At 42.2% G+C, this 71393-nt stretch overlaps 5 protein-coding genes and 1 long non-coding RNA gene across 16 annotated transcripts; 3 read left to right on the top strand and 3 right to left on the bottom strand.

The window, feature by feature from the left end:
- The first annotated feature begins 17593 nt into the window (after nt 1–17593).
- LOC117581459 (putative protein kinase C delta type homolog) lies at nt 17594–35745 on the top strand. Of its 6 annotated transcripts, XM_034268676.1 has the most exons (14): nt 17594–17765; nt 17885–18222; nt 18292–18407; nt 18470–18555; nt 18636–18765; nt 32280–32381; nt 32865–32948; nt 33169–33305; nt 33384–33557; nt 34175–34329; nt 34396–34543; nt 34613–34792; nt 34854–34994; nt 35076–35732. In XM_034268676.1, exons 1-14 carry the CDS (start codon nt 17658–17660, stop codon nt 35223–35225), a joined length of 2049 nt encoding a protein of 682 aa, XP_034124567.1. In that variant the 5' UTR covers nt 17594–17657; the 3' UTR covers nt 35226–35732. The 6 variants fall into 6 exon arrangements, with proteins under 6 accessions (XP_034124567.1, XP_034124568.1, XP_034124566.1 ...); XM_034268677.1 differs by lacking the exons at nt 32280–32381; nt 32865–32948 and having other exon boundaries at nt 17599–17765; nt 35076–35730; XM_034268672.1 differs by lacking the exons at nt 17594–17765; nt 17885–18222; nt 18292–18407; nt 18470–18555; nt 18636–18765 and adding an exon at nt 25267–29888 and having other exon boundaries at nt 35076–35745.
- A 1402-nt stretch (nt 35746–37147) lies between these two features.
- On the top strand, nt 37148–38604 carry LOC117581466. Its single transcript, XM_034268688.1, has one exon. The coding sequence runs from the start codon at nt 37313–37315 to the stop codon at nt 37955–37957; it is 645 nt and encodes a 214-aa protein (XP_034124579.1). The 5' UTR covers nt 37148–37312; the 3' UTR covers nt 37958–38604.
- On the bottom strand, nt 38468–40239 carry LOC117581463 (glycine-rich protein DOT1). Its single transcript, XM_034268681.1, has 2 exons — nt 39789–40239; nt 38468–39668 (listed from the first exon to the last, which is right to left on the bottom strand). The coding sequence occupies exons 1-2, from the start codon at nt 39792–39794 to the stop codon at nt 38643–38645; spliced, it is 1032 nt and encodes a 343-aa protein (XP_034124572.1). The 5' UTR covers nt 39795–40239; the 3' UTR covers nt 38468–38642.
- Nucleotides 40240–42413: 2174 nt separating this feature from the next.
- LOC117581465 (ras-related protein Rab-40C) lies at nt 42414–46747 on the bottom strand. 5 transcript variants are annotated; one of them, XR_004573657.1, is made up of 6 exons: nt 46473–46623; nt 45271–45407; nt 44984–45207; nt 44691–44913; nt 43049–43475; nt 42547–43010 (listed from the first exon to the last, which is right to left on the bottom strand). XR_004573657.1 is itself a non-coding variant. In XM_034268687.1 (5 exons), the coding sequence occupies exons 2-5, from the start codon at nt 45401–45403 to the stop codon at nt 43340–43342; spliced, it is 702 nt and encodes a 233-aa protein (XP_034124578.1). In that variant the 5' UTR covers nt 45404–45407; nt 46473–46623; the 3' UTR covers nt 42414–43339. The 5 variants fall into 5 exon arrangements, 4 of the variants coding, with proteins under 4 accessions (XP_034124578.1, XP_034124577.1, XP_034124574.1 ...); XM_034268687.1 differs by having other exon boundaries at nt 42414–43461; XM_034268686.1 differs by lacking the exon at nt 46473–46623 and adding an exon at nt 46630–46747 and having other exon boundaries at nt 42547–43475.
- A 124-nt stretch (nt 46748–46871) lies between these two features.
- Nucleotides 46872–65842, top strand: LOC117581461 (hyphally regulated cell wall protein 3). 2 transcript variants are annotated; one of them, XM_034268679.1, is made up of 6 exons: nt 46872–48396; nt 48476–48730; nt 64144–64359; nt 64450–64532; nt 64602–64717; nt 64783–65842. In XM_034268679.1, the coding sequence occupies exons 1-6, from the start codon at nt 47600–47602 to the stop codon at nt 65032–65034; spliced, it is 1719 nt and encodes a 572-aa protein (XP_034124570.1). In that variant the 5' UTR covers nt 46872–47599; the 3' UTR covers nt 65035–65842. The 2 variants fall into 2 exon arrangements, with proteins under 2 accessions (XP_034124570.1, XP_034124571.1); XM_034268680.1 differs by lacking the exons at nt 46872–48396; nt 48476–48730 and adding an exon at nt 54797–54935.
- Nucleotides 49348–49937, bottom strand: LOC117581467. Its single transcript, XR_004573658.1, has 2 exons — nt 49696–49937; nt 49348–49638 (listed from the first exon to the last, which is right to left on the bottom strand). It is a non-coding gene; the product is annotated as an uncharacterized LOC117581467 (long non-coding RNA).
- Nucleotides 65843–71393: the final 5551 nt, after the last annotated feature.

Genomic DNA, 71393 nt, shown 5'->3' with positions numbered 1-71393 from the left:
GCTTGAAGTCGGTCCACGATGCACGATTAATGGCAACGAGGAATGTAATGTAGCGAATATGCGAGTTGCCGTCCTGATTTCAAATAGGATCCACAGCTCTACTCGAGACCTTTTTCTTTCCCATCCCTCGGTCTTCCAAAAAAAACAATAACAACAATAAATAATTTCCCGAAATTACTTGTACTGAAGAAAGCAGAACGGAACGGATCGGAACAGTTCAATGGCCGACCGGTGGCACTCGCCTGATTTAACCATACATTGGGTCAACTAGAGTCGGATTCGGAGACGGCCTCTTCGATACACACTGAGTCTGAGCATGAGACTGCGGTCTGGTTGGGCTCCAGGCTTGGGTTTCGGATGTGTGGCTACATCCTGGGAGTGGGCGGATGGTAGACGGCCCTCGACATCATCGAGAAATGAAAGCAACTCAAGCGAAAATACAATCATATTTTTATTGCCGGCTGGTTGGCTGCATGTCGATTTCGAGCTGGGTTCAAGTAAGCGTACAGGACACGTCACCCAATGGCGAATGTGGTATGGTACACTTCAGGAGGTACAGCGAGCATCCTCCACAACCAATTCCCGTTTGCTCGCTCGTTTAGTCGAGGCGTTATGTTGGGAGGCGTTTTTCTTAATAGCAACAAAAAAAAGGGGAAAAAATAACAAAAACAATAAAAGAGCAATAACAGTCAGCACTCAAAGGGCGCTTCAATGGATTGGTAGTGGGACAAGGGACTAGGGTCACCAAGTGAAATGAATTAAAACTGAATCAAAATATCTGGACGGACAACCATAAGACAACAGACAAACTGAGAACAGAGAGAGAGAGAGAGAGGAAAAGAGAAGAGTATTATTTATTCGCAATCGAAATGCGAAAATGTGGGTGGATGAAAGAATGGATGAATGAGTGAGTGAGTGAGAAAGCTAGCTATCCGGGGGGTGACTGAATGTGAATTAGTGACTATGTAAGTGAGTTCATACGAAGGATTGTTCATTCATACATACAAACATAATTACAAATATAGGTATGTACATATAGGTATTTACAGGTAAGTCCCGCCAGAGAGAGAAGCAATCTAATCGAGTGAGTGGTCCTTGAGTGTATTCTATAATAGAGGATTTCCATAACTGATTGAATGATTCCACGAAGAAAGAAGGCACTTATGCACTTGTCTCTGTGATGTAACCTTCAGTGCACCTGGCCGCACTTTATCGACTACAGTTCTATTCCTATTCCTATACAATCCAGCCAACCATACCATACCCATACTCACTTGTCTCTTTGGAAGCAGAAAATATGCAAGCAAACCAATTTGCATTTGCACGCCGCAAACGGTGAAGCAAAACTTAAGAGCACAGAGAGCTGAAAGGATAGCAGCGGGACAGGGGATAGGACAACAACTGCTTCAAGGAATATGCTAAATTACTAAAAGACAAAAAACAAAACACGTCAGAGCCACAGACACAGCCAAAAAAACCCATAGAATAAACTTTGTTAGACTTCCCCGAAACCCCTTCCAAAATAAGTATTTTCAAGAAGTTGGCCAAAGTCGTGAGAGAGCCGGAAAAGACAAAAACCATCTGCAGGTGCAGGTGCAGGGAAAGCCAGCACCGTAACAAGAGTCGTAGACTTGTAGCCAAAAGCGAAACCCGATTGAGGGTAGTTACATACTCGTACTGTTGCCGGCACAGGGCCCTATTCTTATCCCTCCATAATTCGCCCAAGACCCATTCTTCGTCTCGGACAGCTCGTCTTCGGGTCGTGTCTTGTAGAAGGCAAATAATCAGAAACCTCAGCTCCGAGGAGCATCCTTGTTGTTGTGCTGTTATTGAAAATAGTTCTACAATTTATAGAGTGGCATTCCCGTCGCCCCTAGCCACCCTGTGGCACCTGGCCTGTGTCAGCTCAATGGGCGTGGCAATGCGGCTAGGCCACCACCACTGCGCTTTACATCACAAAGACCGCTCGCTGCTTGCGGTTACCAGGTCCTTCAGATTGTCAGTTCGACTGTCCGTTCGACAGTGTACTCGCAAAAAGAAATTTACGAGGAAGAGCTCACTGGACAAAAATGGGACTAGTAAGTGGCCGTTGGTGGGCTTCTCATTGCAGTCCTGCCCATCTAAGCTGATTTGTCGGCTCACACGGAAATCACACAAGTGAAAGGTTGTGTCATGTTCAGAGTATCACATCAAAGATGGTGGTTTCCTCTTCTGAAAGCCTTTTCTGATCAAAAATATACATTTAAAAGTAGGTACATACATGTATATTCGTTAGGAATGTGGGAGCTTTTATTTTACTTAACTGAGCCTGTAGCTGCACATACTGCTACTGTTATACGTATCCAACTATGTGAACATACACATATGACGGTAGATTTTCGCATCTGTTGAATTCATCAAAAACTGAATCAGTAATTAACATAATTTATCACTTGAATCAGTCGAAACCTCGTCACAGCTTGACAACCCCTCGTAGCGCACCATAGCCCATCTCCTGTGGAGGGTTTTGCCGTTTAAAAAAGCGACCCACGTAGAAAGATTACATGGTTTCGAAAAAAAAAACTACCGCTGTCAGCTTGAATCAGGGAACTTTCCATCATTTCCATCGAACGCGGAACCGGGAACCTCGCCAAACAGAAAGGAAAGGAGAATGTTGGGTCCTGGGAGCAGATTTGATTTGGGTGTTGGCGTCTGGTAAATCCATTGGGGATATAGCATACCCTGACACACAAATGCACAAAAAGAGACCCGGCCCCCAACCAGATCTTTAGGACTGTTTTTCTATTTTGAGATTGAGCTGTCCAAATGCGCCTTTTAATGTAATCTCTAACGGATTTGTTTTGACAGGAGTGCCTTGCCGTTCTTGCTTCCATACTCCACCGAAAGATGAGATGTGTGGGTTTTCCGTTTTTATCCAATGCATATGAATCTGGTGTGGATAAGTCCCGGCTAGGTCTGACTGCGAACCGAGTGTGGGAGCTCCACAACGGTGTGGCTGCAAAGTTAAGAGGGAGGGCTACTCCTGCTCCTGCCAGTCGGTGAAGTTGAGTGGTGGGGGAGTACCCAGACTCTAGTATGCTTTGGTATACTTTTATCATAAATATTAAATTACTCAAGCGTATGTAATTTATTATATTAGATTTGAAATGGTCTCCTTCTCCGCACTTAAAGTACTCGATGGGGACGAACCCAAAATCTGATTCAATTGCTGAGTATTCGCGCCTTTAAGATATTCTGTACAAATTTACGTATTTACAATGTACATATGACAGTGTGACTTTCCTGAGAGAATTCAAATTATTCCGAATTATTATTATTATTAAATTATTATACTGCTTACAAGTCGGGAAACAATCAGTCCCCTTTGATCATCTTCCTTTCAAATGGATAGGACCCACTATAACGGTTCAGGGAAATCCCACCTTCTCTTTTAACAAACTTCTTTAGATTAGCATTCTATCCTGTATAAAATATAACCTCTTGAGTTTGTCTGATCTCATGAACAATGCTTTAAACGCTTCAAAAGCGTTATGTGGTAGGTAAAGATCCTCGAACATCGTCATGTACATTGCCATGTATTGTTATTGGTACAAATCACTGTACTATGCGTGAACGTGAGCGGCAGAGCCTTTTCCTATGCACAATACATAGGGCCGTGCCAAACCAAAGTTAATATAAGAATAACATATGTAACGATCATGCATTGGAATTTCAATACTGAAGCAAGATCTGGAACATCGAACGACGAAAAGACATGTGAGCGGTCGCTCACATCTTAGAGAGTACAAATCTAAAAATATAAGGCGCGCGCATATGGGAAAACGCAAAAGCCAAGCAGACAATTTTCGAGATAGGGCAGATAGATAGGACCGTGCCGAGCCCTGCTGTAGAGTAACCTTGTAAGCGTCTCACGTTCCTACTCGATATTCTATGTATTCGTATTAAGCTTATTCATAGAACGTATTACCTTAAATATTAAATTATCACTTACTCTCGCATAAGTATATTATTCCGCCTGCTCTATATGCAGTAAATAAACTTCAGGCAGATCAGAAATATGCTAACCCATTTACTAGCAAATTAAGTCATGTATGCAAATTTATGTATACATATTTACATATGTAAGTTTGTATGTTGTAAATTGAATATATTCAATAATAATACAAAATACCATTAATATAAAGTATATACGAAATATGTGGTTAACCTATGTGGTGTAGGGGGGCAAGGGGGCAAACGTCTTCTGAAAGTACATAGACTTATAACGTGAAGGATATTTTTCGACAGCACTGTAAAACCATTTATGTACATATGTACATGCCAGCAGATCTAGAATACGTATGCACACATAAATTTGTCTAGGGCCTGGACCTAGCGCTAGAGCCAGGCATTTTAGAATTCATCAAGGTAATGCCATGGTGATGTTCTCCAGAACCTATCTTGTAGGCAACCTTAAGCGACGCTGCAAAAATTAATTGGTTTAGTGTTTGCAACATTTTAATCGAATCAATGCATTGCAATGGGGCTTAGACTGATGGGGTTGAAAAATCTACAGAGTGCTTAGTGAGGACCAACCTACTCTCCTTCAGCGAGGGTAAGGAATGATATGTACATAAATGCATGGGATAGCGCGAAGTGGCGGCGCTGATACAGATGCTGGAGATAGAGCGAGTGAGAGAAAGAGATCTCTTATTCCACTGTCTGCTCTGTGCAATGCGATTAACATATTAGTAAAGGGAAGGTCTGCCTTGAATAAACTTATCTCTATCCAGAATGGAATTCTCTATCTCTGCGTTCAGCCTTCTCGTCCTTCTCCGTATATCGGGTGTGTGTGCAGTTTTTAAATTTGCAAACATGAGCATGTAAATTTGCAATGAATAAATTAACCAGAGTCAACTCCACTTCAGCACCTTTCCAGTACTATGATGCGTTCCTCTGACGTTGCTCAACATTTTCGCTATTTATGAAAGTATAATTTGACTATGTTCTACCGACTTGCAAGCTCATCCCTTATCCAGCCTCCAAGTGAGTGAGGTAAGACAGTGATTCAGGTTTGAGCCGAGTTCGAGTATTATCAATAAATTTGCTGCAGAACTTATTCTAGGCGCCACCTTCTTGGTTTCCTTTTTAATCACTTTTTATTATGCGCTGTTTTATGTGTGGGGTGTGGTGTTTACAAAGTGTTTGCCAGAGGCTTAGCAAAAGAAAACAATCACGTGGCCAGGAGAGAGACAGGCCGGCCCTGGCATCCTGACAACAGAAACTCTTTTTGCTCCGTCAACAATAACAAGACCAGCGTAAGAGCAAGGGAAAACCAGGAGAAAGGACCATATTTTTGGTGTCGAAACAGCAGGCACCCTTGTAATGTACGCATCATCGTTTATTTGGAAGTGATCAGATGTAGGAAATTGTGTATAAAATTGTATATACTTATCACGATAAAGGTGTGGTAATCAACTATATCTGTATTTAAAACTAAGAACAATTATGCTTTGGAATACTGAGAATTTGATTGCACTGATTACATCCACCCAGTTTATATTATTTAAAAATATGGGCTGTACTTGTGTAAGTGAAGTGGAAATCAACGTTATCTCTAGTGCCTGTTGTTACTATGACTATAATATCACGGTTCAGCAATTATATCATTAATAGTATTATCCTTAAACATTTAAAAACAACTCTTTGTAAAGGGTATATAAAAGTACTATTATTTGTGCAGAGGCGGCTGATAGACGACAACAGACATTAGACAGACGGATGGAAGACATGGCCAGAGTAGGAGTCAGAGTAAGAGTAAGAGCCCGTTTGCGAGTTTGGGATTGGGGTCGGGACGTCAACAGCAGGAGTAGCGGCAGTGGCAGTAGCCACGGCGACAGCGATACGACAACTTCAGGACGAATGCTGGAGAAAAACTTCTGACACCCATCACACACCCACACCCGAAACAGCAGCAAATGCAGGAACAACAGCAGCGGCAGCAACAGCAAAAAAGAACACAACGAGCCGAGAAAACTCAATTAAACTTTTGTAATTACAGCTAAAACGGAAGAAGATATTTATCCAGTATAATTGCATTGAAGGCAAATGAAAGAAAAGGAAAGGAAAGGGAAGGCGGAAACGCACACACACACACACCCACCCACCCACACACACACACACACACACACACACACACACACAGAACTTGGAGACCATAAGCAATAGACGTAGAATGGGAGGATGAGAAAAAATAAAACCAAAAACCCAAGCGAAAGCAAAAGAAACCAGAGAAAATAAATAAATAAAGGATGCCAAAAGACAGGACAAAACAGATGAATGACAGTAATGGGAAGACAAGACATAAGAAACACTTGGATCACTCCATACCTCATCTCGCTTTCACAGAGGACGGACTTTGTGGCCAGAGGACGTATTTTGTGAAGTGCCCCCCCCTTAACAAATGAGGGAAATCCTCAATCAATTGTTATGACAATTGGAGTTCAACTAGACGAAAGTTTGAGACGAAAGACAAGGACTCTGTCACTGAATTAGACAATAATGGTTACAGTCCATCAACAATCGGATGCGGTGTCTCAAGGTTGCCAGGAGTATCATTCCTCTATATATTGGCTGCCTTTACTACTAATTTCTGCTTATTTTTTAAGAGTTTACACAAGAAGAGGATTCATCCATTTTTATTGGTTCAGACATTCAATTCCTGCACTTATTATTCATTCGTGTTCTTAACAAAAATAAATGGGCTGTCATCGCCATCATTCATTTATTTTTTCATTTATCTTATCCACTGTTTTATCGACTTCAGTGTTACAAATTCCACCTAAATCAATTAATTAATTGCAGATGTTGATTAGATCTTGAATTATCATTGAATGGAAATGTAAATAAAATTAGTCAGACAATTCAATTGCGATATTAAATCCATCATTGTGCTCATACAAGTACTCTAGCCATCAAAGTCTGGGCTTTGCTTTGAACTTTATTCCGTTCCTATTTTCTTTCGGTTTTGGCCACTGGAATATGCTCTGAGTCGCCCCATGTCAGCACTAGGGTTGTCTGCTGATGAAGACATTAATTTGATGCAAATCGCGTCAACTGAACACAATCGAAGTGCTAATTGCGCTTCTTTCAATTCACAATCTGACATCGAGAGACCCACGACCCTGGACCCTGGACCCGGGACTCCGAGTCCACTCCTCAATGTATGCTAACAAACAGAAGGCAGCAGCCAATCACCTCCCTTCTCCTTTTCCTTCTCTTGCTTCAATTCCTGGTTCTACTCCTTCTACTAATGATGATTTAGACGACGATGATGATGATGAGGTGGCCAGGTCAGGTAAATGCAGTGTTCGCCCAGTCCAGTCCAGGTCCGCGCTCGGTTGGGGTTCAGGTTCGCTTCATTATGTATGCGCGACACAGACAATGGGCCACTGATGGACGTGCTGCAGTTGCATCAAGAAAAGTAGCTGGGTGCAGGTCTGTGATGAAGAGCAAGAGCAGGAGATATGGAAGTAGCAGTAGCCACCCCAGGACCACCGCAAACACAGACGTTCCCTTTCTATGCAATCCTATTTGCTTTTATGGTTATACCCTTTTGAAGGATGAATCATGGTCGATACATGTATTTCGGGTCAACAACAGTCGCTGAAAGGATATTTTCCTTATCTGTAGTTGAGACCCTTACTTAGATTTTGATATTACCATCACTTACCAATCGAACCCCTAGGAACAGAACACTATGTCATACAGAACCCTGACAAGTTTAGGTATACAATGATTCTTAATAACATTAATCTATATCTGCAAGGATATCTAAGGATTTTCCTCTCGGTACTGTAGCCTTTGCTGTGACATTGACTGAATAAAATGTTTTGCAAATCTTAAACGTTATCCATGATTCTGAAATGGGTTCGCAAATCGGTTTGTTCTGCGTCCAGCTACTTCCGCAGAACTCTGTGCCGCACCATTCCGTCTAGTTCCTTTGCGGCAACACCATGCGTGTAGAGCGGAGTCAAATATCCGAGCATGCGGTGCAAATTTATCTATTTAACTGCCTGACCAGCTTGTTAAGTTTCCTCTTCAACAGATGGCTGCAACTCTCCTGCCTATGAGTACACGTATTTTTCACTGTTCTCTAATGCGTGCCACAAGTCACAGGAAACGTTCCTAAGAGTTCTGTTCTGGTCCAGTTCGTTTTGTTCCTGTACAGAGCAAGCCGCAAAATGAGCGGCCTGCCCCTTGCTAACCAATACCCCCACTCGCAACCTATGGCTGCGGTCCATCCCATCCTCACACCCGCAGCATTCCGGCAGTGGAAATAAATGCGCCTGCAGTTTTCAGCTTTAAAAAGACGACACGTTATGCTCAGCACCTCTCTCTCCCCCACTCTCGACCACGGCTCAGGTTCCAGACGGCAAATGGAAAACGGCATCATAAAAGTGCATTGGCGAAGTTATCTGGCCGCTTGTACTTTAATGTGGACTGTTCGTATACTGTTCGTATAAAACCTCGAACTTTATGGTTCTCTATATCGCCCATTTCGCGGCGCACTCTATGAGCTATAGCCATGCCGATATTGCATGCCCCATTCCCTTTTGCATCTCTTTGTTTCTACACAGATTCAATTTGTAAACGCAATTTTCGCTTCCACAACATTATTTTAATGTCACGTTTCTATATGTACATATGTATGTACATATGTATATAGGAAAGTGTATGTGTGGTGCGCTGGACCTAAATATCAGACGCCTTTGAATATAAGTCCCGTAAACATTGCATGGAAATGTATGAAATTTTAATATAATATTGAAAATTAATTAAATTTTGAAAAAGTAAGCAATTAGGCATGGGCTGGGAGCTGGACTACTCGCAGGTTATTGGTCTTTGTATATGTACTCGTATGCTTAATCATATCTAATAAACTCAGCCATAATCAGCGCCAGTGCCAGAGCGAAGCGTCAGTGGTAACTGTCAGAGCAAACTGGACAGAGCCACCCTAGACAGAGGTCATGATTTTTGTGCTACTTTTTTATACGTTCTTATTTAGTACATATATTTAAGTGCACACATTAAGCTCGACACTGCTACGTAGCCATGTCGTGGACCGTACAGCGCAGTCGTTACGGTTATTATGAATACGATGCTCTATTCAATTTTATAAGCACTTTGCATATAATACAAAATAATGCCACAGAGGACGGAGTCCAGATCATTTCGGCCTAAGTGCAACAGCGTCAGTGACTGCGGCAGTGACTTTCATCCATTCGCACGTTAATGGGTACTGGCGAGTGGTTTCATACCAGCTATGCCGAGCTTCTGGGACGACGCCACAGTCTATGAGGCATTCATGACAGTTGCCTGCTCATTAAATCTCGGTTCATATCACTCGCCCCACACTTACCCCCACACATGCATCTGGCTATCAAAGTCGATTACCTAGAAAATGCTCTGCCACAATGCCAATCGATTAAGTTGCTCTAGCCGTCGAAGAATCACGGAGAGAATGGAGTTCAGAGTGCAAAGTCCAGAGTCCAGAGGCCAGAACCCGTTTCGGTACCCCAGTGGCACTCGGTTGATTGTCAAATTACATTATCATCCTGAAGGAGCGTCTGTGTTTTGACAGCTGTTTTTGGTTATTGACATTCGCTTCTTGACAAAACGCCCACACAAACACTCACAAAACACCCATATGTCGAGTACATAGTCCCGACCCAGCCCTAGACATCCATCCATCCACTGCCAGCCTCTACACTGGGAAAGTAACTTTTCCAAACCAGGGAGAGCTTTCCTCCCGCCCAAAGCCCATCCCTAATCGTTTCGAGAGAGTATTGCTTATTTCCCAGTACTTACCGATGGATAAGGTACATATAGCCTCTAACACCATGCAAATTATCTTACTTTAAGTAACCCTCTATAATATGTTACATACATATGTAAATACATATATGATGATTGTTTTACTCTCACGATGAGTTGAGGAATCTGGATTCCAGGTTTCAGTTTTCGCTCAGTGCACTTTGCAACTCTGTCTGAGGCAGTGTTTTGGAGTGCCTTCCTTCTCCTACGCCTTTTTCCTTGTCTAACGAGATGTTTGGGGCCAGCCAAATGGGCTGCGTGTTGAAGGCACCAGTGTCAGGCATCAAAGTTAATTTCGAGCTCGGCCATAAACAGGGCCATGTTCAGGGCTTCAAGGTTGGCAGAAAACTCTTGCTACCAAATATTAGTGAAGCTTACACACTTCGTGGGCTCCGAGCAACCCTAAAAGGAGCAAAGTTCTTTTAGAGGCTTCTTCACCGCCAGGAAAAGTTTTCCATTTGCCTGGACAAAAAAATCAACTTCAAAGGAGTACAAGTATGTATACGACTATGTGACGGCAAGGGTCACTGCCACTGTCCCTGCCATTGCTACTGCCTACGTGAAGCTCAATAATAAAAAGCTCTTTTATTGCTCAATATATTCTAATTACGATAATTTCCAAGTAAATTCCAAAAAACTTGACTAATTTCAGGTGATTCTGAAGCCACAAAAGGCCACACGGAGTCACTCTTCTGCCGTTGATAATTCATGAAGTGCTCGCCACTGCTTGGCGCTGCGTGTTCTGATAAAGTGTAATTATTCCATGAATATCAAAAAAGTGCTCGTCTTGCTGTCCAAGAAGTAGACAAAGGCTACGTCTATCGTGGAAGGGGAGAGCGAGCTTTGGTTGTTGTATGTGATTTTATGGTAATTTGAATGTAATGAAAACTAATAGCAATTGATTGTACGACGTGTACGCATGCCACACAGCAAATAGCAAGCTGATGACGCTTTTGTCAGCAGCAGCTATCAGTCGCCAGTGGAGTCCGCCCAAACACTGGTCACTGTCCCTCCCCATCTGGAGGCAATTGTAATTTTCAGCTGACTGAGTGGGGGGTCTGTCACCTGATAATGGATGTACATATGTACATATCTTGCATACACTATATTTCCAAGAAATTTCGGAAATCTGTTTTCTGAACTTAAGAACCCTTCGAAACCGAGCTCCCGCAAAATGTTCCGAAAACTCTGTCGTCTGTTTTGATGATATCTGCAAAAGTTGGATGGATTGGAGAATGAAGATTCTTTAACCTTCATCAGATCAATCTCAAGTATGCACTTATTGTGGTTGATATTTATTGATCTTATGTGGAGAGAACAACAAGCATCCCGGCTCTACAGCTCAGAAACAAATATAAGCCTGTGTTTCAATTTATCAGAGGCTTTTTGGTGCTCCACCCTGGAGTTGGTAATTTTCTGATTTAAATATTGTAAGAACCAATCGTTCAAGTTTGCAGCTCCTCTCGTAAATGTAAGCAACAAGCAGACGAGACAGTTAGAAGAGTGTCCCAGTTGAGAGAAGTCGTTGCCGTGCCCACAACCAACTGCCAAGGAAAGTATTTGAACTACATTTTATTTACGCGTAGGACTTATAAATTCTACAGTAATTCATGACATTGGAGCTACAAAACAAATGGCAGAATTGACACCAATTTTCCGAAGAATCGCGAGGGCCGAAGGAAAGTACAATTTCTGCTCCCCGTTGCCTTCAAGTGAACTATTCAAGTGAATAATTGGGAACTAGCAGAAGACAAGAAATTGTATTCACATTTTGTATTATAAATTTGTATACCCAGTACTCGAAGAGTAAATAGGGTATTTTGTATTTTTGAGGAATAACGGATGTTTGTAACGCACAGAAGGAAACGTTTCCGACCCCATAAAGTATTCATATTCTTGATCAGCATCAAATGCCGAGTCGATAGAGCCATGTCTGTCTGTCCGTCCGTCTTGTAGCGCTAGTAGCCAAGGAGCAATCAACGTACACATAGGAGCAAAATGTAATCTTTGAAAAGTTCAAAGCAAAATGTTTCCTGAAATTCGTGAGAAATTATATACTACAAATTATGAGCTTGCAATTCTTATCAGACTTTCTATTGGTAGTCCATCAATTGTCTCATTCAACTTTGGGCATTATTCTTTAAAGAAAAACTAAAATATAATCTTCAAAGTGGATGAAAGACATTTTCTCACCTACCCCAACAGGATAGTTGAGCTTTAAGAAAACTACCCACCAACCTTATTTGTATTCACCTCAGCTTTAACTTCCCTTTTGGCAAACTCATAGACACAAAACGGTAATAATTTGGAAGATGCCAGGTTCAGAGCTTCAATGATTTTGAGACCTTTTGTGAGTTTGAAATCTATGCAGCATGCAATGGTCCAGGCAGCACCTTGATACATTCCCACATCTCGCGTGGCAGGCAACTGGCATTTATTGTCCCACACCGACCTCATATGCAAGCAACTCAAAGATAGCACGATAATACCTCAGAGAATTCTTCAAAATATTGCACTTATAAGCGCATAGCATGCGACTATGCATTATGCTGAACCATTACGTACACGAACCATTACCGACACGAACCCAATCTTAAAGAGCTGCCGTGCAAGAGAGGGAAGAGGTAAAGAAAGCTCTTAAAGCAGCAATGGACAAAGTGGAGCATGGCATTGTGATTGGAATTGGGATTGGGGATGGAATAAAAGTTATAAGCATTTTTGCTTGATTAACTTTTGAGATGAATATCAATATACAATATTGTGTATCCGAACAACATAACAATACTCCTCCGTACGCACTGAGTGGGGAGCTGGAAATAAACAGCAGGGACAGAGGACAGAGGGACAGAGCAAGGATGCACACATAAGTGTGGCAATATGGCCGAAGCATTTTCATTATTGGCCAACTGATTTATGCCATTCAATTCGCTTTCAGCAGACAAACCGCCGGAAAATGAAACCCATGAATCAGTGGTGCGGTCTATTCGGAATACAAATGCCATGGAGCACCAGCTGTTGACCCTCTCACTTTGCTTCGGGGCCAGCTTCAGTTACAGCTACTACCAAATCTTTACCTCATCCCCAGCTCACCCGGCAGCAAAGTTAAACGATAAACTTTTGCCAGTTTGGCCTTGACTCGAAACTCAATCACAGCCACAGTCACTGGCAGTCAACCGAGACGACCTGAAATATGTTCGAAGGGGTGTTTAGGATCAGGGAGCGCTAAACAGACTACAGGTTTCAGATAATAAAGTCTTTTATCTGAAAGAGTCGAATTGGGCATACGAATTTCCGAAGGAGTTGAAGAAATATTATATTTTCCGGCGGAACTGTTAGCGTCTAGCAATATGCAGCCGATTCGATAAATCACTGTTTGCTCTGAGCGACCTTTCCGAACAAACATTTGTTCAACCACCCCATTAAAAGATGACGCACAGATGACGCCTCAAACGGAAAGAGGTGGCAAAAGTCTACAACCCTTTTTTATACCCGGTATTCGAAGAATAAATAGGGTATATTTTATTTGTGGGGAATAACGGTTGTGTGTAACGCACAGAAGGAAACGTTTCCGACCCCATAAAGTATATCAATTCTTGATCAGCATCAATAGCCGAGTCGATAGAGTCCGTCTGTCCGTCTTGTTTGTCGGCTAGTTCTCAGAGACTATAAGAGCTAGAGTAACCAAATTTTGGCTCCGGACTGCTGTATGCTCACACTGTAACCAGTGTATTTAAAAAATTAGCCTCGCCCCTTCCGCCCCCCGAAAAAGGGCGAAAACCTCCTCAAATCTAAATTTTTGAAGATAAAAGAAAACTAAAAACGCCATTCCGTAGGAAATGGCCATATCTATCAGATCGGAATCCGATCGGATCATTATTATAGCCACAATGGAGCAATCAATTTCCAGTGGCTAAACCCACCCTGTCCTGCAGCTTTTGTTGCTCTTTTTACATTCTCTCATTCACACTCTGCTTCTGCTTCACTCGGCCCCTGCCTCTGCCCTCCCCCTGCCGATGCCTCTTCCGACTTTTAACCCACCCCGTCCCGCAGCTTATATTTGTTTTTTTTTTTGTGTGCGATCGCTGCCTCTGCCTCTGCCGCGAGTCTGCAGTATGTTTGTCTTGGGAAAGGCGGCGAGCGTGTTGGTGTGAGAAGTGTTGTAGATGTAGATGACAGATGAAGAAAAAATTTAAAATTTGACAAAACACCGCTGAGGTTCAGATGCACTATTGTCACAATGACCAGTTTTGGTGGCTGTTTAGGCCAAATTAGCGCAAAGGGCTTATGGCCGGGAGCAATTAGTATTTTGTATAAGTAAAATGAATTTGTAGCATTAAGATATTGAATTGTTGCATTTACGACATACTCACAGAAGTTTGTTGCCATAGAACATACATGTAATATATATATTGCACAGAATGTGCAGGGAAAAAGTACCAATTTTATTGGTGTTTTAAATATCTCATAGATTGGAAAAATTTTATTTAGTAGGCTTTTTACTACGTGTTCTGTAATGTGTATCTAGTGGTTGACGATGTCTTCTCCATCTAGATGTAGTCCTGAGTGCCGTTATAAAAGTTGTGACGCGTAAGAATCGTCTCACACGTCCCTTCTCGTTCTAAATTTCTTTTTGTAAAATGTTGTGTTTTTTCTATACATATAATAAAAACTAAATTTTATTTATTGAAAAAAAAAATGTAAGTTAAGCATTTTATGCAAAGCAAACTGGCAAAAAACTACTCGATAAATCGATAATGTTACAATCCAGAGAGCCCCTTTATGAAGGGCCTATCGATTCGAATCAGTCGCTTACCGAGCTTCGTGGCAAAAATATCATGCAAGTACTTTTCATGGGCAAGGGGCAGCAATTGTATCAAAACAAACTACCATATGGAGTCCATATGGTGAACGTGGCTGCTGGTGTGTCCATCTTTCGTCCTCCGCTCTTTGAGCGCGATCTCGTCCCCTATGGGTTGCCGACAAGGATAAGCTCTTCGAGACCTTTCATGTCACTATCTTTGCCGACGTATGCAACATGCTCATCAATCAGTTGGGCTGGACAGCGCTACCAGGCCCAAAGACCACTGTCCTCACCTATTGCGGAAACGATGGGTAGGAGTGACTGCAGCTGCCCCTGCAAGTAACTGAGTACGATATGGATCTGGAGCTGAGCAATAACAATTTTACTCTCCTCTCGCACTCACGATAAAAACATCCATATCCCCACCCCATATGCTCTGTTCGAAAACTAAAATTAAAAATGTCATAAACCAACTTTCATTTGCTTTCAAAGCATTGGCGTTTCAAGTGTTCGAGAGGAAAAGCTTTCACTTTTCCAGATGAGAAGATAAGGGGCGTCGACTGCTGGATCCCTTACCCTGAGATCAGGGTTCTGCAAGTCTATCAGTCTATAGCATGTTCAATCTTTTTTTTCAATGTTCTTTGTTGATACGTGATATGCCGGATATACCATTCGCTGATTATAGCTTTTATGATCACACGAGTTGCTTTTTAAATACAACTGATGATCCCCCACTCCACCCTCTCTCTCATTGTCTGTTATATCCCCAAGTCAATTTCTGATTGATACAATGGAGCTTTTGGTTCTTTGGGTTCCCCCTGCTTGTTTATTCAGCGCTAGAAAATAAAGCAAAGCAGAATAGGCACAAATATAAAGAAAAACAAATGTACACACATATAGACATATAGACATACATTGTATGCACGTATATACATTTGTATGTATGTATATGTACATATGTACGGTCTATATGGAAGGTCAATATCTACACCCACAAAAATAAAAGCGTCGAAACAAAAACAAAAATGAGAGCCAAGAGCGTTCCGCTCTCTTGTTGTCTCTCTAAAGTTCTCTTTATGCACGGATACAAATACAGAAACAGATACAGGAACGGGGCTGAGATAGAGCTTTGGTATATCACTTTCAGATACGGATGCTGTGTGCTCCCGTTTGAACGCAGCGGGCAAGCAGAGCGGAAGAATTCTCGTTAGCTTTCTTATTCTATCTGCAGAGACTCGACTGTATTCACTTCACATCCTTCTATATTTTCCGCTCGTTCGCATTGTTAAACGTTGTCTCTTTCGTGTGTTTCGTGTGTTTCTTGTTTCTGTTGTACTCGTATTTATATATATATCGCGTTGATTTCGATGTTTGTCACTTCGTACGTGATCAATCCGCACGAAAGTACGAGTGCATATTCATACAAATGTGTACATACAAATACATTTTTTGTTGTCGCGACTTCGTGTGCGGTGGGTGTCGGTGGGGCAGCACAATAGCATAACAAACCGAATGGTGCAGAGTGGCGTATACGTGTTGCACTCAAGTGACAGTGCGGGTAATGCAAGTTTACTCCCATCACCCCTCGTACTTGTCTTCTTTTTTTGGTGAGAGAAAGAGCTTTCAAAGAAGTGTAAGCTTTCAAGTAAAATTGTTTAAACTATCCCCATGAAGCGATCTCGCAGATAGTAGATAGATGGTATATGAGAGATGTCCCAATACCTGTCCAACACCTGGCTGGGGGCTGAGTTTTGCATGGCATTTATGACGTCTCTTCTTTCCATACATACACATTGTATATTGTACAGTTGTATCCACAGCTATAGATATATTTATGCACATTTATATGGTAGGATCCATAGATAGAGGGAGATAGAAATAAAGATGGAGAAAAATAAAGAGACCGCAAAATCATACAGTCCATTTTCGCTGTGTTTTTCGGGGCATTAAAACAAAATCATTTCCCTACGAAATATTTTTTATTGTGTGTACCAATGCGGAATGTGTTTATAGAAGAGAACGCCAGTCCAGTAGTCTAGTGGTCCAGTATCCAATGGGCGCAGCATTCGAAATACGAAAAATTCACCATCCAATTTCCCATTTTTCACCAATCCCCGGATTTGCCTCCACCGCTCACTCAACCCTCCCTTAACCATCGACAAAATTGTTTCTGATTTATCAATCAATACATTACATTATTTTTGTTCTATGTGTGTGTGATTTTTTTATTGTTCGAAGAGCGAGGCACGTGCTAAAAGTTCGGGCTCTCCTTTGCAGCCGATCATTCAGTGATCAGTCGGTAATATCGAAATCGGGGGATCGAAACGCCGTATAAGTGTACACTTAGTGTCATTTCCGATTCCACACTCGGGAAAAACTCATGAACCAGCAGCTGTGGAAGCAACCAAAAGCTGAATGGATCTTCGGTTTGCTTGGATATCAGTTCCTTAGGGTTGAGATCTTTGCATTCGCATGTATTTATGTTCCAATACTTGGGCACTGATCAAGGTCATAAACGTTAAACTGTTTATGTTTATGTTTTCCCTTTTTGTGAAAATTGTAAACTTAAGGGAAGACAATTTTTTGACTCATTAAGCTTCCAATCCTGCCTTAAAATGTTTATGCACTTGCATTGAATAATTTTTTTAAAACTAAACTTGGCCAATTTTCAATCAAAATTTAACCATGAGGCACTTATGTACATACGACTGTACATACATTCTTATGTTCTTACATATCTGTACATGCACATATGCTCATATGCGCCGCTTGATCGGTGGCCATGCCGTCCCCATGGCAGGATCCAGTGTTCCGAATTTAACAAAACATTGTATATAATTAAATTTTATTTTAATATTGGAAGGTTTTTTTGTATGTTTCTTTTATTTTTATTAATTCGCCGCCTACTCGTCATAAACCTGAACGAACATTTAACAGAAAACGGACTCAAGCTACACATCCAGCTTTACCTGGCACAATTTTCGAATTGGAAATACACAAGATGATGTTCACTCGCGCCCAAGTACGCAAGCAGAAGGCTAACACTAGCAGCCAGCGACCACGCAGCTCTGGAGGATCCTCGCGGCATCAGGGACTTCAAAATCATGAGGTGAGAGCTCGCCCATAGGTAAGGCTATTGGAACAAGTGTCAGAGGGATCCATGGCCAAGCCAACCAAGTTAAGCTAGCTCCAATTTTATATAAAATCTCTCTTTGTCTCCTCTTTCAGACCCGCTATAAGCTTAGCTCGACCAGCAGCAGTGGAGTCGGCAGCGGAATGAGTGGCAGCAGTGTCACAGGCGGAGCACGACGCGATCGGGACAGAGACAGAGATAAGGGCAGAGATTACTATGGCAAGCAGCATTCCTTCGAGCTACCACGCCAGCACTCGAAAGAGGAGGGCTATTACCGGGATAGGGATCGAGAAAGTGGAACCAGTGGATGTGGAAGTGCTGGACCCGCTTCCTTTGGCGGCGCCGCTGGTGGTCTTACAGGTGGCGTTTATGTGGACAGACGAACGCGTCCAAGGAGCATCACCAATCGGCGTGGAGCCATCAAGCATCAGAAGTGAGCTTCATTGCAATCCACATCAAATAGAATACGCAATGAATCACTCATTCTTTTATATATGATTAGAACCCATGATATCAATGGCCATCGATTTGTGGCAAAGTTTTTTCGTCAGCCCACCTTTTGTGCCTTTTGCAATCTGTTTCTTTGGGGCTTCGGCAAGCAGGGATATCAGTGCATCAGTAAGTGCCATTGTTCTCTCGCTGGCCTGGATAATCTGATTTAATTTCTCTCTTATCCGCAGTCTGCCAGACGGTCGTCCACAAGAAGTGTCATGAGAAGCTGTTGGGCAAGTGCTCTGGTTCCGTCTTCACCTCTGCCAGCACTATTGTAGGTCTATTCATGCCACGAAACCCTCTTTCCCGCTGGCATAATCAGTGCTTCTCCTCCTCCTACTTTCCACTATTTAGCTGCTCCGAGAACGGTTCAAGATCGATATGCCGCACCGGTTCAAGCCGCACACATTCATGTCCCCGACGTTTTGCGACCATTGCGGCTCATTAATGGGCGGCTTCTTTATCCAGGGTCTCAAGTGTGAGGGTGAGTCCATCCGATTCCGAACAGAATCATATCACATTAGATATAAAATCATATTACTCAATGCGATTTATTGGTTGCTCGAGCTTTTGCCAGGTGGAACCATCTGGTGGCCAAAAGTATGTCTAAGAGCTTTCTTTCCCTCGAATAGGGCTTTACGCTCCGCTGACATCTTTCAATGAAACGTAGCGGACAAAAAAAGTTTTGAAATACTGGGATATTCAGGGTCGATAATGGGAAATAACTAACTACAATTCAAAACGTCTGTAACCTCATGCAAAGTTGAAAAGCATATCTACATTGAATAATACTCCAACAAAAATTATTAAGTCATAAACTATTTCAGATATTGAAACGGAATGTAATTTTATGTATTTATGTAAGTTTTAAAATACATCAAATGTACACATGTGCATTTACAAACATATCTTTGTATGTCCATACCTATGTATGTATGTATGTACAGTCATGTGAAATATAATAAGGTCGTTGGCCTTACTTTAGCAAATGCTCTGCAAAATGTCTATTTTCTGAGTTGATTTATGTTTGCACTAAATAAAGTAAAAGTAAACGAGAAGAAACGTGTGAGACGCTTCTTACGCGTTACAACTTTTATATCCGGTACTCAGTACTACATCTGTACCTCAGCGGGTTTTTGTCAAGTTTTACATTTGATCTTCATCTGTCATCTACATTTACAACACTTTTCGCGCCAACACGCTCATTTAGCTCGCCCCCCTTCCCTAGAGCCATACACTGCATTGTCGTGGCAAAGGCAGAGGAGCGGTAGAGACAGAGGCCGCACACTGCAGAAGCAGAGTGTGAATGAGAGAATGTGAAAAAAAACAACAAAAGCTGCTGGACAAGGTGGATTTATCCACTGCAAATTAATTTCTTTATTGTGGCAATAATAATAATGATCCAATCGTATGATAGATATGGTCATTCCCCACGGAATGGTGTTTTTAGTTAAAATTAATCTTAAAAATTGTAGCTTTGGGAGGTTTTTGCCCTTTTGCGGGGCCGGAAGGAGGCTCATTTTTTAAATACACTTGAAGCAATGAGAGCATACAGCCATCTGGATGCAAAGTTTTGTGACTCTAGCTTTTATAGTCTCTGAGAGATAGACAGATAGACATGGCTAAATCGACTCTGCTATTGATGCTGATCAAGAATATATATTCTTTGTGGAGTCGGAAACGCTTCCTTCTGTGTGTTACATATTTTCTCCACAATTACAATATACCCTATACCCTCTTCGAGTACCGGGTATAAAAAACCCAAGAGTAATGGTAAAAAAAATCAAAAAATTTTGTTGTCGATTTGATATAGGCTTTGGCTGTGTAAAATATTAGGGACACCCAAAACAACACATTTATTTTGGTTTGGTCTTAAACTATTAATAGTATTACATTTCAGTAGTTTTATAAAACAATCCAAAAAGCTAAGTTCAGGCTAGGGATAGGAAGGACGAGATTTAGATATTCTAAAACAAACGAGAAGGGACGTGTGGGACGCTTTTTACGCGTCACAACTTTTATACCCGGCACTCAGGACTACATCTGCACCTTAGGGGTGTTTTGTCAAATTTTAAATTTTTTCTTCATCTGTCATCTACATCTACAACACTTCTCGCACCAACACGCTCCGTTAGCTCGCCGCCCATCCCTAGACCAACACACTGCAGACTCGAGGAGGAGGCAGATGAATTTCTTCATTCTGGCTATAATAATGATAAGATCGAATCCCATTTGGTGATCTGATAGATATGGCCATTCCATACGGAATGGCGTTTTTAGTTTTAATTTATTCATTTATCTTCAAATATCTTCAATCAAAAATTTGATATTATTGTTGTACCGTTCCACGTGGGGTTTTTTACTTTTATTTTATGGAGTGCAAACATCAGACATCAAACTGCAAGTTAAGAAAATTTAAGATCACCTCAAATTCCTGCAAATCGACATAATCAAAGTAATCAAATCGAAGTAAGACCATCTGTCCTTATTATTTTTCACATGACTGTATACCACATTTATAGTAATGTACTAAGTTATTCACTCATATGTTTTCGTGAAAGTTATAAATGCTGTTTACCATATATTGCTCTTCATGAGTGCGGCAATGTGAATGAGTACAAAAAAAAAATATTGTTCCAAAATAAAATTCGTATAATAAGAGTTCAGAAAGAAGCTCAATGATATTTCCACATTTCCTTTGTTGTGTACCTAAGTTGGCAGTTTATTTATTAGTCCAACTTAAAGATTATATTCATAAATGTGTATATATTTCATACTCCATGGACCAAAACACCTTAAATATCAAGGAATATCTACACGCTCTTACTAATTTGACCTAAGAGCCATAACAATTTCGAATATTATGAGTAGGGCTCCTATTTAGTCTTGTTTATCGACCAAACGGAATCCGTTTGTTTCGTATTTGGAATTGAAAGAGAGAGCAAAGGTTATAGAAATGTTTTTACATACATACATACATATTTACATATGTAACTATTATAGTGTGTGCCACGACAAGATATAATACTCGTCCATATAAATTTACATAAAAACATACATACATATGAACACAAGTACATATATAGGTATAGCAACCAAAAATAGCGCAATACTCGCACAATTTACGGATGCATTTTTCGCCGCTTTTTGTATGACGAAATGCTCGTGGAGACTTTCACTTGCTGTGCGTGATTGAGGCGGAAGTGACCCCAATTAATCTGAATAAGCTTTATACAGATTAACGGCCAGATAGGCGGAATGCATTAGAAATCAATTTATTGCGACTTTACCAACACAGAGATACCAGAAAAAAGAAACATGGCTAAGCAAAAAAGACAGAAGGAATGAGCGATCTAGGAATGCGAGAAACTAATATCGGTGCCCTATAATGGATAAAGCTTGGGCGGATGCTTACCGAATGGAATCTTTACTGGAATCTCTGCCGAGATCTACGGATTCTTAAATGGGAATCGGATCCCATCTATTGTAAAGCAACGACCATAAGAGCCGGCAGTGTCTTGTCCAGTCTTATAATACCCTGGCCCCAGGGTTCTACAACAACCCGTATGCCATCTAGTGCATACCCCAGTGGCATACCCTGGCAAGCGATGCAAGCAAATATTCTACAGAGGTCTGGGCACGGCGAGTGCAGCGTCCGACATGACAGGAATGCAGGCGTAAAAATATCCCATACAAATATCCCCAAGTCTGCTCGCTCCCTCTTTTCACTTTTGAGACTATAAATCGCAAAGATTAAGTGCTGGGACGGCAACTGCAACAGCAACAAACATACAGAATATAATAAAAACTTGCGGTCCATGCTGCAGCAGTTCTATTTCTAGTGGTTTGGCGCTATCCGACTGTCACCCGTGATGCCCCGTCTCCTGATGTCTGCACTCGAGTCGCCCCGCTACTGAGTATGTATTTTGCGGAACCAAAAAGCGTCACCTACGCCGCCATCCTACGTGCGGCATTTCTGGCATTTGCCATTATTTTAATTCGTCTAAAGTAAGGTAGATGCGACATCTATGCAACATGCAACGACATAAATTACAGATATCCACAATTTGGAATGTATTGGGTATTGAGGATATATTCTCTTTCTATGCAGACATACATTTGTACATATGTATGTATTGTATGCAAATGCACATAACGTATTTTACTCTATCTTATCTTATCCCAATTTGGGTATTTAAATAAAAAATTGATTTTGTAAGTTCCATACACATATGTATCTGCAAAAATGTTCGATAAAATGTATGTACATATTTACTTACATATGTACATATGTATGTCATAATCATTAGCGGGTATCTCATGGTCGGCGTAATCCTAATCATTAGCCAGATCGTTCTAACTTATTTTCGGTTTAGGTTTATTTTTCTCATGCTTGGGGATGAACAAATTTAGCAAAACATCTTCAGAGCAGGTGCAATAAACAAGCAGATCGATGATCGGTTAGATATTGTACAATCCCTGTAGTCGTATCGCTTAAAACATTAACGCCTATCAAAAAATATTGTACTGTCCGCCCACTGAGGGGTAGTTCCCTGCTGGCAGTGGATATGGATGGATAAAAGACTATGGTGTATTTTCGTGCGAATTTATAGTTTCTATTGTTCCGGCAATCATCAGGCATCGTTGAATACAAATTTATACATGTCTTAGCTAATTATTCACACGCTTTCATACAGTCTCCCCCTTTGGGGTCAACTTGTCTGTACTCATACGTTAAGTGCTCTTGGCGTCTACCACATTGAGCTCTCGGTGTGTCTCTCTCTCTCTCTTTTCTAGGAGGCTCTGGCTCTTTCGCTTTTACTTTCGCTGTGCGAAAACTAGGGAAAACCATTTCTATCAAGACAAACCTCCGAAAAAATGTTTATGTTTTTCGAAATTCGAATATGCTCGCCTTCGTGTATTATTTATGGCTGCGTGTTTGTGCCGGCGAGGGGCATATTTCGAAATTGGCAAGCACACGGTCAGTGGTGATGTGTGTGTGTTGGGAGAGCATCAGAGATATAGCTGCCGAAGAAGACGATGATATGTGCCTGTGCCTCTGCCCATGCCTGTACACCATATAGACACACCACACACACCTCAGATGATGCTGATCTGCTTCTGTCTGTCATCATCGGCGAAGTTAGCCTCCGACAGAGTCTCTCTCACACACATGCTCGCAGAGATATGGACTTCGACATGGGATTGGGGTGTGAGTGTGCCCGTTTGTGTTGTGCTGTGCTGTTTTGTGTTCGAGTGTGACCGTTTCTCTACTTGTGTGTGTGTGTGTTTATGTGTGTGGTGTGTGTGCGCGATCAGGAATCGACTCCGGCGAGGCGCTTCAAGATATTTTTCGATGCTCTTCACATTTCAGTAGTTTCCCTTAATGCGTTCGGCTCGTCGAGGTGGTGGTCAGGTGGTCCTCATATTTTTTTCTGGTTAGTTTTGCGGATACCCTCTGCGAATAACCACCCCCTCCCAGCACTTATGGTGTCATACGATCAGTGCGGTCTGATTGCAGTGCTTTGCGGTGCAGTTCGATGGAGGGGACTGACAGCGGTATGGTGCGGTGATTCTTCCATCCAAAATCCGAAAATCGAAAGATAAACTTTGTTCCACGAACATTGGAAAAAACGTGTCCGTCGCGAACAATAGCAATACAAAATAAAAGAAAAAATATTAGAACGCACCAAAATTTCAAGAAATTTATTCGTGGACAAATATCGCTCGAAAATCGCAGGCAGGCGACTCGTGAGCTCTTACGTCATGCCGAGAAACTTATCTACTACATCAACATATATACACACATTTATCTATTTCTATATGGCACATGCGGGGCAAAGCCAATAATATGTGAACATTAGATCAGGAAGAAGACTACAAAGAGATATTGAAATCGCCATTCCAATGCTATTGATTATACTGAAAATTCGAATTAGATTTCTGGTTTAGTTTGTCTTGACCTTCAGCTATAGACATTTATATATGTATGTATGTACATATGTATGTACAACTTGGAATTTATATTCCATCTAGATCTCATTTTATACAGCATTTTATTCGATATATGAAAGAGGTTATTGCTTCAACTCTCTAAACATGTTTACTTTGTTTTTACATCACTTCTAGTTTCCTTTTACTTTCGAATATGTTTATCAGTCCACTCAATCAATTCACTCATTCAATGGTAGAGCATTTTAATATCTTTCTAAACAATTACCATTTACAATTGCAATGAAATGATTTTAAAAGATCTAATTTTTTTTAGAATCATTTTACCACTTCCTTTTGGTTTTAGTCGGACTGGCTGGGAATTGCATCTTTTTGTCAATTAAGCTATAATTAATGTGCTGCCCCGCGCTAGTGATGGTAGCCGGTAATGCCAAATGCTGGCATATTATGACAGCAGATTTGAAATTTCTAAAAGTTGTATAATTATACGGCAAGAGCATCCAAAAAAACGAACAGGCAGAAGGGAGAACCGAAACTCAGAAATACGTACATACATACATACATATGTATTTGTACACACATAGGTATACATATATATATTTAAGTCAGCGTTAACCGGTGAAAGAACAGCCTGAAGTGCCCACAAATTTCTAGGTGAATCGTTCTACATATTTCTAGATGCATACATATGTACATATATGTATGTATGTATGTATGTATGTACCTACATACATACATATGTTTATACGTTATATTGCCAAAGAAATTGTAAAATTGTGCCCAATGAAGTATTAACAAAACCCCGAGACAAATTAAGTTCGTTTTGGCTGCTTCAATCAAATCGGCTTAGTTGGATAGATAAAAATAGTTAAACATTAACAATACTGCTAACATCATAGCAGTTGCTGTGTGGCAATCTGTGGCAGATAAATATAGAAGAGAAAAGTCCCAGTCTACCAAAGATCTGAAACGCAAATTGCCCTTTAGGAATAGATACCTTGAGTGTGTAATTACGTGATATTTTATTTAAAGTTACTCCCACCCGGTTAAACGATATTTTTAGACAGCAAAAACAGCGGTAAATAAACAAACAAAAAACAAAGAAACTAAAACGAAAGAAGTCGCAAATAATTTTGGGAGATATTCCGGTGTGAATAGTGTTCCGTTTGTTTGAATTGTTGTTTCGTTGCCCCGCCGAGTGCCCCAGAAAGATGCCCCTGTACTCTGACTCCACCAACTACTACTACAGCGGTGGCAGCAGCCAGCTGTACTCTCCATACTACAGTTCCAGTTCCGGACTGGGGCTGAGCGGCGTTGGATCAGGAGCCGGATCCAGCTACACGTCCAACTACAATCGCTCGTATCCGGGCAGCTATATGGTGCCCCTGTCGCCGTCTTCGCCGCGATCCCCAATCAGCTACTCGAGCGGCAGCACTGCCAGCTCCCTACATAGCCTGGGATCGCGCTACCAACCGAAGCTGACGACTATCACGGAGAGCTCGGGTCTGGTTGGACGTCATGCCGGCCACAGCAGCCTAATGCCCCTCACCCGGATACAGTCGCCCAAGTTTGTTTCGAGCCCCACACACACCTATAGCCACAGCTGCGCCAACAGCAGCAGTCGCTATATACCGCCACGACCAATAGCCATCAACACGGCGGACATCGATGTGAGTTCTTCCCGGTATCGGAGGCCTGCGTCCTCGAGCCGCAGCACTGAGAAGGAGGAAAGGGATAGGGGGAAGGATAAGGAAAAGGAAAAGGAAAAGGAAAAGGAAAAGGAAAAAGAAAAGGAGAGGGAAGAGAAATTCAAGGTGAAAGTGGATCTGGCACATAAGGAAGAAACTTCTTCTGCTACTATGGAGGCCCAGCAGTCCGTCCCAGAAAATCGACAGCCCCGTCGCTCTACCATAAGACGCAATCGAGCCGTGGTACGGCTCTCCACTGTCCGAAGAAAGAGCAAGGAGCGCACAGGAACCTCCGCCGAAAATATTTTGGCTGCCAAAGAAGAGCAGAGGTCTACCGCGGAGCACCAGTTCCGAGATTTGCCGCCTGCGACCGAGCCGAGTCTTAGCTGGCGACAGAAGCTGGCCGATGACCTGGCCGCATTTCCCACCGTCAGCAACAAGAAGTCGCCAGGAGAGCTTCTGAGGGAGCGTTTCTTCATCCGCGAGGACAAGGATCTGGAGGAGCAGCAGCAAGAATTAAGGCCCATTCGGATACCAGTCCTGGAGATAACCCAGCCACATCCACAGCTACAGAATGTCAGTGAAGGCCTGGCTCTGGAGAAGAAGGAAAACACGCAGTTAACAGAGGAAATTGAAGAGGGAAACGAGGAGAACGAACAGGAGATTCAGCAGAGAATCCGTCGACTTAGCCTTGTTCAGTGCCCGACCTTCCACGATATCTGCGAGGACATTTCCTCGGATAAGATCGACGACGATCTGAATGCCGGAGAGCTGCGACGCCGTGCCTCTATCATCCAGGAGCAGGAGCAGGAAATACTCAACAAGCTGCAGAAGTCAAGCTCCGGCAGCTTTCAGTTGATTCACTTGGAGCGGCGATCCAGCCACGACAGTACCACGGCTGACGAGTCGTCAAGCGGACATCGTCGCAGCTCCAAACAGCGCAAGAAAAGCAAGAAGCTGCGCCACAAGATCACGGCAATTGTTGAGGTGCAGAATGCACCAAGCGCGGCTCAGCTGGAGCACATGCCCAGTGTTCTGGAGCTGAACGAGGACAGTGTCACGACGATGCCGCTGCAGACAGCCAACTCCGCCCCTGCATCCACATCGAGCTCCACCCACAGTTCCAGTCCCAAGCCGAAGTTTACGGTCAACGTGGAGGTGGAGGAGCATAGCCAGATACACAAAATATTTAAACTACCCAAGAAAAAAACAGTTCATAAGCCAGCAGAGTCCCAGCAGGATGTTCAGGTGGAGATTGCCCTGCCCGATGGATTTATGAAAGCCGCCCCCAAGCCAGCCAAAACATCGCCACTGGAAAAGCGGAAGGCGGTGCCACAGCAACAGAAACAGATGCCGGAGCAGCACGTGAATGTGGCTCAGGTATTCACATTCGATGAGGCAGCAATTCAACAGGCACAGCCTCCGGAGACCAAGGTTGAAGGTGTGGCCACTCCCAAGCCCATTCGGAAAGTCATCAGGAAATCGGAGAGCGGTGATGACTTCTGGTCGCAGATCGGTTCACGGGAGACGCTCTACATGACCAATCGCAAGAAGGCAATTACAGAAAGACAAGAGAAGGTCCAAGAAGAGAGTGGTGAAGTTAAAGAGCAGCTTCAGTCAAAAAGTACACCAACGACACCAAAGCTTAAGTCAGAGCTTCTTATTGAGCTCAAGACAACTTGTGTAAGTACAGCAACATGTGTTAGGACAATTACAACAACAGCACCAAAGATTACAGCAACGGCGCCACAAATATCCGCAGCTAAAACCATTCTGAGAGAGCCAGAAAGCCCACCAGATGTTTTAAAAAAAATATATTCAACAGAAGGAGAAATATTATCAGGCGTCGAAGCTAAAAATACTTCACCAATGACAACACTAACATCAAAGGCAACAACTGCAACAAAAGATCCTAACAAATTATCATCAACAATTACACAAGATTCGCCAATAACAGTTCCACCTGAATTGACAATCGTAGCAAAATCAACAGATTCCCCAGTGGCTACTCAAACAGCGACCGCAGCAAAAAATGTACCACTCAAAAAATGTGCAAATGCTGTAACTACGATAGATTCAACCAAAGAAAAACTAACAAATACAGCAAAAACCGATTCACTATTACAAAATTCAGCACAATCCATAGATTCACCAACTTATAATTCTCCTATAATATCAACAACACAACCAATAAAAGATTCGCCAACAATCCCCGTACCACCTACGGAAGACAAAAAATCAACACCGAAAACCACGAAGAATTCACCCACATCAAAGTTGAAATTTTCAATAACTTCAACAGAAAACGCACAATTAACAGCTATGATAACAGCAAAGACGCTAACAAAACAAGAGTCGCCAACAGCGGCAACACCAATAACAACAACAACTAAAGCAACAGGAAAAACTACATCGCCAGAGGCTAAGATGCTGGTATCTGGCAACGCTGCACAGACGGGCATCCAAGTTGTCATGACAACGACAAATGCTGTGGCAAAATCTGCAACAGCTACACAAGCGACGGGAGGGCCAAAAATAAATAGCGGGCAATCGGCCAAGTCACCTGAACAACAACAGGCAACAACAGCGGCAGCCGGCGCCGTCGTCGTCGCAGTGCCAGTCCTAGTGGCAGCCACGAAATTAGATAAAACAACGCACAAGGAACATCATCAGCGACAGCAACCAGCAGAAGGAGCTACCGCCACAGAAATGTTGAGACAGCCAACGGAAATAAAACCGAAATTGACGGAAGTCGTTGAGATAACGGAAAAGTCAAAGGTCCCATCACCGAAAACGACAAAGCCAAAAAATGCCGGTAAAACAAATAATGCGGTAAAAAAGAAGGCAGCCTCACCAGCCACTGCAGCTACAGGAGCAGCAGCACCAGCAACAGCTGATAGCAATGTGACCCCAATCAATGCCGATCATTTTATAACGCTGGCCCCGACAAAGGCGGCCAAAACATCGCCAGGGAAGCAGCAACACCAACAGCAGCTGCAACAACCACAGGCGCAATTGGTGGCCACAAATGCGTCATCGCTGGCGGCAGTCGCTGCAACGACAACGCCTACAACAATGGCCGCTGCCACTGCCACTGCAGAAACAGCAAGAACAATAGAGCTGTCTGTTGCCAGTGTTGATGTTGCGGCTGCAGTCGCTGGGATCGGGATCGAGATCGAGATCGGCATCGACACCGACATCGGCGATGACCGAAGCGGCGACGGCAACGCCAACAGCTGTGGCGAAGGCGTCGGCAATAATTTATCAAAGTTTGCAACAGTATCGAATTTGGCACAGTGTCTGCGAGACGTTGATGCCGAGCTCGAGGACTATATACCATCGTCAGCGGAGAATAGCGACGACGACAGTTCGGACGATTACTCCAGCGCGGCCGGTTGTGCGAATCTGAGCGCCAGCATGAAGAAGAAGCAGCGCAAGGAGAAAAAGAAACAGAAGGCGAAAGGGGCAGCGGCAGCGCCACCCCGTTTCGATCCCCACAAGAAGGTCAAAATCGATACGACCAACAAGTGCTACGTAAAGGAGGAGGCGCCCCGGTATCCGCTTGTGGCCACGCCACGGCCCCTGTGGAAGCGCGAGAAAATCGTCTACTCCGACGAGAACACCGACGACGAGAGCAGCGAGGATGGGAGCGAGGCTACCGCTGGCTCTCTAGACGAGGACACTGATGATGAGAGCGAAGAGTGCAGCTCCTCCAGCAGCAGCGCCAGCTCCGAGGAGTCCGAAACGGCGGCCACCAGCAAGAGGAGAACGGACGAGGCCGATAGAGAGACGGCGGCTGCCGTTGCTGAGGGCAGCAACAGAACAGTCACCTCAGCGGCGACTCTAAGCGTGGGGGCGGCATCCACTTCGACGTCCAGCTCGCCATCGATCATACGGATGAGCACGTGCAGCAATGATTCCGGCTTCGAGGGCGGCACAGCACCCTCCAGTCCCAAAAAGATGCTAGGTAAGGATCCATGGTCTCCCAGACCCACTTGGGGGGTTCCCAGAACGATCCGAACAGATCCCTGACAAAAAAGACTTCTCTCATACTTTGTCCCCGCCCCTGATGGTCACTTGAGTGTGGCTCGTGTTGCCTTTGGGTCACGGCGTACAAGTATTGGAAATGCCAGAAATTTTCTTTCATTTTCAGAATACTCTTAGACACACATCGGAAAATGTATAGAAAATCGATATAGATACAAGTATTCTCGTGTAGGTACATGTAGATAGAGACTTCAGGCATGCGGGCTATGCCGTAGAAGAAGAAACAGTGCAAAAAAAATATAAACAAGCCTTTATATATAGAGTTTAGTATACGGATCTGACTGCAGCGTTTCAGCATAATGCGGTCTGTAAAAACAATTCCCTGAATGCTCTGATCGGCGGAATACTATTCGAAATTGGCCGATCATATTCCTGACAGATCGCAAAGCATCCAGGAAAGTAAATGTCACATCTCTGGGATTCGATGGAGATGGTCACCATGGAAAAGGTTCAGTAGATGGCCCTTGTGGTTAACCATATCCTATGACAAGTTTGAATAAAAGAAACAAGTAGCTGTTTGTGTTTTCTGTTCTTTTTTCTCGCTACTAAATATTTTCAGAAAGAATAATTTTTGAAAGAAGTTTCGTATTTGTGAGCGTATTTGATTCAGGAGGAATTTAAAATTGTAACCATGCGAAAGGCACTGTTTAACTGTTAAATACAGTTGAACACATTTTATATTTGAACATGGTCCAGAATATGGTTTTGGATATTTCAGATTTACATCTTTCAGTTTTTAGGATTGATGTTCTGATATTGCTGCTGCATATTTTTTTACTGGTATTCTACGGTTTAGTTTTCTACTTGTTTTCCCTGTGATTTGCAATTTCTCAGATTTAGATCGGATTTCTAGGGGATTTGTATTCTTTCGGCATCGTTTCTAAGTAGTTTCTCAGTGCCCCGCATCAAATGAGCCATCAATTTTGATAATCTAAAACAATTCATCTACGATATAACGATATTTGTGATTATCCATCTGGATGTAACCAATCAACTTCCTGTATGCTTCGTTCGAATATTGCTTTATGTAAGTTGTGCAGAGCAATTCTTTGCCTTTGAATACTGTTCTATTCTGTTCCGTGCTTGCGTTCCTTCGTTTCCTTGATGCTAGTGCGAGAATTTGCCAGAGATCGAGTGCCAGAATATCCCCGAGAACGGTAGGAAGAAAGAATCGACAAGTTGGCATTTTACTTTTAGCCGAAAACAACAAATAAAAACAAATTGTTTAGGTCATCGTTTTGTCTGTCTTTGCCTCTCTCTGCCTCTGCTTTTTTCCTTTTTTCTCTTGAACGAAACACAATCACATATGAAGATGTACTTATGTATTTGTCTTGCATAAACATCTCCCCAATCTGCTTTCTTCACCAGCGGCATATAATAGTTAAGAGGTAGATAGACCATTTAACTGTTGTTTTCACTATTTTTCACTGTTGTTTTTTTCTATGGCAGTTATTTTTTTTTCAAGAATTTTCCAAACCTGTTATTTTTTTAGCCGTCTCTCCATATATTTTAATAAGTAATACCTACCAACGCCGAACTAATGCACCTATACACAAAAGATTAGAGGACATAGGATATAATTTTTATCTCGACTTTTCCTGAGTCTTTGAAGTCAAAAGAAGCTTTAGAAAGCTTAATATTTTCCAGGCGGTAAACTAAAACCACAAAGTGTTTGGCGAACAATATATGCATGTAGATGCATTCATCAGTTTTCCATAATGGCTTAGTTAATTAGAACCAAATGTAGGATACTTAAGTAAAAAAAAGAGCGCTACCAGATTTAAAAAATTCTTAAAACAAAGATCCGTCAAAGAAGAAAAAAAAATAATCATCAAACCATTTCTAAGCCCCAAATCTTTCAGAAAAAGCTAGTTTGGTTCGATGCGGAAGAATCTAGTGCTATATAAATATTTCCTTTGAATTGACTCAACTTTGAAAAATATCTATCACGCACTTCTTTGATGCTGCTTCGGATAATAAATATGTATTTACTTATACAGGGTGGAGGGTGTGCAATGACGTCTTTAATTAGTGTGAACAAAAACAACACTATTTCCGAGTCCACCCAAAACCTGGTGAATGGGGCCGATATTCCCATAGGCCGAAATCGATCGAGTCAAAAAGCATGCACCCAATAAATCGCATTGAGTAAACCCCTCCGCATGCCCCTCAAAACAACAATTTAATATCCATTTGTATGCAATTAATTCCCAACATTCTCTCCTCCGACCCAATACTATCCGATGCGATGCGTGCCTATACTATATCCAATCCCCAACCCGAATGCGAATCCGAAACGCACACGAACCAGAATGTGACGTGAATTGCCACAAGAAATGCGAACGGCTCACGGCCAATTTATGCGGCGTCAATCAGAAACTCATCGTAGAGGCGCTCACCTACGTGAAGCGAGGTAAACTACGGTAAAATCACCTCAGCAAACCACAGAACCCTGAAGGACATCAAATAACCAAAAAATTATAATAAAATATATTTTTTCAACCATTTTCTGGCATTGATTTTTCCCCAAGAGAGTAGAGCTGTGGATATGTGTGAAACTAAGATCCTCTCATCCACTATACGAACATTATTTAAATATATAGATTTCTCAGATAAGATAAAAGACAAAAGTGTTGTAGGTACGTTTAGGTATACATAGGTGCGGAAAAAAAATAAACTACTAGCGAAAGTCCAATGAAGAGTTCCTCGCAAAAGTAAGAAAGGCATACATACATGAAAGGAAGGAAAAGGAAAATAAAAAAATTTGCAAAATCAAAGTATATTGAATGATATGGTCTTATTCACACATTTTCACCGAAACGGTGGGCAATATTAATCAATATTATACACAAAACAAACAGATTAAAGTCCTAAAAGTACACTCTCGATTAATTAGGCGCCCGGGAAGCCCGCGACTCGCCCAGCACACCGCCCAGCCTGAATCCAGCCTATAAGATCGAGGCCGGTGATGAACACGATGGTATGGTGATCCTTTTAGTATCTTAATTATCTCACAGACACAATAAATACCATCGGTACAGTAGATAAATAGATAAGATCCACTCAAATGACCACCAGAAAAAACTCCCAAGCACCACATATGCTAAACTTTCTGTACTAATTTGTATCTTCAAATGACTTTAACTTACTTTTACTTCGATGCTGCTCTACTCTTTTCTATATTCGCTGTTGTTGCACAGAAACATCATATACATATTCACAATTCCAAAAATCCGGACGTTTCACTGCGCCAGCAACAGTAATACCTAGGTTTAAGAATTATTCGGTAGATGATTTTCACTTTCTCGCCGTTCTCGGCAAGGGAAGTTTCGGCAAGGTAAGTAACGCACTTTAAAATGTGTTTATCTACGAATTTTATTCTATACATTCATCCGTTTTCCATTGATTGGAATAGGTTCTACTGGCTGAGCTGCGTGATACCACATACTACTACGCCATCAAATGCCTGAAAAAGGATGTCGTCCTGGAGGATGACGATGTGGACTCGACGCTGATTGAGCGCAAAGTATTGGCACTGGGCACCAAGCACCCGTATCTGTGCCATCTGTTTTGCACCTTTCAAACGGAGGTAAGTACTTCTTGGTCGGGGTCATCCGCTTCCTGCTCGAATCCAGATTGTGATAATCGATGGAAAAAGTTTTGCGACGTGTATGTTATGTTACATATGTACATACATAAGCTATTCGTTTTGTTAGTGTTCTATTAAGCATCCGTGCTCGGATCAACTATTTGCTCCATTCGATCGGAGATACGACCCATCGGGGTCACCATCGCCCAGTGCGCTCATAGGTAAACACATAACCGATAAATAGAAATACAAATTGATCGATTAGTTTTGCCGTCTATAATTAGCCAGAGAAAAGGTAAAACGTTCTATAATTACTGCCTCTGTTTGTGACCATCGATTGGGGCACACGACGTCGGTCGGACATGACAGAGTCAGTCAGCTCACCATGTAGATCAGGGTGCCTGTCCGTCCCAGCTGTGCGTTCAATAAATTTCTGTTTCTATTCTACATCTTCATTTGATTCTGCATCTTGCATTTTGCATCGGCGTCTCTTGCATTGACACCGATTAGAAGGTATTTTAATTATTTATGACTTTGAGGATACAATCGATTGGGGGTCAGTGCGAACAATCTCTCTTTATCTCGAACTTTGTCTTTACCTCTCATCATGCTTTTAGAGCCACTTGTTCTTTGTGATGGAGTATCTGAATGGCGGTGATCTCATGTTCCATATACAGGAGAGTGGACGCTTCTCCGAGGAGCGAGCCCGATTCTATGGAGCTGAAATAATCTCTGGCCTCAAATTCCTACACAAAAAGGGCATTATCTACAGGTTAGCATCACATTTTGTACCGAAAATGGGTTATTGCTCTTTATTGTCTAATTACGTATAATTTAGGGATCTCAAATTGGATAACGTTCTGCTGGACTACGAAGGTCATGTGCGCATTGCCGATTTCGGCATGTGCAAATTGCAGATCTACTTAGACAAGACGGCCGACAGTTTTTGCGGCACACCCGATTATATGGCACCCGAAATCATTAAGGTGAAATAAGACCCATACCTTGTATTTGATAGATTTTTCGTAAAAATGTATTGATTGTTTTGCGTGCAGGGTGAAAAGTACAATCAGAATGTGGATTGGTGGTCGTTTGGTGTGCTGCTCTATGAAATGCTGATAGGTCAATCGCCGTTCAGTGGCTGCGACGAGGATGAACTCTTCTGGTCCATATGCAATGAAATTCCATGGTTTCCTGTCTACATATCCGCTGAGGCCACGGGCATACTCAAGGGGGTAAGCACGAAATCTTCTGATAGTATATATCCAGTCTAATTTCGTTGGTGTTTTTTTGCAGTTGCTGGAGAAGGATTATGCGAAAAGGATTGGTTCACAGTACAGTCCAGCTGGTGATATAGCCGAACACATATTCTTCAGGCCCATCGACTGGAATCTACTTGAGAGGCGGCAAATCGAGCCTCCCTTCAAGCCCCAAGTGGTAAGTGATTCGCAGCAATATACACTCGTAAAAGTAAAATATAATGTACTTATACTTTTGGTAATCTCTTTATTCTCGCAGAAACATCCCCTAGATACTCAATACTTTGATCGGGTATTTACTAGAGAACGGGTTCGGCTCACACCCATCGACAAGGAGATATTGGCCTCCATGGATCAGAAACAGTTCCATGGGTTCACCTACACGAATCCCCACATCACCCTGGACTAGATCTAGCCTCATCCTAAAAGAATATCTTAACTAATTCTTTAGAGAAACAGTATTTGTATATGTAAATATTCGATATGAAACAATATTGAAGCCATCCATAACGATGGGAAGCGGAGCCGAGCCACGAAGATGAAACATCTCGATGATCGAGAATAGTTTTCAAGAGGGTATAAATGTTAGGTTAACCCGAATATGAGAAATGGGCGCTGCCGATGCGACGTAGCTCTCTCGAGTATAATTCTAGTCAATTATCCATACATGTACCTATATCTAAGTCTATAAACTTTACTCTAATTGTACAGATATCCTTATCTCTATCATAGACGCGTTCACCCACAAACGCATACTATATTATACATACACATATGGGACATTTTTTTTTTTGGCAATGTTAATTTTTTTCCTAATTATAGTGATCCTTATCTCTATCATAGACGCGTTCACCCACAGACGCATACTATATACATACACATATGGGACATTTTTTTTTGGCAATATGAATTTTTTCCTAATTATAGTGACACACCGAAAATAAAAAGCTAAAATACAAAAAATTGTTTCTAACTACCGTTAGAGATGTGCTTCGGTGCAGCTTAAGTCTCAAAAATACTGTGCAGTATTGATTCATTCTCTAAGGGAAAGTATAATTTTATTAGGCAGTGCTTGTTGAATGATATTGTACGAAATTTGGATGTGAGCTTGCCTCAGAATCGATGCTCGACAAATTGATTATTTCCGTCTAATACTTATTGTCGAGACTATCGCTTACTCTGAGAATATATAAAAACAAACTATGGCTGAAGAAGGCGTAACTAAAGAAGAAGTAAGAAGTAAATGCCTACACTGACATCATACAGTACCGTTCGACCACCGTACGCATATAGTACGAGTATTCCGCAATACTGCAGACTGGCAGAACATGGTTCCAGTGAAAATTGAAAACCCTCCCGCCTTTACACAAGCGCTAATTTACATAGAGATTTTACTTTTTACAGGCCATATGTACGTTGGGGCGGACATCGGTCTTTGTTTCAATGCTAATGAGCCGCAGGCCTGTGTGTCTGTTGGGCCTTGCTTAGGCCACTATTCCAGGCCGCAGTGAGAGTGGATGGGTCGGGTTTTAGTGGCGACTTTAATGGCTTGTGAACCAGTTTGATGGCAGCCAGAAGGCAGCACCAGCAGCCATTCGAAGAATAATTCTTGTTAACTGTGCCATAAATCAACTATAAGCCAACACATACATATATACATACATATGTACATACATTCATTCGAGTACGACATTTTAAAAATTCCGTCCATGTGTTGTACAGCGGGAAATACTAGAGGTAAAAAAATAGGCAGAAGATTCGACTCTGGTCGCCTCTACTCTTTCAGCTGCTGGCCGTCAAACAACAAGCCCCCCCAAACAATAAACAACATAGCTCGCGGCCAGTTATGTTTTTATTTTCAATTCAAAGTGTTGGCCATGTTAATGGACAGTGGGTCGAAACGGGAATGCCTAAAACTTAAAATTAAAGAATTATAAAAGAATGGGAAGGAAATTCCCCAATAAGAGTAACATATAAGAAAGGAGGCGGCTGTATGTATGTACATATGTATATACATAAATCATAAGAATTTTCCGATTGAAAGTGTTAAAATTAAAATCGAATCTGATTTATTTGACTGCAAGAAAATCTTACCATATATTTAAATGATTTTCTCGTTCAAACTTGTAAAATTTTAAATGAATTACAAATGTGGGAACTTTGCTACCACCGGATTTTCAGCTATTTTGGCCCACAGTGCAGCAGTGTGTGGAAAACGGTATTTTCTCTAATTAATTCGTTTTTACGAGCGCAGTGCACAGTGCTCCACTCTATCTGACTCAGCTCGGCTTTGCTGCCTCGTCAGTCGGCTTGTCGCTGGTCAGTTGGTGCAACACGGGCCTAGAACGAGCTCATCTGGCTCTCCACAATCCCTGCCAGAATCCCTCAGCACATATTGGTGATTCTTGTTTTTTTGTTTGTGCTGTGACTTTTGTGAGTGTGCCAAATAGTGGACTGCAGGACTTGACCCATAATAAAAAGAAAAAGAAGAAGAAAATGCAAATTGTCAACGCATTGAGACTCGTGAGCCTTTTGGGTCTGGTCAGTGTCTACGGTTACAGCCACCCGCAACAGCCGCTGCTGAGAAACGTCATTAAAGTGAGGGCCAGCGGTTTCATGCCTTTCGAATCAGATTTACTGCTGCCGCTGGGTATCCTTAGGCAGCTTCAGGGCATGGCTCGCGCCTCGCGCTTCATCGGTCACCGGCCTAAAGGCAAGTCGCAACCCAAGCCCAAGAAGCAACAGCAAGTGCGCCTGGAACGGGTCCATCCTATGGGAAGCAATCAACAGCATCCCGGCACACATATGTTCAATCTAATCGACGAAGATGGCGAGCTGCTGCTCAATCTGAGGGTCCACAACGAGCAGCAGCAGCTCAGTGACCAGGGCAATCTTCCTGTCAGTCATAAAGCAATCATTCCAGGCAATCCCCCGCTGGAGGATCCATCCCCCTATGACTCGCCTTGGCTGCCATCCAAGTGGCGACCAATGACAGCCAGTAGACCTCCTTCCTCGCCACGAACTTTGCCCCTTTACCAGTACCTACGAGGCAGCGGCAGCGGCAGCGGCAGCGGCAGCAGCGGGAATCGCCTCGAGCAAGACACGGCCAAGCGAAGACGGCACGATTGGCCCCACAAGTAAGGCTCGGATCTAGATCGAGCCCCAAATGAAGCAAACAGAGTGCGCACACAACCTAATTTATTCCATTTATAGATATAACACACTAAAACACCCAAAGCAAAAACTCATACGAGCATTCAGACAGATACAATATACATCAACAACCTTTAAGATTCAAAAATATACACATATACATAAATTCACTGCGATAAACCAATCTATGAACTGGTCGTTGAGCTACCGCTAATTTGGCTTTGATTATGGTAATTTTGGTCGATTGGTGGAGTTGAAAGTGAAACTAAAACTGAAACTGAAACGATTCGAAAGTGCCGAGCGTATGAAGGAAGTCGAATAAAGAGTGAATCTAATTCAACCGTGGATGAAGAACGTTTACAGTCATTTCGCGAAAAGAGAATAACTACCTGATTGGAGACCACTTGTTCTCCTGATGTCAGATGGATGTATCAGAAACAGAAATCAGAATAATTATAAGTTACAGATGATTTATTTTTTCCTCATGGGAACGGTTTACAACTAAAGTGAGAGGTACAATGGATATTCGTAAAACAGTAAAAAAATAACAAATGTGAAGAAAAAAATGTCTTAAGCTACTTAACAGAGTTTTGCGGGAGGGAGTAGGGAAGGGGAATCTCGGGACTTACTATGACACAGACCGAAGCACATAGCGAGTGCTCGGGGGAGAGATTTATTTCCAGCTACCGGATGGGGGCAGGTACCCGGGCTGGGGTTCCGACAACACAGGTGGTAGGTACTCGTTGCTCAAAGGAGCCGCACCGTGTCCTTGTGAGTGGCCTTCTTCGTGGATCACCTGGATGGTCTTAATCTCCTCGTGACCGCCAACAAAACCTCCGTGGGAGAGGCCATGATCGTGGCTATGCCCGCCTTCTTCGTGGATCACCTGAATGGTCTTTACCTCCTCGTGTCCGTGTCCATGTCCATGTCCGCCATATCCGTGGTCTAGTCCGCCGGAATAGCCACCGCCGCCACCGAGAACGTGGCCTTCTTCATGGATCACCTTCACAGTCTTGATCTCATGGTGTCCACCAGAGTAGCCGCCACCGTGTCCTCCGAAATAGCCAACGCCATGCCCGCCGGAGAAACCGCCGTGACCACCCGCCTCCTGGTGGATGACCTTAACAGTCTTCACCTCCTGGTGTCCGTCGGAGTAACCACCGCCGTGTCCATGTGCGCCGCCGTCCTGATGGATAACCTTGATGGTTTTCACCTTCTCATGTCCATGTCCGCCGTAGCCGTGATCGTGTGCGCCGGCATATCCGCCACCGCCGCCCAGGTCATGGCCCTCCTCATGGATGACTTTGACGGTCTTGATCTCCTGATGTCCGCCGGAATAGCCGCCGCCATGTCCACCGGAGTAGCCGGCGCCATGTCCATGTCCGCCGCTCTCTTGGTGTATGACCTTGACGGTCTTCACCTCCTGATGGCCGCCGGAATAGCCGCCGCCGGAATAGCCGCCGCCTGAGTAGCCGCCGCCATGTCCACCGCCTGAGTAGCCGCCGCCATGTCCACTGCCTGAGTAGCCGCCGCCCTCCTGGTGGATAACCTTGATGGTCTTCACCTCCTGATGGCCACCACCGCCACCCACTCCGCCAACGCCATAACTGTAGCCTCCACCACCGCCACCGCCGGAGCCGCCTCCAATAAAGCCAGCCGAGCTGGTGGCGACCAAAGCAGCCAGGAAACACACGAAGATCTGCGAGACGAAACGGAGAGGAGGAACATGTTGCGATGAGGTATTGCCGAGATATTAGTGTTGCTATCACTCGAACACCCGTCCATGGGCTCCTTGGATGGTGAGGACGGGGGACCTTACCTTCATTGCTGGAAGTTTCTTGCTTTGGGGGGACGAAAACTAAGGAACTTCACGAAGCCGAGGAAAGCGTTGAGTTAACTGATGACCAATTCCCTGCAGTCGATGGCTTTTATACAGATATCAGCTTGACCGGTCGATCGCTCTGTGGCCGCAGAGATCGAAGGGGTGGCAGAGCAGATGGTTATGAGACGATCAGCCGATGATTTTCCATCTTCATCTTCATCTCCGGCTTTCGTTTGCAGCGTTTTGTGGCTCGTCTTGATTTCGTAATTTTCACGGGCATCCCCCGCAGCAAGCCCGCTCTCTTCGGACTCCTCCGGAGCATATTGGGTATACGGATTAGAAGAAGTTTCGACAGCAAAGCAGTAACCAGTGGGAAATGCAAATGAGTTCAACCCAAAAAGCAAGCGCATTTCCATAATTAGGCCACAACCAACGAATATACATATTGATCCGTCAAGCATGAACGAATGGGCATCAGAGCTCGGAACGACCTAATGCCAACGAACCAGCCCTCGGCCCCTCGACACTCGGTCCCCCACCCGCCAGAATTGCAGTTTCAGACCGTGAACGAAAGGGAAAGGTCAGTGCGCGTCAGGTGAGGTTTGTTCGCAGGCAAGCCTCTCCCAATCCCAATTATGAGAGCGTCTCATGGAGGGCAGAGAGTTGTAGGAGTAATGATGATTTCTGAATTATTTCTGATTATTTGAACTTTTTAGATCTTTTAAGCTCTGACTTTAATTATACTCTTAGTAACAATAGTTTCAAGATTCGTATAGCTTTTATGTACATTTTTTAGCTATATACCTTTTAAAAAGCGTTAAATTATTGTTATTTTTTTCAGCTTCAGTTCAGCTTTGACTCCAACAATTCTGCGATCCTCAAAGTATTCAAGCCCATATGCCTTGGTATCTCTGACCTTCTTTTGCCACTTTTTGTGATTTCAAAATGCCAAAAATTAAAGAAATTAAATATTATAAAAAGCTAATCATTAAAGTAAATATCTATGCAACAAGATTCACCATAATTTTTTTTCAAGTTGCGCTTTAAAGTATTTTGGATAGCTTTTTTTCCTAAATGGTGCTCCGAATACTCATGTGATAGGCCACTGGTGGAGTTGTTTAAAACAGCAATGGATACACAACCAAAAACAGAAGAGAGAGATGGTAGTAGATTGAGATGAAGTCGCAAAATGGTTTGGCCGAAAGTGCAAACCCAAATCTTAATCGATCCTAATCGAACCAAAGCAAACCGAATCTTTTAAATATTTTAACAACGCCGATAACCCAGAAGCAGTTGTTTAAAATGAAAGAAGTTCGAAACTTTTAATACCTCATAATGAAATATGGAGTACCTAAATATTATCCGATTATTTTTAATTTTCATGTGATTTATATGGCAACATATTGGCTAGCATTTTGTACAGTTTCATAAAATTGTCTTCAAACACAAAAGTGGTTATTGCGAGAGATCTTAGACATCGATTGCAAGGTATAATTCCGTGATATGCCTAATCTGTTTTTATCGGTTCTCCATAAAAAATGTATTTTAATGATTAGTAATGATTAGATAAACATAATCTATTTTATTGAATGATTAAATGATTGATTGATTGAATGTAATTTGAGTTAAGTCCCTCCAACATTCGAATGCCTTACACTAAGTACTTGTTTCCCTAAACATTGAATTGATAATTTGCTTTGAAATTGTAACAGTTTCGTCTTCAGTTAGACAGTTTTCGAGAATACTTTCTAAAGTATAACATTTTATTGTGTCTGATTGATTGGTTTTTCTCCAGACCTTCAGGGGAGCTGCTCAAGTGAACTCATAAGTATCTGCAAAATGTAATAGTTTCTGAAAATGGGCAAAACTTGTTTTTATATTATTTGGTTAATAACATGTAACTTGAACCTTGATGATATGGTGTGCTGTACAAAAGTTATATTCCACAGAACACATGTACACTCATGTGTACTTTGTTGAGTATGAAGCTAAAAATACACACGAAAAAAACATTGGATATTTTAATAACAACATATAACTATTAACAATTAATTAACATACCATGAGCTGATAATTCCATATTTACACTTTTATATACATGCATAATATTTCGTGTCGAGCTAAAATTCAAGGTACAAGTTGTTCAATGTTTCCAAAACTACATTTCTAAAACAATTGTTATTTTATCTTGTTATTCAGGAATCCGAAAATTACAGTCTCATTCGAATATTTAACCCAAAAAAGATAACATCAATGCCAAAATGTACATAAGTATAGTGCAGTACAGTATAGTAGTTAAGTAATTGTTTAATATATTTGTGAAATTATCATATTATAATGATAAATGTATATATAAGCTCTATCAGCATAAACGCTTTAGAAATTACAGGATCTCTTTTGGAATTCCAGTATAATTGATACGATTTCTAACAGAATGAATGCTACATGATACCCAATCTATAAGGGAATTTCAAAACAGAGTTTAACTGAGTTTACAAATAAAAAATATATTTTCATCCCCATTAATTTTTAAATATATCAGTACAGGAACTCCAAGTAATTTTACTGGAATTATATGCCAGAATACATAGTTGATCACTTTCTAATCTGAAATGTTTTTTAAAATATGCACTCCACTTTCTCTTATTCGCTCGCGCTCCAAAAGGAAAGGGACGGCAGACAGCAACTAGAAGGAGACAAAGCGTACATGACGTGCATAGGGGAAACAACGGAAATAAAACGACACAAGAGAATGTATTTGTTTCGTGGGTCATTATTAATTATCTTTATCAATTCGCCTTTCGTGTGAGTGTGCGTCCTCCCGCGGGATTCTGCCCCGAATACATTAATCTCTAAAAATATGTTTAAAGCGTAAGTAACCGAACAAAAAAAAATATTATAAAAATGTAGTTTGATTCAATAATGTATACACCGAGAAATGGTCTGATCACTTTTACTTTCAGTTCGGTTAAGTTCGGCGTGTGGGTTTGGCTGATGTGGGTATTGTGGTGGTTGTTCGAGTTGTCAGCATTTTAAATATAAGAATTATACAAACATAATAATATTAACAACAGTAGAATAATGCAAGGGATTGGAGGGTACAGGGGGTATGGGATCTGAGATGTAAAAGCATTAAAAATAACTAAAATTTAAATTTTACTGTGTAAAAAAAAAACTTTGTTTTCGGGTGACAATAAATACATATAATGGTATATCAATCTCGATGGAAACAAACAAAATAATGTTAATCGAGTTACCTCGATGGAAACAAACAAAATAATGTTAATCGAGTTACGGAGAGGATTCCATGTGCGTGGGGTGTATGTGTGGTGTGTGGTAGCCTAGAGTACAGTATTATAGTTGAATTATAGTTAATGTCGGTTGGAGAAGGGGGGCTGTTGTAGGCAGATGTTGTAGGCAGCTCGCGTGGGCCGTTGGCCTGCAGCAGCGACCTACAAGGTAGCGATCACGCGATCGCACAGCTGTTTCGACTGCTACTCGTCGGCGTCTTGCAGCGGTTCTTGCTTTTCGAGCTCTGCGTCAGCGAATTATAGCACTGCGACGTGGTCAAAGCGTATGACTTGAGCGTGGACTTCACGGAGGGCGGCAGGGGCAGCGAATCGATCGCGTACACGCTCGTCCTTCGCACTATCGTCCGGCAACACAGCTCTTGCAGCGTGAGAACTGTAAGGAGTAAAATATTATTAGATATTATTTTTATTTATTATTATTATTATTCATTAGATACATTGTACATATATGAAATAACATGTCGACACATGTACATCTCTGTCAGTGCGTTTTTTCAATTAACAGACAATTGCAAACGTAATTCAGGTGTCCGAGAATTTTAAATTTAAAACCTGCCACTAAATGTGTTATAATAGCTAGCAAATTCGAGGGTAGGTAATCCATTAGCTTTTTGTAGCAGAATTCAAAACTATTCAAAACTAACAGTCCTGTGAAAAATAATAAGCACAGTTGGCCTTACTTCAGCAATTGCTCTTTAAAATGTATATTTTCAGGAATTTTTAGTTAGTCTTAATTATACACGGTACTCGAAGAGTAAATAAGCGTGGATGCATGTAACGCACAGAAGGAAACGTTTCCGACCACATAAAGTATATATATTCTTGATCAGCATCAATAGCCGAGTCGATAGAGCCATGTCTGTCTGTCCGTCTGTCCGTCTTGTTTGTCGGCTAGTTCTCAGAGACTATAAGAGCTAGACCCATCAAATTTTGGCTCCGGACTGCTGTATGCTCACACTGAAACCAGTGTATTTCAAAAATGAGCCACGCCCTCTTCCGCCCCCGCAAAAGGGCGAGAACCTCCCAAATCTACAGTTTTGAAGATAAAAGAAAACTAAAAACGCCATTCCGTAGGGAATGGCCATATCTATCAGATCACCAAATTGGTGAATTCATTATTATAGCCACAATGAAGCAATTAATTTCCACCCATCCTGTCCCGCAGCTTTTGTTGTTCTTTTTACATTCTCTCATTCACACTCTGCTTCTGCTTCTGCTTCACTCGGCCCCTGCCTCTGCCCTCCCCCTGCCGATGCCTTTTCCGACTTTTAACCCACCCCGTCCCGCAGCTTTTATTTGTTTTTTTTTTTGTATGCGGACGGTGCCTCTGCCTCCTCCTCGAGTCTACAGTGTGTTGGTCTAGGGAAGGGCGGCGAGCTAACGGAGCGTGTTGGTGCGAGAAGTGTTGTAGATGTAGATGACAGATGAAGAAAATTTTAAAATTTGACAAAAAACCGCTAAGGTGCAGATGTAGTACTGAGTGCCGGGTATAAAAGTTGTGACGCGTCAAAAGTGTCTCACACGTCCCTTTTCGTTTGGTTTACATAGACGCACTGCGTGCAGAAGAATGGATGAGTTTCAAGCTTACCTTTATTGCTGCGCCAAATGTGCTCCATGCCGTTGCGATGCAGCGCCATCCGCGCCAGCTCACAGAAGGATTCACGTATATTAAAATCGCAAAGCGGCGATATCTCGAAGCAGGACATGTTGTTGCGGCTAGCATAGGTTTCGGCCTGTTTGGCGGCCACCTGCCGCTTGAAAGCCAGATGCAGGCGATTGCCCACCAACACCTTGGGTATGCCCGGTGCGTGCTGGAGGTTCCGAAGAGAAGGATTATGATTAGTTTCGTGTATTGTGAAATGGGATGTAATGAATACAAACCTCGTCGACCTCTTTAAGCCATCGATCGATCCCATCAAAGCTCCATTTGTTGGTTATATCGTATACTAGTATAATACCTTGAGCACCGCGTGAATAAGAGCGGATGATTGTACAGAATCGTCCCTGGCCAGACGTGTCCCACAGCTGGAGCTTCACCCGCTTACCCTCCAATAGTATTGTGGTTGTTTTGTATGCTACCGTTTGGAGGATGTGAGAGGTGCAATCTATTGGATTAGAAAATAGGATGTTTAAATGATTTTTCCGGTTTAATACTCTGGCCCACTCACCATTACCGCTGCAGAAGGGACTTTCGGGGAAAGGATCCTCCAGGTTCGAAAGTATCTCGTGCTTCCCCACATCGCTGTCGCCCACCAGAAGAACTTTCAGCAAATAGTCGTAATCTTTTGTCATGGTTCCCATGTGTCTGAAACATAAAACAGCGACGGAGATTAAAGGTTGAAAAACCCTTTGGTTCGGATCCAGCCCCGTTTGACTCTGATTTCATTTTTAGACAAAATATACATAACACGGCTGGAAATGATTCCTGCCTCCTCCTTGTTGCTAAATATAATTTAATTCACATCGAACATCTGTTGGTCAATACTCAAAGTTCTGGTTCTTTGGGTAACCGGGCTAACCGGTATAAACCACAACAGTTTCGAGTTCAAGGTGCCAAAGTCGAGCCGGCAATATGCTACTGGTATATCTATACTCGATACTTGAATAGTGTAAGGGCACATTGTACATATGCATGTACATAGTTACGAGTTAGACGCCCAGAGAAATCCATGACATTCATAATTACAAAGATATGGGGCTCACATTAAAATATGGGCTGGGGCAGAAACAATTTCAAACACACGAACCTCAACATCGAAATAAGGGTAAACACACTTATCAACCTGTGTACCACAAATCATATCGTTCGTATAAATATTACAGCGAAACGATAATCGCCTACAGCCCTCTATCCTTATCCCAGTGTTGGCTGTTTCTTTGCCGTTAAGTGACTCATCCATCTCACTCACTCACACGCAGTCAGGCGGGGCACCCACGGCGGCAAATAAATAATATATGCAAAGTATGTACATATCTGTATACGTATGTAAATAATTCATTATTTTGAATTAAGTAAGTTGTAACCTACCCAGAGGGGTTTGGGTGTGTTTTTGTTTTGCATCACAACGAAACGCACACAATTACACACGCGCTCAAACGCTTGAAACACTAACCTTTATTAAGCCAATATGTTATTAATTATTTAGTTTCTTAGATAGCACCTGCAGCAGTTTAATTTTCTGCATTTTGTAATTCACATGTTTTGCTCGCGCGGGGGTGTAACTATGCGTGTGTTTCGTGGTGCATGCCTTATTTTGATTTCTTTTCCTGCTGATATTCGTTCCCATATTAAAAAAGGGTTCCCCTAAAGGTTTGTAGTTTCCTTTTGGTGTTCGATTTTTCTTTGTTTTTCATAGAATCAACCTTTTACCATTTAGAATGAACGCAATTTCATTTTTGGAATTTCAAATAGAGATGAGAGCAATTAGCTTCGCCTAGTCCACTCGTCCGCTGTTATTTTTGCAAATTTGCTTCGCTTTCAACGTATAGCTATCAAATCCATTAATCCATTCACTTTTTCCACCTACTAGTTCGTTTTTTGCTGAGTTTATCACTTGTATTCCATTATCCATTAAGGTGTTTGGCCTTTATTTAATTTCAACAAATTAAAATTAATTTATTTTTCCACATGGCAGCTCGGTGATATCGCATCTCTAATGGTATTTTTTCACAACACTTAAATGAGAAGGTATATTTCGAGATGTTTTTTAGGGTCATGCGGTGTATTTTATCGATAAATCGGCGGTCACACTGGTTTCGCAGCAGAGCAGCAGAAATTCGAAGCGCACGAAAATACATAAAATACACACGAAATTATTGTAATGGCAAGAGACAAGCGAGCAGCAAAACGAATTTATAAAATGAAAATTTATTAATAAACTTGTTTAAGCCAAGAAACGTGTTAATGCAACGTCAGACATATAGCAGTGCAATCGCGTCCTCGTCCTCCTTTACCTCTGCCGCAGTTGCTTCTGCTGCTGCGGTCGCTGTTGCCGCTGTTTTTGTTTCCCCCATCGCACCCCTTGTCGGTGGTGTTAATGTGTTAATATTTTTATTTTTTTGTTGCTGAAATTGTGCTCGTGTGCTGTGTGTGTGCATATCTGTGTTTTATGTGAAAGAAGAAAAGGTGAAACAAAAAGGCAAGACAATTCGTATGCAGGAATTGTCGTCATCAGTCGTCTACCATTAGCCGCCAGTCGCTCTTCTGTCTGTGGCCGTTGTGTCAGGTTTAGATTCAATCAAGCGGCAAGACTTAAAGCACTCAAAAACTCAAGGGCTCTGCCAACATTGTACCAATCCAGAAAATTTACTCCCCTACCTCTGTCTGCCGTTATAGTCTGCCGTGTATTTGCGTGCGTGAAAGAGGTTCACACGGAGATTGGACTACTGCAACGACCGCACTGTACACGAAAAGTGCGGCGAGAAGGCCAGAAGAGCTCGTGAATGCGTTTGGACGGAGGAGCGTGAGAGACGATACGCACAAATCAGTGACGCCGTATGAGAGCGGAAAATCCAGAGAGTGGTGGCGCATCGCTTAAGATCGGCGGGAACCTGAGAGAAACTGCAGGGCGTGCGTGCGTGAGGGAACGGGTGCATTCAACTCCTCACGCACATATGCTGGCCCTCGCCAGACCCAGACAGCCGCCGCCGCCACCTCCACCGAATGCCAATCCCAGACAACGTTTAACATCCGCGTCCACGGCACTGACAACAGCACGAAATGACTATTCTGCTCCTACGCTGAATCCCCAACGGAAACCAAATCTCGTTGAAGGCGCCTCTACGTCATCCCCAACCGAAATGCTCGCGTCGACGTCAAACAGTGCCGCTCTCTCTGCCGCCTCTGGCTCAATGGATGCCTGCGACGAGCGAACGATGCTGCTGAGCGAGACACCAAAGAATGATGTCTGTGCTCCTGCTCCTTCTCCGCCCACAACGCTGCCACTTGTTCATACAACAACCACGACGTCGACACATCCGTCCCAGCAGCAACACCATCAGCGGCAGAACATTAACAACAACAATGCAAGAATCGAGGCCAGTGCGAGCAGCGGTAATAGCTGCAGCGCTAGCGCCAATGTCAGCAGCAACAACAACAACGAGAACAATACGATATCTGCAGACTGTGACGCAGACGGTGGCGTCGAAGCCGGCGCTGGCGATGATCTGTCCAGCGATCTCAGCGATAGATTTCCACGCCCGCCTGCAACCTGCGCCTTCGCTACCGCCACCGGCAACCCAAAGAAACCCGGAAAACTTAGCAAATTGGGATCCAAAAGCGTCGGCCTCAAACGGTAGGTTACTTTCTCCAGTCACTGGCAATGTTAACACCTCTCTCTGCTCCTCTACTGCAATCTCTCTCTATCACTACAGAGTTTCCTTTGGCTCCTCCAAGGGATCCATGGTGGAGACATTGGTTTTTGAGACGCCCACTCCGCTGTCGGAGCAAGTGGAGGCGACATTTGGCTTTGAAGCGGCGACCTCTGCGACAGATGGCGTTGCCGTGGCCGCGGGTCAGCCGCAGCTGCCGTCGCAGTTGCATCCGCAGTCGCAGTACCTTCCGCCAGTCGGACACGGTGACTATGCAAAACTGAATATGGACGACAGCGGTATTGAGGTTCAAGAAGAGTAAGTATCTTTGGAGTTGTGAAGAGTTGAAGAGGGATCTGCAAAGGCATTTTAGGATTTATAAGAAGAAGAGCTGTCAGCGTAGCTGTATATATCGTTTTTACTGTAGATTCATCCCTTCTTCAGGATAAACAGGGATTATCTTCATAGGAACGCATTGATCTCCACTTGTATTAACTATAAGTCCAGATGTAACGCTTTAGGTAGGCACAATTTTAAAGATATATGGTTTGTACATATGTAAATATGTATGATCATGGAATATATATAATTTTCAGCGACCGTATAAGCTATATTTTAAAAATCATACAGTTATAATTTTGTTTCACTTTTCAGCATAATCATTATTGCTAATAATTATTTATATTAATTATTATTAATAAGTATAAATAATAATTATGTTTCAGTAAAAAAAGTAAAACTCAAAAATATTGATCACATTTTGAGTTTTATTTTTTGAGCGATAATTTCTGTTAAAAAATAACGTTTTGGAGGGTTGCTCCCCCAACTCCCAGAGTATTTTTTGCTTCAGTACTAAAAAATAATGAAAAAAAAAAATACTAGAAATTAAAATAAATCCTCAAATATGTCGGGACTTAACGGAACATTAAGGGTTTGGAGGGTTGGTCAACCAATTTTAGCTCAGCCAATCTAAATAGATTTTGATGAGCAATACCTTGCACGACGCCCAATTAATGCACCTGAACATCATTCCTTTTCGACTTTTCCTGAGTTTTTAAAGACAAAATTTCGTAAAAATACCGCACAAAAATCAACATTTTTGATTTTTCAAAACTTAATATTTCACAGACGGTAAGCTAAGCCCACAAAGTGTTTCGGTCCACTCTTTTGCTGCATTTATTAGGTATAATCGTCTCGGGTAGTGTAGTTTGACTAAAACTCCAGCTCTGTAAATGTTTGCCAATTAATAACATACGAATATATGTACGTACAACCGTTTTTACCTTATCTGAGTAGGAGTATCAACAGTAGACATTCCGTCTAATGAATTTCGCTCCCCCCTTTCCCATGGTCTCAGTTTTTCTATGCAAAAGAGCATCCATTTCACCCAGAAATCATGGAATGAACTCCGTGTCCCTTTCTCTAGGCGCTTCCTGGCTTAAACACACACAAAATAGTTTGTAAATCGATAATTACGCTGGACTGCAAGTTCCGTTTACAGAGTTTATACATGCACACATGACAGGCGCTGTGGTTACCACTCCCACTCTCTCTCCCGCTCTATATGTGTTCTCATCATTTCAATTGAAAGAAGCTTACATTTGTTTGTTTGTGTTCCATCGTCCTTATGTTACCGGTTTTGTATGTACATACATATGTGCAGCCGACTTCGACGGGCGTTTTAATAAGTTGTCGAATTGGGGACTAGCTATTGGAATACCGTCAAGCTGTGCTGCTTTATTACATAATGACGTTCTGTCGCCTTTAACTTTCACTCTTCCTCTCTCTCCATTTAATTCTTATTTTACGTGTGTGTGTGTGTGTACGTGCATTTTAAAGCAATGTAATGTGGGTCAAACTTCAATTGGTGGTTGGTTGTTGACCCACATCTTTTTCGGCTGCATTTGTGTATCTGCCTTCGCTTCTATGGGCGCGGCAGCGGCTCCCACACCCTGCGCAGGTTCTCGTTCCTTTATGAAGTAGACAACACTTCACCACGCCATTTGAGGGGGTCTATCGATTGCCATTCTCAATTAAAAGCGATAGCTAACGCTCTATCGATTGCACATAGAGTGACTTCTGGTTCCCATTTTGGACGTTCTCTCTCTCCCTTTCTTTCTCTATCTCTCTGTCTCTCTCTCTCTACTTTGCAACCATAAGTTATATTTTACACAACGTATGTTTTTTGGACAAGATATTGTTATTTTTAAAATTAGAATCCACTCAAACCATTTTTTGGCTACAGTCAACTACAATACTATAACTTTTTGTTGACGGACAACAGACAAGCTTATTCAGCACACCACACATACATACCTATGTAGTTCTGTACTTCGGCTTTGTTGAGAGCTTTAATTCGCTGGTCGCGTCGAGCGTGATGTCATCCAGCTTTGAAGCTTAGAGGGCAGTCACCTGTTGTAAAACTTTCATTCTTACAGTTAGTCAGCCACAAAGACCAGATAAGGAGAAAGAAAGAACTACTATTCGATATCATACATTCCCCAATACCCTAATGAAGTTGGAACGTTCTTTGGAGTGACTACTCGTTTTTATACCCGGTACTCGAAGAGTAAATAGGGTATATTGTATTTGTGCGAATAACGGTAACGCATAAGTAACGCACAGAAGGAAACGATTCCGACCCCATAGCCGAGTTGATTCAGCCATGTCTGTCTGTCCGTCTGTGCGTCTTGTTAGTCGTATAGTTCTCAGAGACCATAAGAGCTAGAGCCACCAAATTTTGGCTCCAGACTACTGGATGCTCACACTGAAACCAGTGTATTTCAAATATTAGCCCCGCCCCCGCAAAAGGGCGAAAACGTCCCAAATCTACAATTTTAAAATAAATCTAAAAACACCATTCTGTAGGGAATGACCATATCTATTAGATCACCAAATTGGGATCCGATTGGATCATTGAATGACAGATGAACAAAAAAATGTAAAATTTGACAAAACACCGCTAAGGTGCAGATGTAGTACTGAGTGCCGGGTATAAAAGTTGTGCCGCGTAAGAAGCGTCTCACACGTCCCTTCTCGTTTAGAATATAATAATGTTCCGATCGAGATGATTATACACATGTGCATTCATGCACATTTATACATCAGGGCTTCTATTGTGCATAGGAAAAGACTGCCGCTCACGTACACGCGTATTACAGTTATTCGCACCAATACCAATGTATTGAAATGTTTCGTTTTGCGAAGACAGCACCTTAGCACACAATTACAAAAACGGCACATAAATGTGTACGTGCCGAGCCCTGATATACATACATACATAAATACATAAATGCACAAGTAGAAGCTGTTGAAAAAACCTTCATATCTTGGAAATTGTGGATAGCACTTAGAAAGAAAATACATATGTACATACATATGTATTTTGGAATCCGACTACTGCCAAACCAATGATTCTACTTGAAATATCTCGGTAGTACTTTGACTGAATCCAACATACATAGTACCAATGCCATACCGTAATGTACATTATTATGTACATACATCCCTGGTAGTAACTGTAGAATGGATTAGTTGTGTAATTGTGAGGTGAGGTGATGCCGATAGACGGAGGCTGCATCAACAACTGGCCTCGGACTCGTACCATTCCCCGTACGCCCTTCATAGCCACGCCTTTCTTAACATGATTCTGTTGTTGGTATGTCTTTCAAGTGAGCGATAGAAATTCGAACACCCCGTTGGACATGTTCTTATACATACATACATATGTACATGGGACACATACCACATCTCTGTCGCAGGGGCCTTGCATGTACATATGTACGTATAACCATTGTGAAAGTACATCTCGAACTGTCCGTTAATTGATTTTCCGGTACACACGGACGACCGAGCTGGGTACTCTTGACATGCATAGAGCCCATCATCATCATCATCTAAAAGTATGTACATACATATGTATATGAATGTGCTCCTCCCATCGTCGGTGCTACCCACAGCCGAAGCAGAAGTAGCGACAACAGCCACCACATCGCCCATTTTCACTCTTTTGTAATGCTGATAGTAATTGTGCCTCTGATCAGCAGTGCATTGCTGCGTGTCTGCCCGGTGTTCTGCTCCTGCTTCTTGCATTGTTTTTGCAGCTGTCATTATAGTTACAGTGGGATTGAATAAATATACGGAACATAATCCAGGGCCTCAAAACTACAAATGCTAATGGCTACAGACTTCATCTCTTTGGATTTACAATTGTTGAGTGTACCTTCATGGAAGTTTCTATGCCACTACCCCATGTCATTTTATTTTCGCATAGTGTTTTGTTTGCCATCGATCTTCGACTCTTTATCAGTGATTTTGTAGTCGTATATAGGACTACTTATCACGCTTTATAACACTCAAAAATAATCTCAAATCAATTTAATGCCCAAATTTAAAAAAAATCACAAATAAAGGGGAGTGAGGGTATTAAGCGGCAGTAGTAAGTGCTATAAATATATGGCTTGGGTCATGTGCGCTGTCATATTTAAATTGGAAGCATTATTTTGTGCCATTGTGCCCGCGCCCTATAACCTGTTTACGTGTGGAGAATATCTTTTGGAGTGCATGTGTGTATTTAAGCGTTTCAAATAGTTTTTTGAACAACAGAATGTGAGGGAGGGGTCCGCTCACGCGGGACACAAACTTAAAGCATCAGTCAGTGCCTGCCGACCCCAATATGCGCCAGTAGCCGCGGTGCAGCCCTCTCTCACAGCTAGTGGCAGCCCTGTTAATCAACTGGCAGTATTCCCCCTTAACCATACATATGTACATATGTGCATATGGATGTCCTCTTCTCCGTTTTTATCTATTTTCACCCGCAACATACCTTTATGCGGTTACGTGTTTATGTTTTTCTTTTCTGTTTTTTTTTTATTTTGTGTTATTTTTTGTTATTATTATCGGTTTGTTGCTGCTGTGTATAACATCGTGAGAGAGATGTAGAGAGAAAGAGAGCTTACTTGCGCTAGCAGCAAGAGAGACAGCTGTGCTCTCTTTAACTGCCTCTTACTCCCTTCGTCTTTCTACAGTTACTTAGAGTGCGCAAAAAAGTGATGTCATGTTTGTTCGCTAAACGACGTTGCCAGATTTGAAGTATACAGCTCTCGTTCACTTAATATACCCCTGCAGGAAGGTATGATTATTTAAAGCATTTATGCTTCAGTTCAATCCTGTACAGACTTGTCTCCCCCAATCGCAATATACACATAAAAGTGAAACCACTAAATAATACAGACAGAGAACCATAAACATAGACGTCATTGCAAGGGTATTAAAACTTCGGCTGGCGTATCTACATACATACATATGTACATACCTCCTTTCCTTATTATTTTTTTTTATACTTTATAACATGAAATGCGCGATTTTGTTGCTTTGTTTCGTACTGTTAGATCAAGACGACGCAAATGATTTCTGGTTTTCGCTTTACCGGCAGTCTTTGTGATGTAGCCGCTAACAACACTGCAGCTGCCAAGAAAAAAATTCCCGGCTGCCGTTTGTTTTTGTTTGTCCGAGCCCCAGAACTTTTTGCGCGCCGTTTTCGTGGCGATCCCCATGCAGAAATATTTTGGAAATGTTTTTTCTTTTCTTAAAATAGACGGCATAAAATACTCGTATGTACATGATAGACGGCACATATAATGTATGAACCTTTTACTTACACTTTTGGTGCCAAGAAATTTCCGGAAGTCGTAACGTCCAGCGAGGCGGAGAAGTAAAATTGTATGTCAGAAATGCTCTGAAGATATCAAAAAGTTTAGTTTTTACAGGCGCAAATCCGAATTAAAGAAAATTTAACTAAGCGCCAGCTTAATTCCATGAACATGGTGGCAACGCTGTTTAACTTCATGTGAAATCAGAGGGAGAGCGAAACGCGTGCTCTGTCTCTCACGAAGGTATATTTATACAAGGTGAGGATTTTTAAGGAGCTCCTCTATCAATATGATTTTCCGTGCATTTAGTTTCATATGTAGTAGCTCCATCTGAAAACTTAGTGTGAAAGGGTCTGAAAAAACTGTTGCTGTATTCCTTATCGCTGTGCAGGGCGCATTATCAGGCGTTAGCAACATAACTTTCCGAACAATTCCCGCGATAAACGTCGCGAAATATAAGAAAATAAAAATAACATATACTCTACGGAGTACGACTGCCATTCCTTACTCTCAATATACCATGTGAGAGGTCTCTGAACACTCTTCTCTCTGTTTGCTGCTCTTTCGCGCTACTGCAAACATTCATGTGCTCACGCTCGCGTGTATGTGTGTGTGTTTTGTATCTTTTACTTTTTAGCAGCAAGCATCGCCAAACAGGCAGGCATTCCGCTTAGTCGCAGCCCAGCACCAGCAGCAAAGCAAAGTAGCAGCCAACAACAAAACTCGTGTGCGTGAATTGTCTTCCTCTACGAACTGTTTTTTTTTTACGCCGTCGCGAGAGGAAAACGCGCGTAGAATCCTGTGCCGACCCGTGATCGTTCCCTCTCCCACCCAATTGGAGGAGCAGCTTGGAGCATCCCCTCACCTGTCAAGTGCGTGAAAATTGGTTTATAGGAAAAATTATATGCTTTGTCTTGCCATTTCTGCTTGAAAACTAATCGTGCGTGCCAAAGAGGGAAAAGCACATACACACTCTAACAACTGTTTGTTGGTAGTGTGGGTGTGGGGGGAGGGGAAGTAGAAGAGTTTTAGAGAGTGTTTGCTGAGGTAGAGTGCGAAGAGAGTCTAAGCATTGTTGGAGTGTGTAGGGAGTGTCGGGGGTTGAGGTTTAAAGAGAGAGAGGCACACACGCAAATGCAAGTGGTTGGTGGATTGGGTGGTGGTGGTGTCGGTGGTGTTCCTCCCCTGGGCCCCCTCATCAAAGCCGAAGCATTATGCCGCAGTGTTGGTTAATTCCAGAAGCAAATAAAAATTATCGAAAATGAAAAAATTATTTAAAAAGCATGAACTATTTTACATTTTAAGAGTGATTCGTGTAAAAACAAACTAAAAAACACGGACACAGACGTGGCGGCAGTATTTGTATAATTGTTGGTTCCCCTCCACACAACAGTTGGCTGGATACTCAAAGTGACTTCATCGCAAAAAATACACACAGTGCGAGGGAGAGGTAGATAGCGGTAACTAAAGCGAGAGAGAACCGCCGCCCCTCCCCCTGGGGCACACTGTTAAACGCAATTAAAACACACTGCTCGCTTGTCCTACTGTGCCAGTGTCTGTGCTAAAACAGAGCAATGTACATTTACATCATATATGTACATAAATTAGTTTAGCCGCTGAGGCGTTTTGTTATTTATATATTATACAATACACAAATATGTCTGTGTGTGTGTTTTGTGTACATATGTATATATTTTGAAATTATAAAATGAAATGCCATTCCCCGTCAACCCACAATCCCCTCAACCACATGAAAGGAATATAAGCTCCGAAGCTGCGGATACCCCTTGTTTCTATGGCCATGTTAAACATCATTGTGGTTTCAGAACCATAAAAGCTTTTCATAAAAAAACCCGATTTGTTTTTATGTTTTTCATTTCGTTAATACATTTACATATATGGAAATCCAAGTGATTTTCGACTGTTCGACTGTTTTTGAGAACCATAAATATACATACCCCACACACTGAATAAAACTAAGTATTTACACATTACTACAAATCATCGACACAGTGCAGCTTCTGAGAGAAGCATTCCTGCTGTTTATTACATTTCCAATTTTCAAGAGCAAAAAAAAACACAAAATATTCGAGTATTTGTTGTGTTTGTTTTGGTACGTTTGCGCGGGTGGGGCTTGAGAGAAGAGAGTCGCATAATTTGTTTCAACTCTCTGCAGTCCCTGTCGCGCTCTTATTTAAGCTTTTGTCAGCTGTGACGTCGATTTCCTCTCTCTGTCTCGCCCTCCCTGTTTGTGTGCCCAAAACGAATTGAAAATCCTCTGCTCTGCTGGCGTCGCTATTGATTCGGTTGGAGTGGTGGGTGGGGGAGGAGGAGAGCGTTTGCGGTACATTTTTGAATGCGCTCATCGTGCTGCCTGCTTCTGCTTCTTCCCTTTTACAGAATCATATTTTGCTTTGCTCCCTTCTCACTTCTGATGGGCAACAAGTTTTTTTTAGGTTCTTTTAGTTGTTAAATTTGTTTGGAGCACTCGAAAATTAAGTTTACGCAACCCCCGAAACCAACCGACTGGCCACCTACATCTCTTGTACTTCAATTCAACAATCCTTGCTCTTCTCAAAACCAACAACAATTGATTTGGTACCTTATACTCTTGGATTAAATGGGAAGATTTTGTGAAAGAAGTCTTATGTATCGTATGCGATAACAGGAAGATAGTTAATTCTTGGCTGAAAAGTTTTCAAAGAAATTAAATTATGTGTGTAGTTTCCAACATTTCCAGAATATGTTTCTGCATATATTTAATAATCGAATAATAATACATATTTAAGTGGGTTAATAAGTATTGATTGCTTGCCGCGACATGCAGCAGCACCCCTCTGCCTGGGATATGCTTGGAGCGTTTAAATTAAATTCTTTAAATTACATCTTTCGATATACAGGAACATATGAAGAATGTATATGTAGTTATCCGCATAAAGAGTATCCCATACGTTCCGCACTTGTTTTTTGTTTCGATCGCACAACTTGTTTCAGCTTGTAACTGCTTGCTGGTCTGTATTTATTGTTTTTGTTACTGTTCCAGTTGTAGAAGATAGTCTCGTCGTTGTTTCTCCTCTTCGCTTTCGCATATCAATTTCGGCACATGACGTAATCGTTCACATGTTCAATGGGTTGTTCCAACAACAACAAGAAAAGCAGAACATTAAGGTATGAAGTGTATTGCGTCTTAGAAATGTAAACAGATAAAATAAATAGTGTGAATGAAGGGAAGTGTCGCTGAAAGGGGATGAAGGGAGTTTTAGTGCATTATTTGAGTGTTGTATCATCGTTTTGTTTCTTTTAATAACTTTGACAGGTTTCCTCTTCTCATGGAAAATACCATATAGACGGGTAGGGTCAAAGTTCTCGAACAATAAACAGCCGCCACAAATAATGAACATATGTATGTATGTATGTACATATGTACAAAACTTGTTTCATATCATGGACTTACATACATATATATGTATAAATGTATATATTATATACACGCAAACTTAGAAAATGGGAAGTGAATGTTTGGCGTGTTCTTACATCTAAAGATACATACCTATATACATACATACATACATACATGTTAATATTAAGGCATGTGGGTGACCAAGAAGCTACATATGTATGTATGTATGTACATACACCACAAGCAATTTTAAACTAGTTGCCAAACTCACATTTTTAACTTTAAGGAAACTTTAAGCGCATTTTTAGAAAGGAAAGACTCCTACAAATCTGGGGAATAACACAGAAATCTTGTTTTAAGGTTTTTATGTTTTCAAGGGACCTTAGTGAAACTAGTAGGTTAGGTTGAGGCGGTCGTCGGGACTTCACAATCCCGACACACCTAGGCCGGGTTCGGCCCGTTGTGATTCCGCTTGGATCTTCACCTCTTCTCCTCCCGTTTGTCAGGGTGTCAGCAGTACTCCCATCCAGATGCTCTCACAAAGTTTGCCCTCTTCCTGGGGCCTATAGTAGCCATTTCTGAAATGTCGTTAAGAAAAGGTGAGCCCAGATATTTTAACCTCCTTCTACTGAGAGCCGGGCAGGAGCAGAACAGATGTTCTTCTGTCTCCTCCTCGTCCTCGTCTCTACAGCTACTACAGAAGTCGTTATAGGGGGCACCCAGCCTATTCGCATGGTTACCTATTAGCCAGTGCCCTGTAAGAGAGCGAATAACTATGCTGCACCTATGTCTGCTTAGTTTGCATAGTTCAGCGGTGCGTTTTCTCGAGATGTCTGGCCACGTTTGTCGGGTGATGCGACAGCCCGTGACCATTTGCCATCTGTTGGTTGTTTGCAAGGTATAGTACTCCTTTATTTTGAGCTTGCAAGTGGCCATTGGCATACGTGTTTCCTCCTTATCTTGATTGAGGGGGAGTGTAGTGCCAGATCTTGCCAACTCGTCTGCTAGGCAGTTGCCTTCGATGTCCTGGTGTCCCGGGACCCATATTAGGCTAATAACATATTGCCTTGCCATCTCGTGTAGAGATTTGCGACAATTTGCCACTGTGGTCAAATTCGACGAAATCGCGTTTAGTGATTTTAGTGCCGCCTCGCTGTCACTATAGATGTTTAGGTGAGTAGCCGCGACTGAGATTTCTTGAAGGCATGTTAGCGCTTCGTTTATAGCAATGACTTTCGCTTGGAAGACACTGCAGTGGTCTGGAAGGCGAAAGGAATGCCTCATATTTAGTTGCCTGGAGTAGATTCCTCCGCCAACTTTGTTGTCTAGCTTGGATCCATCAGTAAAGATGTTGATGGCCCCCGTTGGGCCAGGTGTGCCCTCGAGCCATTCCTCTCTGGGGGGGATTATAGCTTCAAAGGGGGTGGCTGTGTACTCTCTGGGAACGCAATAATCTGTCCTATCAGGTATTATATTAGTGTCCCTAAGGATCGCTGAGTGACCATATGGTCGTGACGTCCATAGGTCCGAATCTCGCAGACGTATTGCTGCCCTTGTTGCCTGTTCCTTCCCTGCAAGGTCTATGCCCTGCAGGCATAGAATGACATTTAGTGCGTCATTTGGTGTGGTGCGGAGAGCGCCACTAATGCAAAGAGTGGCCGTTCGTTGGACCTTTGCAAGTTGAGCGGTAATTGTCTTTTTTGACAGAGCCGGCCACCATACTGTGACTCCGTAGAGCAGTATTGGTTGGGCAACAGCTCGATATATCCATTGGACTATACGTGGGTTCATACCCCATTTTAGTCCGATGGCTTTTTTGCAGGTGTATAGGGCCATAGTGGCCTTCTTCACTCTTTCTTTCGTATTTAGGTTCCAATTTAACTTCCTGTCTGTTACCAACCCAAGGTAACTGGCACTGTCGCTAAAGGTTAACCTACAGTTTTTTAGTGTTGGGGGGTTGAGTGGCGGAGTTTTGAACTTGTTAGTGAATAGCACAAGTTCCGTTTTCGAGGCATTTACACCTAATCCGCACGATCTTGTCCATTCTGACAATCGATCAAGTTTTGTGGTCATAAGATCACAGAGTGTTTGGGGGAATTTTCCCGTGAATATAAGGACAACGTCGTATGCATATGCCACTACTTTGCAACCACCCCCCTCCAAGTCACATAGAATCTTATTGACTGCAATGTTCCATAGGGGGGAGACAGGACACCTCCTTTCGGAGTGCCTCTGTTTACATACCTTGTCTGAGTGGACGAACCCATTGATGATGTCAATGTCCTGCATGTGAGCAATTGATCGATGAGCATCACCAAGTGGCAGTCCACCCCCAGGTCAGTCATGGCCGCCGTAATGGCTCCTGGCTCGACGTTGTTGAAGGCTCCCTCAATATCGAGGAAGGCTGCTAGGGAGTATTCCTTAAGGTGTAGAACTTTCTCTATACCTGAAATCACTTCATGTAGGGCCGTTTCCGTGGATTTACCTTTCCTGTATGCGTGTTGTGAGTCTGCAAGCATCTGAGGGTCGCTAATCCACAGAACTTGTCTCCAACCACCCAAGGCTCCTGGATTAGGACTACGTCGCCTCCGCTTGATTCCAAACGGAGTAGGAGGGCAGCAGTTGCTTCTTTACAGTGGTGGAGATGTATCTGAAGGAGCCTCAGAGGGATCCTTTCCTATCTCCACCCCTGTATTGTCGGCGTCCGACTTGCCGAAGCTTTCGTTCCGGCACATTGCCTAGAACTCCAGCATCAGCTCCGACTCTAGGGAGTCACCTTCTTGGGCCAAATCCAGCTCGTTGTCGGGTGCCTCGATCTCCGAGGCAACATCCTGCTCGACTGGGTTGTGGACAGGACGCACCCCGGCCGCTGCATCCGACTTGTATACCTTTACAGTGACAGAGCTGAACCCAAAGTTGAGCTCATTTTTGGCTGCCTCTATCGGGGCCAGCGACTCTTTATTTAACACGACCACGGCTTGGTTTGTGGGGCCCTGCGTCGCTTCAACTTTGACTACCTTCCAGTCCGCTGTTGGAAGGTTTGGGTTGCATCGCTGCAACATTAGCAGGATGCGTTCTGGCTCTCTTATGGAGGCCGGCACCCAAATTCTCGCCCTCGGTCTGCTGGGCACTTCGCTCCAGTCGACTGCTGCTAGTTTAGCGCCTGGATAAACTTCGCCTACTTGCGCTACCGCTGCTTTATATAGCTGCACGGAGCGCTCATCTTCGCAGGATTTAATTTTCGTGTAACCCTGGAACCATCCCATGTCTTTGCAGAGTGGAGGTGGGCCGGGGTCTTTGTCCAGGAGCTCGAAGCAGCGGTCGGCCAGTGCCGCTTCCACCCACTTCCACTGGTTCCTCGGGATTCTTCCGTCCGCGCTTCCTTTGTTGACGACGCCTATCAGCGTCCTCTCCTTGGCAATCTGGGCAAAGGACACATTTGGCAGTATCCTGGATAACTTTGCAGCTGGTCCAGGCGTCTCTTAGCACCACTTTGGAAAAAACGAATTTACATTTAAGAAATGATTAACAAATAACGAATTTCTTAGTTAACACTTTTGAACTATTAATTCTAAATCTATATTTATCGTTCATTATTTAGTTCAGTGTCCTATTTGGCATGGAATCCACTAAATCCAGCCATCGATTTTGTGGAGCTTTGGACCAGGACTCTTAAATTTGTTCTCAAAGTGATCCGACAGTGGTTGGCTTGGAAGCAGAAACTGCCTTCTGGACGTCGGACCACAGATTCTCGATGGGTTTCATTTCAGGCGCCTGTGCAGGCCACTCTAAAACGTTCAGTGTTGGCCCCGAACCATTCCTTTGCTTTCATGCTGGGGTTATTTTCCATTTGACCCATACGAGTGGCATTTCGTATTATTCAAAGGATAGCAGTACTGTCTCCATGATATTCAAGGGCACTTGCTGATCCATTATAATTTATATTCAATGTATTGACCCTACTATTTAGTAGGAGAAGCAGGCCCATACCATTACGCTACACATTTCATGTTTAATGGTTTATGTGGTATACTGGAGTTCTTTGGACGTGTAAAGTATCCATCGCTTTCCAGTAAATTTACTCATCTGATATTAATATTGTTCTCCATTATTGGGATGTCCTATTGGCATGCTCCCTTGCAAACTTCATGTGCTTAGTAATACATATAAAAGTGGTAGCTTTCTTGGTCTGCACGCTTTTAGACTATGTTGGCTAACATACATATGTTCAAACTGTCTAGCCCATCGCTTTTATTTTATGCTCTTATTAAAGCCATGTAAAAGGCTTGAAGGTTACCTTCTTGCTTTTATGAATCTGTCTTTTGACCTGAAAAGGGGTCATATATCGGTTTCGTCCACGTGTTTCAAACTTTTCTTCATAGTTAAGGCGTTTTCAACCATTTTTACGTTTTTACGTCCAATATCAATTTTTTGCTCAGGTCGCGCTGCTCCGCATTTCAGAGCTTTCCACGTCTTATTTGTATGATTATTATTAGCTTTTATGATAGAAACAATGAAATATTAGTCAAAACTAATAAATACGTGGTTTATAAAAAGACAATTCCGCGAAATTACGGAGATTCACTTAAAAAAGTCCTCATGGTTCTATTATTTTTTTACAATAAATAATACATAATACTAATAAATAAAATTAAATATACAGACGGAAATTAGAAGAAAGGTAACACTTTTTTTTGCTTACGGGGAATACTAAACTATATGATCAAAAAAATAATTTAAAACGAGAAGGGACGTGTGAGACGCTTATTACGCGTCACAACTTTTATACCCGATACTCAGTGGGACAACCAACCAAACCCCTTAGTGGGTTTTTAGAATTCTTTTATCTTCAAACCTGTGCATACCGCAGATTTGCGCGATTTGTGGGTGCGGAAGGGGGCATTGAGATCATACAGCCATCTGGATGCAAAATTTGGTGGCTCTAGCTGTTATAGTCTTTGAGAACCAGGCGCTCAACAAGACGGACAGACAGACAGACATGTCTAAATCGACTTGGCTATTGATGCTGTTCAAAAATATATACTTTGTGGGCTCGGAAACGCTTCCTTCTGTGTGTTAAATACATCCGTTATTCCGCACAAGTACAATATACCCTGTTTACTCTTCAAGTACCGGGTATAAAAATCGCAACCGTAATTGCATTTATTTTTGTCAAGAACAAAATGTGTTGTAATGGTGCTATAATTTTTTTCCCAACTGTATATGTACATATGTACATATATGTCTGTACATATGAACATACATATGTATATATATGTACACTATGTATGTACGTATATCGTATGTGTCCTAGGGAAAGAAAAGTGGGAAAGAGTATCACCTTGTGGATACTATGTACATATGTATGTACACACCATGCAATGCGATGATGCATTCTGCTCATGTTTTCTTTCTCCATCAGTTCATCCTTATTATAAAATATATATATATACATATGTACACTTCTGCCCAAAAAAAAATAGGTACACGATTATGAAATTTCTTTCATGACTCCTAAAACTTTTTTGGATGAAATGAAAAATCCAATTCGCTTACGACTTTTTAACACAATTATTTTTGATTTAAAATATGTATTCTGTGATCGTTTATAACTAAAAAGCATTAAAAAGGGGTGGTACAAATAATAAGTTATTTTGTATTTGTAATTGTACATTAATGCAAAGGTCATTAATGCATCTACCCTGGGATGCATTTCCCTCCACTATTGACAATATTTCCCTAAAATTCAATGATTTCTCTGAAGCTCCTTCCAGGAGAAGCTCTGCGCCACTTCGTCCGATTTCCATGTCCATTTAAACAGCTTACAATTCGTTTAAGAACTAAAACTGCCATTCTCCACACATGCAGTCATGTCAAAAATTTATTATTTTTGGACAGTTATATTATTATATTGGACAGTTGGCATTACTTCAGCAAATGCTCTGCAAAATTTATATTTTCAGAAATTTTTGGGTGCTCTTAATATAATTTTGTTGATTTTCTGCTCTAGTCTCTGAGAACTTGCCGAAAATCAAGACGAACGGACAGACAGACAGACCGACAGATATACAGTTATAGACTCGGCTATTGATGCTGATCAAGAATATATATATGTACGTTATGGGTTCGGATTCGGTTCTGTGCGATACTTTTGTGCACAAATACAGTACTTTTTGAGTACCGCGCATATAAAGCAATTCTTCTAGAGAGCTCTAAATATTCATGCACTTGAATCAATCTACATATGCACGACGCTGAGGATTGCCGATCGCGAATGAAACCAAGCAGAACGTGATAGAGACGGAAAACGGGTTTCCAGCTAATTTTCCAAGACAAATGTACATATGTACATGCATATATACATATGAATGTATCTAAATGTATATCTCATGTCCATGGGCTTTATGGGTGGTCAATAGCCCCCGGGCCATATAGGGAAAGCGCTCCGTAGCTATCGGGATGTGCGGCTGCAGGTTTTCAATCAATTCAAACTGAATCAGAATACAAAATTTTGCTAAAACCCCAATTTGGCAAATTACTTGATTTAATTGACATTGAAATTGAGGCGCCGTGACATCACAAGGGACGGTGCGTAATCTTTGCGGTGATCGCTAAAGCCGAATATACAAATATTTAATGTACTGAAATTTTAATTAGATTTTGTTGTCTTTTTGTTGCAGGTCGGAGCGTTCAATTGTGCGAGTTTCCATATACCAAAGCAGTCAGCCGCAACAGATCTGCCCACCGGTGGAGTATATCCAGGGGCCCTATTCAGACGGCCTGGATCTAACGATCGGTAGCTATACAATCGACCCAACCACAATGAGCACGACTTCGGCGACGATGCAGCAGCATCAGCAGATTGGACTTGGGGCTGCCTATGATCGTCAGCACAGGTGCGTCAGCAGTCAGGATGCGTACATACATACATATATCGCAAGTATTGATTTATAATATCATGTGTATAATTTGTGAATCGTTTGCAGCACTGATTCTGGCTGGGATAATCCCTTTCGTCCAGGTGGCGATCTCTCCAGAGAGGCCGACGAAATCGTCAATATGATTCGCGGTTAGTCCTGAGCTCTGTCTCTCTCTTTGCATTTGAGCTACTATAGCGTTTATATCTATGTTTATGCAGGTGGGAAGCCAATTACACCCACAGAGGATCGTACAATAGGAAATGGAAGCGCACAGCATGCCGATGACAACTGTAATGGCGGAACAGCGGTCGGCGAGAGCGTGACCAGAAGCAATGTTAGTCTTAATCGTAGTCAAAGTCTCATCTCAGATATTATCTCTCACACTCTCTCCCTCGTCAGCTCTCGCAGAATCAAGCAACAGCACAAAACGGTACAAATTCCCACGCCAGCAAGTTGGCGACAGTGGGCAATGCAACTGCTGGTGGTGGTGGCGGCGTTGGACGTGACGAGGGTCAAAGCAACAGCAGCACCAACGGCGTCACCGCTTTGGGCCAGGTGTCGAAACAGGTGGTGCCGGGACCAACATCGGCAAGTCATGTCGTCATCGATGAGAAGAAGAGCAAGAAGAAGGGCTGCTGTGTTGTCCAATAATCATGGACATCGCTGGCATACGACATGGGCTGTTGGGACCGCAGGGTGGCAGTATGCGCTGGGTGGGGGGTTATAGAATGGAAGAATTGTGTTTTTTTTTCTGTTCGTTTTTTTTATGTGATCCCGAAGCCGAGTCCGAGAGCTGGTGTTAATGTTTTGCTTTTCTTTGCTTTACGAATTCCAAGAGGAATAAAAATAAAATCAACCAAATCAAAGGAAAAGAAAGAAAGAGTAAAGATAAACAAAAAATCCAAGCACACTGAACACACCAGCATCAAACGAAATAACGAGCGGTTCAGTCGCAACAGAAACAACAAAAGAAAACCAATAACAAGGACAAGGGAGCAAAATAAGCCACGCTAGAACGAGAACAAAAAGAACTACGCTTAAGCGAGAAGAAAAGGAATATAAAAGCATCAAGAGCAAAAGCAATAAAGCAACGAGAAGAAAATGGACCAGCAACAGTAGCATCAGAAGCAATAGAATAATGCGTGGCAAAAGAGTCATCACCTCCATCAGAAGCACTAGAATAACGAGTGGAAACAAGTAAGAACAACGACCACCAAAGAGCTGCACTTAGGGGCCGCCTTTACCCATTATGGGAACTGGCACTTGCAATCGGTGTAGCCTCGCCACAATCCATAACCAATTGCTCTCCCAAAATCCTGAAATCAGTCGCAATTGCTGTTCTTAGAAAAGATTTAGCCAGTCAGTGTCCCCGCCAGACCCCCGAGGGACAGTCGCTTCAATTTTAAACAGCTACCGTAAACACGAATTGTAAATCTAAAATATATACCTAATTATAAAACTTATATATTATTTATATGTATATATATATATACATATATACATACTCGTTAGTCTGGACCCATATGCTAACAGTTGATTGTAGACAAAAAAAGAGTCCTACAATTCTATGAAATTATCTAGAACTAAATTTTTTCCTTTTTTTTTATATTTTAACGACCCACATACAAATGTATTTGTACATATGTGGATGCAGATATGTATATCTAAAAAAATACATCTATAAATGCACACATATATAAATGCATGAAATTTTTTTTATAATTGTAAAATCTAGTGCGGCTTTTTAAACAAGATGACATTTAAAGAGTAAAAACAGAACAAATACATTACTTTTTGCTTGCGTGCATAATGGGTAAAACAAAAAATAACAAAACGAAACAAAAGAAGAAAAAAATCTAACATAAAGAATAATGTATTTATTTGTATTTATATAATGACGATGATGATGCTGTTTAGGAGAGTAAATTAAATGTTATACCTTAAAACAAATATACACACACTATCATACATACACTTATACACACACAGTTATACACAAAATCATAAATACGTACATGCAATATTTATATACAAAATGAAATGTATGTCGCATAAAGCAGACGAGAAGTTGAGCTCACCAACAGATGACAAAAAAAACACGAGATCCCAATACTATACAGTTATTTTTTACCAATTCTCTACACATACTTTATACATAGGCTATGCCCCACATATTAAACAATATGTAGCTTGTGTGGCCCACTGTGGCGGGCCCAGAGCATAAAAGCCACAGCTGATCAAAGACACAACTACAGTTAGAAGAGCGGTGCTGTCGTCATGAGAGATCTAGATCAATATAAAGGAAGTGTGGGAAACAGCAGAGGTGTGCGGGAATGCCACTGAGATAAAATTCTCCCTATCAGGAATGAGAGAGAGAGAAAGCAAAAGCCCATAGGAGAGAGCGACAGAAGAAGCCAGGAAGAGAACCACCGTTGTTCAGCTTAGTTGTAAACATAAAAAAATACTCAGATTCCTCTCCGATCCGAACACTCATGCTTTTGCATCTAAATATATACATACGTATGTATGTATGCCCCACTCAATTTCCCCCGCCACAAACACAGTATTTAATCAAAACAAAGAAACATAACAAGCAGGTAACGAAAGCAAAGCGAGGTACAAGCGTCTATACAGGAGCAGAAACCAAATAGTAAATTACAGTCAAAAGAACACCGAAACGAACCGACTCAAACAAATGTACTCTTCCTTACCCACATCCACACACACATACACACAAACACACACACTTACAGCCTAAGCGTTAATAAGTGCAAAGTTGGATACAAGTAAATGAAATTAATAAATAAATGTATATGGAAATAGTAATGTTGTTTCACCCCAAAAGTAAATTACAAAATAAGTTCTGAAAAGCTAAAAGGTCGAGCAGTACGAAGAGCCGCCACAGCAGCAATAAAATCAATATTTAATATTGTAAATTTCCGATTCCAAATGAAAGAAAATCGTAAACCGTGAAAACCAACAAAAACGTTAAGCTATTGTATAAAAACAAATCCTAAATAAAAAACTAAAGCAAATACATGAACCTCCGACTGCTTTTGAAAGCTTTGATTGGCGCGGTGCCCTTTGGAGAATCGATTTTTAGCGATGGATGTTTGAGTTAATTAACATCGACTAATGGGATATTACTCAGGTATTCTTAACTCTATTTGCCATTTTTTCAATCTCTTGTTTTTATTTTAAAGCCAAATCCAAATAGATAAGTATGATTGTAATAGAATGCGCATACATAGTAATATCACGATTCCACATGGGAGTGGGAGAGTGAAATTATGCGTGGAGCTCCAAGTATGGGAACGACGATGATTTCACTACCCGACACTTTTTTTCCGCTGAGAACCAAACCAAGTTTTTATACCCGATACTCGGAGAGTAAATCGCCTCGGCTATTGATGCTGATCAAGAATATATATTTATACTTTATGGGGTGGGAAACGTTTACTCTGTGTGTTTCATACATCCACTTTTGTGAAGAAATACAATATACCATATTTACTCTTCGAGTACTGGATATCAAAATAGATGAGGCAAATCCTACTGGATATAAATTGTTAAACTAATGTCAAATCACTGGAACTTCAAATCAAGTATCTCTACCAGGAGTTTGTTACCAGGCATAAACCTGTCACCATTTTTCCTTTGAGAGAAATAAAATTTCAAAAATTAAAACTAATAACTCTGAGTGAGGCGAGTACAAATAAATTGGTTCAGTTATCAATCAAGTGAAGCAAAGTGATACCTCTTCAAAAATGCCGAAGGTTTCACATCGCCGCAGCACGCGTAATGCACTAGAGCCCCAGAGAGCTAGGCGCTCTACCTCAATGATCCAATCGATGTTTGGGCCCTTTTCCGTTGCCTCGGCAACAGTGGATTTTCAGAATATGCCGATCTATGAGGTTGAGATGATCCTAGATCAGCGCAAACGAGACGGTCGCACAGAGTTCTTCCTCAAGTGGAAATACTTCTCAGAGGAGTGCAATTCCTGGGAGCCACGGCGCCATTTGATGTGTCCCAAGCTGCTGCATGATTACTTCAGGAAGCCACGCCAGATTGCCCGCACCATGGTCTACTACTAGACTCTAAGCTACCATAAACGATGATGTAAATATAGTCATACTGTGTACCACATTCTTTGATACACGGTCAGCTACAGTCACAATTACTATCGCTCACTTTAGCGACACACTACCAATAAATGGTTCGCCAACGGATGGAATCGATGCGCTGTGGAGAGTTTGACCACGTTGTCTGGCAAGTAGAAACTACGCAAAATAAAAGGACAAGATAAGTCGGGCCTACCTCACTGACAGTGGTGGGAGACTCTGTCTTCTACCCGAAATCGATGTGTCCCAAGACCATGGCTACGTCGCCAGCGTCGGACTCAAAGCTGACGAGGATATCTTCTGATACCATCGACACTGCGTCCGGCTCAGTACGGACTTCCAGAAATCCGGGGTCTGGCTGGACCTTCCTCTATTTGGCCCCTGGAGTCGGATTTGTAGGCGATTTGTAGGATTTGTGGGCTAGTAACCATAGTCCGCTTTTCGCTCTGATTCCTTCAGGATTTTAAGGGAATCCTTGTTGGAGATGAGGTTGATCTGGCGCATCTGGCTCTTCACCTCCTCGACCTTAGCCACCTTCACTTCGCCTGTATATATCCTCCCACTTCACGGCCTCCGTTTTTCGCCCTCTATCATCCGAATGGCTGAATGCCTCCTAGGATGGATGGTGTAGAAAACCCTGCACTTGCTTACAAAGTTTGGAGGGCAAACCTCAAATAGTGTGTAAAATCTCAAAAAATGTTCCTTTTCGCAATAAGATTGGTGAAAACTGTACTTTGCGTTCGGACTGCTGCAAAGTGCAACAGGGCTAGGCACGGCCTAATCTATTGGGTATAGGACAAGGTGCTGATGCTGCGCTGCCGCTCACGTACACGCGTAATNTGCCCGCACCATGGTCTACTACTAGACTCTAAGCTACCATAAACGATGATGTAAATATAGTCATACTGTGTACCACATTCTTTGATACACGGTCAGCTACAGTCACAATTACTATCGCTCACTTTAGCGACACACTACCAATAAATGGTTCGCCAACGGATGGAATCGATGCGCTGTGGAGAGTTTGACCACGTTGTCTGGCAAGTAGAAACTACGCAAAATATAAGGACAAGTTAAGTCGGGCCTACCTCACTGACAGTGGTGGGAGACTCTGTCTTCTACCCGAAATCGATGTGTCCCAAGACCATGGCTACGTCGCCAGCGTCGGACTCAAAGCTGACGAGGATATCTTCTGATACCATCGACACTGCGTCCGGCTCAGTACGGACTTCCAGAAATCCGGGGTCTGGCTGGACCTTCCTCTATTTGGCCCCTGGAGTCGGATTTGTAGGCGATTTGTAGGATTTGTGGGCTAGTAACCATAGTCCGCTTTTCGCTCTGATTCCTTCAGGATTTTAAGGGAATTCTTGTTGGAGATGAGGTTGATCTGGCTCTTCACCTCCTCGACCTTAGCCACCTTCACTTCGCCTGTATATATCCTCCCACTTCACGGCCTCCGTTTTTCGCTCTCTATCATCCGAAAGGCTGAATGCCTCCTAGGATGGATGGTGTAGAAAACCCTGCACTTGCTTACAAAGTTTGGAGGGCAAACCTCAAATAGTGTGTAAAATCTCAAAAAATGTTCCTTTTCGCAATAAGATTGGTGAAAACTGTACTTTGCGTTCGGACTGCTGCAAAGTGCAACAGGGCTAGGCACGGCCTAATCTATTGGGTATAGGACAAGGTGCTGATGCTGCGCTGCCGCTCACGTACACGCGTAATACAGTGATTCGTACTAATACCAATATAGTGAAATGTTCCGTTTTGCGTGCGTCTTCACACACAAACGCAAAAACGGCTCGTTAATTGTATGGGTGCCGAGCCCTGGTTTAATGCATCTGCCACATTTTGTGTGGCATAAAACATGTCGACAGCTTTACCAAACGCTCGACTGATGGATGAATGCTTTTAGCCCATGCGATCGGTAGATAGTTTATTTCAATTGTTTAAGGCTAACAAATCGCTTATTACTTCCGCATTGGCCAAATATAAAATGAAAAAAAAACAGCATTCGCAGCGGGAGCACCTTTCACCCCATCGCCTCCGATCGATTCAATTAGTCAAAGCAAATCTTTAGATCTCCAACTTGCTGCTCATGACGCAACTGAATAACTCAGCGCTTTATAAAGCCACGATGACGAAAGTGGCAACTACAGGCTATACCACAGGTCATACAAATCTATGTAAATTAACAAATGTATGTACAATTTATGTACTTGCGAGTGTATTATGTTTAGTGAGGAAAACCTCACATGAGATAATACATCAATGCATCCCCATCTGTATCTGCCACGCCCCTACTTTCTTAAGCCCATGAAGCAACTGTAAAGGAGGGCCCGTCGTCGGCAGCGTTCCGGGTCATTTCCCTCTGAGCTCAGTGCTTTAGGCGCACACTCCATTGTCGTTTCACTCAAACTTACAGCGAGAGCCCTTTCACTCGCACTTATTGACAGCATTGTTACGTTTCCCTCAAAATAGCCGACGGGCCTTCCTTAAATAGTTGCTTCATGCTTAAACTCACATAACTAAAGAAAACGAAGAGGGACGTGTGAGACGCTTCTTACGCGTCAAAACTTTTATGTTGTACAGCTTTGTATCAGTGTGATATCACAGCAGTCTGAAGGCAATATTTGGTGACTCTAGATTTTATAGTCTCTGAGATCCAGGCGCTCAACAAGACGGTCGGACGGACAGACAGACAGACAAACATAGACTCGGCTTTTGATGCTGATCAAGAATATATATGTATACTTTATGGGATCGGAAACGTTTCCTTCTGTGTGTTACATATGTATGTACATGCACTTTTGTGAACAAATACAATCTACCCTTTTTACTCTTCAAGTACCGGGTATAAAACCCCTAGGGCAATCTTGAATGAATTTACAA

The sequence above is a fragment of the Drosophila guanche genome, unplaced genomic scaffold, assembly GCF_900245975.1.
Source record: "Drosophila guanche unplaced genomic scaffold, DGUA_6, whole genome shotgun sequence".
In the NCBI taxonomy this organism is placed as follows: Eukaryota; Metazoa; Arthropoda; class Insecta; order Diptera; family Drosophilidae; genus Drosophila; species Drosophila guanche.
The sequence above is the reverse complement of the archived record's forward strand: the minus strand, read 5'-3'. Positions and strand labels throughout refer to the sequence as shown.

Coding starts and splice junctions, on each gene's coding strand:
- LOC117581466 (XM_034268688.1), top strand. CDS start 37,313: ATGCAAATTGTCAACGCATTGAGACTCGTGAGCCTTTTGGGTCTGGTC.
- LOC117581459 (XM_034268672.1), top strand. CDS start 25,445: ATGCCCCTGTACTCTGACTCCACCAACTACTACTACAGCGGTGGCAGC. Junction 34,330..34,395: donor AAAAAGGGCATTATCTACAG/GTTAGCATCACA, acceptor CGTATAATTTAG/GGATCTCAAATTGGATAACG. Junction 34,995..35,075: donor CTCCCTTCAAGCCCCAAGTG/GTAAGTGATTCG, acceptor TTATTCTCGCAG/AAACATCCCCTAGATACTCA.
- LOC117581461 (XM_034268679.1), top strand. CDS start 47,600: ATGAGAGCGGAAAATCCAGAGAGTGGTGGCGCATCGCTTAAGATCGGC. Junction 48,731..64,143: donor GGTATTGAGGTTCAAGAAGA/GTAAGTATCTTT, acceptor TTTTTGTTGCAG/GTCGGAGCGTTCAATTGTGC. Junction 64,533..64,601: donor AATCGTCAATATGATTCGCG/GTTAGTCCTGAG, acceptor ATGTTTATGCAG/GTGGGAAGCCAATTACACCC.
- LOC117581465 (XM_034268686.1), bottom strand. CDS start 45,403: ATGGGAACCATGACAAAAGATTACGACTATTTGCTGAAAGTTCTTCTG. Junction 45,208..45,270: donor TCCCTTCTGCAGCGGTAATG/GTGAGTGGGCCA, acceptor CTAATCCAATAG/ATTGCACCTCTCACATCCTC. Junction 44,914..44,983: donor GGCTTAAAGAGGTCGACGAG/GTTTGTATTCAT, acceptor CGGAACCTCCAG/CACGCACCGGGCATACCCAA.